Source organism: Sorghum bicolor, chromosome 7 (assembly GCF_000003195.3).
Source record: "Sorghum bicolor cultivar BTx623 chromosome 7, Sorghum_bicolor_NCBIv3, whole genome shotgun sequence".
Taxonomy (NCBI): Eukaryota; Viridiplantae; Streptophyta; class Magnoliopsida; order Poales; family Poaceae; genus Sorghum; species Sorghum bicolor.
In genome coordinates, this window is record NC_012876.2 from 43890488 (window position 1) to 43962576 (window position 72089).

General features: G+C 40.8%; 3 protein-coding genes and 2 long non-coding RNA genes across 9 annotated transcripts; 4 read left to right on the forward strand and 1 right to left on the reverse strand.

The window, feature by feature from the left end:
- Positions 8618 to 9400, forward strand: LOC110437264 (ATP-dependent DNA helicase PIF1-like). Its single transcript, XM_021465649.1, has one exon. It carries the CDS (start codon positions 8618 to 8620, stop codon positions 9398 to 9400), a length of 783 nt encoding a protein of 260 aa, XP_021321324.1.
- On the forward strand, positions 11036 to 12716 carry LOC110437085. Its single transcript, XM_021465261.1, has 5 exons — positions 11036 to 11228; positions 11793 to 11964; positions 12054 to 12175; positions 12258 to 12338; positions 12420 to 12716. Exons 2-5 carry the CDS (start codon positions 11804 to 11806, stop codon positions 12578 to 12580), a joined length of 525 nt encoding a protein of 174 aa, XP_021320936.1. The 5' UTR covers positions 11036 to 11228; positions 11793 to 11803; the 3' UTR covers positions 12581 to 12716.
- On the reverse strand, positions 12829 to 18519 carry LOC110437084. Of its 4 annotated transcripts, none has more exons than XM_021465260.1 (6): positions 17795 to 18519; positions 16885 to 16923; positions 16687 to 16774; positions 16518 to 16596; positions 14398 to 14515; positions 12829 to 13420 (listed from the first exon to the last, which is right to left on the reverse strand). In XM_021465260.1, exons 2-6 carry the CDS (start codon positions 16909 to 16911, stop codon positions 13034 to 13036), a joined length of 699 nt encoding a protein of 232 aa, XP_021320935.1. In that variant the 5' UTR covers positions 16912 to 16923; positions 17795 to 18519; the 3' UTR covers positions 12829 to 13033. The 4 variants fall into 4 exon arrangements, 2 of the variants coding, with proteins under 2 accessions (XP_021320935.1, XP_021320934.1); XM_021465259.1 differs by having other exon boundaries at positions 12829 to 13432; XR_002455195.1 differs by lacking the exons at positions 16885 to 16923; positions 17795 to 18519 and having other exon boundaries at positions 12829 to 14566; positions 16687 to 16740.
- LOC110437086 lies at positions 17575 to 20081 on the forward strand. Its single transcript, XR_002455197.1, has 7 exons — positions 17575 to 17695; positions 18513 to 18627; positions 18709 to 18865; positions 18997 to 19180; positions 19261 to 19389; positions 19466 to 19593; positions 19702 to 20081. It is a non-coding gene; the product is annotated as an uncharacterized LOC110437086 (long non-coding RNA).
- LOC110437383 lies at positions 20244 to 21645 on the forward strand. Of its 2 annotated transcripts, XR_002455485.1 has the most exons (4): positions 20244 to 20383; positions 20461 to 20659; positions 20970 to 21393; positions 21483 to 21604. It is a non-coding gene; the product is annotated as an uncharacterized LOC110437383 (long non-coding RNA). The 2 variants fall into 2 exon arrangements; XR_002455486.1 differs by lacking the exon at positions 20970 to 21393 and having other exon boundaries at positions 21483 to 21645.

Below are 72089 nucleotides of genomic sequence, written 5' to 3' on the forward strand. Positions count from 1 at the left end.
GACATCTAGAAGAAGGAAGCAAAAGGTAACAAACATGCATTACTATCATGTTGAACTTTTTCTGGTCGCCATTGATGCCCTCTTGACTGAGATGAATCACCGGTTTAGTGAAACTAGTTCAGAGTTATTACTATGTATGGCTGCTTTTAACCTAAGGAACTCCTTCTCTAATTTTGATGTGGACAAACTTGTGAGGCTTGCTGAAATTTATGCCGATGATTTTGATATTGGTGAACTTGCTGTTTTGCCAAATCATCTTACACAGTTTGTCAACCGTGCTAGAAGAACTCCAGACTTTCTTGGATGCATTGAGCTTGGAAAAGTTGCTGAAATTATGGTCAAGACTAAAATGCATACATCTTATAAATTGGTTTATCGTCTCATTGAGCTAATCTTGATACTGCCGGTGGCAACAGCTTCAGTTGAGAGAATATTTTCAGCCTTGAACATTATAAAGATAGATTTGCGCAATAAAATGGGTGATGAATGGCTCAATGATTTGATGATATGTTATACTGAGAAGGAGATATTTAGAAAGATTGATAATGGAAAGATCAAAAAGCGGTTTCAAGAGATGAAAAAGCGACGTATGTTATTGCCTAGAAAAGTAGTGGTACGCTCTATTCTCTTCTAAATTTATAATTTGGAGGTCCATATATGTATCACTATTATGTCTATTTGCGTAGGTTGCAGCTTCGGAGGAATAATGTGGGGCAAGCGTAGTGATTAGTTTTGCAATTGGTCCTTTCGGTATTTATGAACTTCATCTTTTTCTTTCATGACATATTTTGTGAATTTTTGTTGTTGGTCGACGTTTTCAATATAAGCTTGATTTATGCTATTATATATACGTCTATTGTGAAAGGGTCATAGTAGAGATAAATTGTCGTAGACTTGTTCAGCCCGCCCTAAATTTTTTTTCTAGCTTCGTCGATGCTCCCACGCCGCATCCCCTCTCCACAAGGAACCGCAGCCCCCTGATGTGCTCGTGTCGAGGTCGGCTTTCGGCGACGATCTCCACGATGGCCTGCGAGCTTGGCTCCGGATTCGCGCCTGAGTGACGGCGCGGCTTCGGCCGATCACCTGCTCCGGTCCTGCCTCACCTGACCGAGCCGTGCTCGTGCGCGCCGACCAGTCGACGGACGACGACCGAGCCGCACTCGTGCGCAGCAGGTGGAGGAGGACTGGGTCGCCGCGGAACCTGGCTTCTAGGACGCCAAGCTCCAAGCTCGTCTCGCCCGCCACCGGAGGACCTCGCCAAGCCGCACGCGACGCGACGCCTGCGACCCCTACACCGGCCTCTGGAACTGGTCCAACCCGGCTTCTACGACGCCCAGCTCCAAGCTCGTCTCGCCCGCCACCGGACGACCTCGCCAAGCCGCACGCGACGCGACGCCTGCGACCCCTACACCGGCCTCTGGAACTAGAACTGGTCCATGTCCGTTCCTTGCTCCCCTCCCCTTACTGATTTGTTTTGTTTCAGCACCTGATTTTGGTAGTGATTTGTTTCTGAATCCTGGATAGATAGAATCGTTTCAGCACTTTGTTATTGATTTGTTTTGTTTCAGCACCTGATTTTGGTAGTGTTTTATTTCTGAAACCTGGATAGATAGAATCGTTTCAGTACCTGCATTTTTGTATTGATCTGAACCTGCATTTTCTGATAGATCTTTTGACAGTGAGGACACTACTACTACTATTAGGCAGTAGCAATCACTACATTAAACCTGAAATTTCTTATTGATCTCAGCCTGTTTCGCTTGGTCATCTCGAAGTGATGTGAGCCTTGGAAATGTACTGAATTGAAATCCACTTGCGGCAATGTCTTTTATAAAATCACTGTACTTTTGGTAGTTCTATAATGGCTGAGTAGGAGTGTTTTGGCTTTGCAAGTAATTTTTTTTAGACAATGGATTCAACTCTGGGCTGCAAAACAGTAAAGATTTACGTTTTAGAATCACCTAGCTGGATGCTTGCAACAGATGTATGTTTCTCCAAAAAGGGTTGGAGGAAAGTAGATATCCTTTTCAATCGATCATCATACTTTTGTCACTATGCCCTGTCTATATTTTCTTTTATAAACATTATTTGCAGGTTTTAGAAGATTTACGCACTATTTGGAACTGTGTACTGACAGAAAAGCTGCATATCAACCCAAGAGACAGAGGTCTATATTCTGCAATTCTTGTTCTTGGGAAGACATTTGACAACCTAGGTATTTCTCCCTTCATCATACATAGAATTTTACGGTGCAAGGTGGGCTCACCAGTTTATGAAGTACATCTTTTTGTCTTGATGAAAAGCTGATTTCCTGTAGTTAGCACTTTTGTCTATTTTGTAGAGATATATAGATAATAACCAATAGTTTGTATATGGATGTAGTTTGTCTTGGATGGTACTACTATGCACACTATGCAGCTAAGAAGTAAGCCTGTTGCTTTATTAATTAGTCAAAATTTTGATAACCTGTAATGTGTGCAATCCCCCTGCTTGGCTTATCTGGTTGGAAAATAGATAGATGATGTCCAGTTAGAAGATGAGGATTGGTTGGACAATAGATGATATATGGACAATTGGAGATATAATATGAGGATTCACAGTTGAAATGCTGATTAAAACTAAATTAGGTCTAACTTGGTGGAATGGCATCTTCGGTTTATTCTCCTGTTTACTCTTTTCATTGCCTGTCACTATATTGAAAACTGAGAGGCCTAAATGCAATGTCAATCCATAGTTTCTTAGTTATGCTAATACAAGAAAAATGCTACCATTTGTTCGCCTGCTGCCTTTCAGATCCATGGGAATAGTTTTGCATATTCTCTTCTGCTATAACTGTTATATTTGTGCTGTTACCGCTTACCAATAAGACATTGAGTGAGAAAATAATTAGCTTGCAGGGTTGGATCGCTGTCCAAAATCAGGTTTAACAGCCTGATCCATACGACTGTGAACCTACGCCCTTTACAAGGTTGGCAGATTCCTATCTGAAACTACAATTTTCGCACTAATTACTTTAAAGAATACGCAACTAAATGTAAACCAAAGTTTTGTGTTCCTCCTTCATATCATATCATATTAGCTGTTACCTTTAGCTTTTGAACTCCATTTTTCATACCTCCCATCATTTTATCCTAGGTGGCTAAATTTGTGCAGTGGTTGCAAATTAGATTTGCCATAATGGTTGGAAATATATTTCTCATCCAGCCTAAGTATGGCACATGCATTGATTTTTAGTAGTGAGCAATGAGTAGTACTGTTTTCAATATCAGGATCATTTGATGCTTTTTAACTAAAAAAAGCGGCAATCATCTGTGGTACAATGTCTAAATGCATTCATTTGTAAGCCAAGTGGAGTTTCTGCTAATTTGACAGGAGTACCATGAACCCCAAGTTTAGAAAATGAGTTGTGTCTACTTTGTTGAACAAAAGCAATGAGATTATTTTTGCTGGGACAGCCTCAGGAATCCTCGCCTGCATCTTGGTGGCCCGCATCTTGGGGACCTGTTCCTTGGTGCCAGTGAGGTCAGTCAATAAGTCTATGGTTTTGATCTGTACTTGCATTGTTGAGATTATGCTCTTGATGTATCAAAATGTGTTTTTCCTCTTAACAAAAAATGTGTAAGCAATAATCGCCTCGTGTCTAATCATCCATAGTTTGTGTGAGTTCAAAAGGAAATATGTTGTAGTTTAGTTTAGAGCAACAATTTAGTTGGCAAGTGACAATGCAACTTGCAGTATTCTCTAACTCACTGAACTCATTTCAGTGGAGTTTTTACTTCACTGATGATCCCTGATTTTTTTGTAATAAAAATGTTATCACTGCATATTTTCTGCCTCTTTTATAACTGTAAATTGGTTCTATCGTCTAACCAACAAGACTTATGTCAGTATAGAACTTCGATATTCAGAGTTCGCCTATTTTGAATTGTTGCTACCAAGTGATTGATTTGCTGTAATTTTATGGTTCGCACCTGCCAGGTTTAGGTGCCAGTTTTACTTCACATGTTAGTCTTTGGGTTTCTGTAGTTACTTTGCATTAAGACTTCATCGCATAAGAAATATACTTGCATAGCTATCTTTCATATTCTTCAACTAATGGTTACCGTATTATACAAGTGGTTGAATTGTGGGTACACTCAATGGAAAATAGTGCCTCTCATACACCATTGGGTGACAAGACTAACACTACTAATAGAGGTAACCAAAATAGAAGAGGAATTATTATATATTATTCAGTGTATTGTTTATATTATATAAATGATAATCAATAATATATGGATGTAACAATGCAGGAAGCGATGTTGCACAACACAGGAAAGAAAGGGATAAGGCTCGATGGCACGCAATGTCGCAAGAGAAAAAAGACGAAAAAAATAAAAAACGTCGTGAAGCATATAAAAGAAGAAAGGAGCAACAACTATGGATCGAAACTACCGATGGTTGTATATTATAAATGTTGGTGAATAATAATATAAGATACTATTGTTGTTTCTCATATTCGTTGTATCATAATTGATAGATGCTCAGGATTCATCAAACAAGGAAAATGTGGATCCTAATAAAACAGATGATTGGTTGCATAGGAATGATTCACTCCATGCAAACAATATTGATGAAATACTTATATCCAATCCGATGTCAGGTAATAAAATTATTGTTAGTATGGAATCAACACCTACATTATTGTGTTGTGTAGCTTTATATACAACGAGAGGATCATTGATGGATATTTGGTGTGTATTGTTTGCCTTCCTACTATCTTAATTCAAACACGACTATGTAGGTGATGCTGGTGATGTAGTTACTGCTCGCAGCATAATTAATCAGGCAATGCGATCACAATGCAGTGATGCTTCACGTAAGAGAGAGTTAACAAATGAGCAAGTCATGGCTCATCGTGCAAAATGTAGGATGCAACATGCAAACAAGACACCTGAGCAACGGGAACAAAGGCGCAAGCGACAGAGGCTTTATAATCAAGTTCCATCTCGTAAAGAGGCAATGAAAGTGGCTAAAAAACGCTCCAGGGAGGTGCGGACACACACTTTAAACAATGAGTCCATCGCAATGGAAAATCCACTCTTTAATCCAATTATGGAGTGGCCCACTGCAAACTCATCTATGCCAGCTCATGGACCCACAGTAAGCCCTAGCGATTGGGCTATCCCAGAATCCGCTACAACACCTATTTGCTTCCCACAAGCTCCTGATGAGACAAATGAAGATGATGATGGACGCAGTGATATATCGCCTGGTCATATGACACATAGATAAAATATACCATGTGGGCAAAGGCATGCATTGTTAACCCGCCGTAACAATGTGTTTGAGCGCCTCATCGGTCAGAACACGGGAAAATCTAATAATGAGGGTGAAGACAACGTGGAAGAAAATACGCCATTACCTCAGTCAACCGTGACCAACAACGGTAAATAATGAGGCCTTCGTATCCATGTTCATTCACATGAAACAAACTTTATTCCTACCTTAACTATGTCCGTTATGTGATTGACAGGAAGCGCTAGATCAAACAATCAAAATGCATCAGCTACACCTGGACAACCATTATTTGATGATACAAGTAATTTGCACTACTTTGAACATTGTGTACAATATTTGTGTTCCTTTAATGTTATCTGAGTTGTAATATCTCATGACATTGTGATAATCTCAGATGATGATGAGGGTGATATATTTGAAGATGATGAGTAAGAGGATGAGGGATGCTTGTTTGCTGGGCAAGGTATTTGTACCAAATACCTATTACCTTTTTAATTATCCGCTCTTTTATCTAACCTTGATTTTTTTTGTTCAAATCATTTCAACAGAAGAATCAGATGATGATGTCCAAAGTGATACTACTGAGGAAGACACGACTTCTAACTTTGAAGGACCTGACCCGTATGAAGTGGTGTATAGTAACATGCCTAGGGAGACACACATGCTAAAACCTGTACCAGATTGCAAACATTGTGGAGCAAAGAGATTTCCAAAAGAACCTCCTAGGTTTTGTTGTAGCAGCGGAAAGGTTGAGCTGCATGCGCCTGTCGTACCAAACCAGCTCATGAGGCTTTGGACAAGCTCTGACGCGGATGCTAGGCACTTTTGTAACAATATCAGGTTTTTCAATGGTCACTTCTCTTTCACTTCCCTATATTGTCGCCTCGACAGTGCTACTGCTAACATTAGAAATAGTGGCATATATACTTTTCGTGCACATGGCATGATCTATCACAACATAAGGTCATTTGGCAGAGAAGATGGTAAGGAGCCTAGGCATCTTGAGCTTTACTTCTATGATGATGATCCGAGCCTTGAGTACCGGTACCGAAGGTGTCGTGAAGAGCAGTATCAAAAAGATAAAGAGGTTATAAACAGACTCGTGGCCATCCTTCGTGACAACCCATATTCACAACATTTGAGGAGTCTGGGGAACACTGAACACCTCGAGGACTATCGTCTTACACTTAACCTTGATCAGCGATTGGACCAAAGGACATACAATGTCCCGATGGCTTCGGAGGTGGCTGCTGTTTGGATCGAGGGTAGTGAACTCCTTGGTCAATTTCAGAATAGTGTTGTCCTGCATGGGAAAGATAGGAGCAGGCATGGCATCCGATCGTACCATGGATGCTATGATGCTCTCTCATACCCACTCTTTTTCCCTAGAGGTGAGCTTGGATGGCACATGGATATCCCAAAAAAAGGTGTTACTATAGAGGATGTCAACACGGCTCATGCCCTGCGTAAGGCTCGTACTGGTATTGAAGAAGAAGAAGAAACAGGTTTGTATATCTTCTTGTACTTTTCATGCAAATCAAATCATTATCACATGAACACCTCTAATACCATAATTTTTTCAGACTCCCTAGGAAATTTATGTGTTTCGGTGCATGACTACTACTGCTACAAGTTCTAGATACGGCCAGGAATATTTAATCCCATACTTTATGGCAAGCGTCTTTTCCAACAATTTGCAGTGGACACGTACATCAAAATCGAGAGTTCTCGATTGGATTACATACGCAATCATCAAACTGAGATTAGAGCAGATCTCTACCAAGGATTGGTTGATACCCTACATGCTGGTGAGGGTAGATCAGAAGCTGTTGGAAAGCAAACAGTGATGCCTTCATCGTTTATCGGAGGCCCGAGGGACATGAGGTGTAGATACATGGATGCCATGGCACTGGTGCGAAGATTTGGAAAACCAGATATATTCCTGACTATGACATGTAATCCAAAGTGGAATGAGATCACACGTGAGTTGTACCCTGGACAAACACCACAGGATTGTCCGGACATTATTGATCGAGTTTTTAGGGCAAAACTAGAAGAGCTTAAGCACATGTTGTTAAAAAAGGATATCCTTGGAAAGGTTCGTGCACACATGTATGTTGTGGAGTTCCAGAAGAGGGGTCTTCCGTATGCACATTTTTTGCTAATCATGGACAGACGCTACAAGATCACGTGCCCAGAGAAGTATGACCTTCTCATCTCTGCCGAACTCCCAAACAAGAAGAAGTATCCAGATTTGTATAAAATGGTTACAAAGCATATGATGCATGCACCTTGTGGAATACTTAATCGCAATTGTCCGTGCACAAAAGGCCGTGAATCATGCAAGAACCATTACCCACGACCTTTCTGTGATGCCACATTACAGGGCAAGGATTCATACCCATTTTATAGATGACGAGACAATGGCTGAAAAGAAAAAGTTCGCGGATACGAGCTTGACAATAGATGGGTTGTGCCTTATAACCCATACCTCCTACGTTTGTTCAATTGCCGCATCAATGTTGAGGCGTGTGGGAGCATCAAGGCTGTGAAGTATTTATTTAAGTACATTTACGAGGGTCATGACCACACGTTTGTGGCTGTAAGAGAGGCTGACAAGGAGGACAATGAAGGAAATATCGATGAGATCAAACAGTACAGGGATGCTAGATGGATAACTCCACCAGAAGCCTTGTGGAGGATATGTGGTTTTGATATAAGTGATAGGTCCCCTTCGGTGTTGTCCTTGCAGCTCCATCTTCCTAACATGCACATGGTGTCATTTTATCAGCGTGAGGGTGTTCGAGATGTGCTTAATCGTCCAGGTGTTGAAAGGTCGATGCTCACAGCCTACTTTGAGAAGAACAACACATCTGAGCATGCTCGAGGTATATTGTATTGAGACTTTCCTTAATACTATAAGTGGGACTCACAGGGAAAACAATGGATTAGGAGGGCACAAAAGAATCATTTAAGACAGATTGGAAGAGTTGTATGTGCTAATCCGGCTGAAGGGGAGCGTTATTATCTTAGGGTGCTTCTAAACCACGTGGCTGGTGCTACCTCATTCACTGATCTAAGGATAGTGTCTGGTGAACTACTACCGACTTTCCGTGAAGCTGCAGAAAGAAGGGGCCTCATTGAAGCGGACAACACGCTGCATGAGGGCCTTGCTGAAGCTACTCTGTGGATGATGCCATGTGCACTACGAAGGCTCTTTGCAACAATCTTGGTTTTCTATGAGCCAAGTGATGTATTAGAACTCTGGGAAAAGCATAAGGAGGCAATGTCAGAGGACTAGAGGCGCAATAACCAATCCAGCTTTGCAGTGGAGCAGATGGTCCTCATAGATATTCGGAAGTTGTTACAATCAATGCAGAAGGACATAAAGATGTACCCACTTCCTGATATCGATGACACATATGATCCATCTGGCGATATTCCTAGGGAGATTTTTGAGGAGGCCAGCGTTGAGGCAAGCATTGATAACATGGCACTATCAAAGACCCTTAACGAGGAGCAGCAGGCAGCCTATAATGAGCTTATGTTTGCTATTGATAGCGATGATGGGGGTTTGTTCTTTGTGGATGCACCTGGTGGCACCGGAAAGACTTATCTATATAGGGCTCTGCTTGCTACTATACGTAGTCAGAACAAGATTGCCGTGGCAACAGCAACATCTAGTGTTGCTACATCAATAATGCCCGGTGGCAGAACCGCCCACTCATGCTTCGAGATTCCCCTCACCCTTGATGATGGGGCATTTTGCACCTTCACAAAACAGAGTGGTACTGCTAAGCTGCTTCGGACTGCATCCCTTATTATTTGGGATGAAGTGACGATGATGAAGCGGCAAGGTGTCGAGGAGCTAGACAACAGTCTTCGTGATATCATGGACCGTCCTAACCTGCCATTTAGGGGGAAGACTATGGTGTTTGGTGGATATTTCAGGCAAGTTCTTCCAGTTGTTCGAAGAGGGTCTAGGACTCAAATAGTTGGTGCATCACTACGGATGTCATACCTTTGGAATTCCATGCGACATCTCAAATTGGTGCGAAACATGAGGGCAAAGAACGATCCATGGTTTGCAGAATACTTGCTACGCATTGGGGGGCTCTGAGGAGGCTAATGGTGATGGTGAAATTCGTCTTCCTGATGAAATATGCATACCACAGACTGGGAAAGACAGTGATCTTGATACGTTAATTGACTGCATATTTCCTGCCCTCAATGTCAATATGTCAAACAATAGCTATATCACCACACGAGCAATATTATCTGCACGGAACGACTCGGTTGATATGATTAACATGAAAATGATAAGTCGTTTCCAAGGGAATGAGATGGTGTACCATAGCTTTGACAGTGCAGTGGATGATCCACATAACTACTACCCATCTGAATTCCTTAACACTTTGACCCCCAATGGTCTCCCTCCACATGTGTTAAAGCTCAAGATTGGATGCCCGGTCATATTGCTAAGGAACATCGACCCTGCGGGTGGACTTTGTAATGGAACCATGTTGGTGGTTCGAGGGTTCCAAGGAAATATTATCGATGCAGAAATTATGGTTGGAGATCATGTCGGAAAGCGAATCTTCCTTCCACGAATCCCATTATGGCCCTCGGATGACGAGATTTTCCCGTTTCAGTTCAAGAGGAAGCAGTTTCCTATTAGACTCAGTTTTTCCATGACGATTAACAAAGCACAGGGGCAGACTCTTCCCAATGTTGGTGTGTATTTGCCTGAACCAGTGTTCTCTCATGGTCAGCTGTATGTTGCACTATCTAGAGCCACTGCCAGATCAAATATTAGGATCCTTGCAGTCCCGCCTAGAGATAAGAGTGATAATGGTAATAAAAAAAATACAAGAATAAATGGTACATACACAAAAAATATTGTCTATAAAGAGGTCCTCACTCTATAAAAAAGGTAGTCTTCTGTTTTGGTCTACTATTATATTCTTACATTATGCCCTTAATTAGTGACATTTTTCGTGTCATATCAAACTGAATAATATAAGAACTCCGAATGAATTTATGCCCTTCTGCATTGATTCGTTCATATGTTATTGACTGGATGTACAAAATGTTATATTATTTCTAATATGTTTTTTCTTGGATTAATATTTAAATTTTTACGTTAAAAGGTATTACTGACTAAGCGAATGTTGTTGGTTGCTATATTGGAAGAGAAATAGAGAGCAATTCAATGTCCACACCCTCCATCTGAGGTCCCAGGTGACTAGGCCGCTGCCGACTGGTGCCCAGATCTACAGTCCACTGAGTGCCGCACACTGCCTTTGGTTTGAATAATTTTATTGGGTGAAAAATAATTATTTAAATCCGATTTTAGGTTTGATTTGGTTCTCGTTCTGTTTATAATATTTACACTCAAGAGTTTAGTTCAAAAAAATTATAAGTTCTATAAATATTTTAAACAGAATTTCAAAATTTTATTACCTTCAAAAAGCAATTGATTTTGATTTTCAAATGAATTTACAAAAGAAAAGGAAAATAAAAGGGAAACCTCCCTCCCCTCTCTCTGGCCCAGTCCGGCCCAGTAAAATCTTGGGTCAACTATCAGTAGGGGGAGCACAACGCCTCCCTATCCCTGAGTCACAGACAGTCGGAGCCCGCCTGTCAGCCTTTATCCTCTTGCTGACAAGTTGACCCCACTTGTCAGGGTCATCCCTTTCCTCTGTCCATATCCGTTCGTGGCCGGGTCTCACTGAGCCAACCGAAGGACCGGTTCTAAAGGGGACGAAGCTTGGCCGCCGCCGCTCCGTGATCCTCTCTTGCCTCCCCGGTCTTGCGCGCACCGAGTCAGCCATTTCTGCTCCCTCCTCTGTCATTTAAAGCGAGCTCTCTTCCACCTGCAGCACCATCGTCCACGTCCTCCTTCTCAGTGCCGAGCTAAAGACGAGAACACCGCCATAAGTTCCGCGGTGAGCTCCTTCTCTTTCTGCACTAAGCTTTTACGCCCTCCGTGGTCTTTAGAACGAGCCGAACTTGCTCTGGCAATGCTCATCCCACAGGTTATGACGCCATTGTCGCGGTTTCTCCCTGCGGCGGAGAAGGAGGCGGCGGAGGGCAGTGTAGTCGGAGTCGGGGCGGGACGAGGAGGAGGTCTGTGGATGATGGTGCTGCAGCTGAGGAAGACAGGGTCCGTCGGCATGGAAGGGGCGGTGGGGCACTCCGGGGAGGAGGAGGAGGAGGCCGCGGCCGAGTCGGCGGCAGCCATCTCCACCGTCTCGCAGTCCGCATGGCCGGTCGTTCGCGCGCGCCCCGGTGAGAAATGAGGGACGAGGCCAGGCGGGGACTTGGATGTCGGGGAATCGGGCACTTCGGGCGGTCGTACGTGCGTGTGCTGGCAAGAAGTGGCTTGTTTCGTGTCCGTGACCTGTAGTGTCTGAACTTCGATGTGGGCAAATTCAGTTTTGAATTGTTTTAGATGCAAATACAATTTATATGTTTCAAATATGTTTTGATACTAACTAATTTATTTATAGTATTACACATTATGGCTATATACGCTGCATCTTTTGTATCATTGGAAGATGCCTTGAGCTCTCCAAACAACACACAAGTTGACTTAATAGCAGTCGTGGCTCATGTCGGGTTGTGGGACTGCCAGACATTATTTCCTAACTCGTTTAGGGAGGTTGCACTCAAAGATAATAGGTAAATGTTTATTTGAAGAAAAATAATCTTTTTAATGTCCTTGTGTTTTGTTTAATCATACTAATAACTATTACTATTTTTTTATGCAGCCGAATTGGATTTCTTCGTGTGTTCGCATATGATGCTGAAGAAAACTACCACATGTTTTTTTCAGCCGGTACTGAGAATTATTTTCTCATTCCCACTAATGTGGTTGTCGACTCATATGCACGTAAGTTTATATGAACATAATTAAATTTTGGTATTACCAACAACACAAATAATAAGCCTCAATTCATATCAATACATCATAGGTTGTCTGACAATGACCGCTCATAGTTCCATGATTTTTGTGGGTCCAAGGGAGTATTGTCCTATTTTTGCATCTCTAGAAGGTAACTTTCTCATCCTAATTATAATAATATTATATAGAATTATAAACATCCTGTTAGAGACATCTAATATTTATTTTGCAGCTATCAGAGACGAAATGCGAAATATCGCTTGTTACAATGATCAAATTAAAATTGCACTCAATGCTCGAGCTAATGAGATCAAAAGGCTCGAATACAATGAATGTACAGCTATGGCAAACAATCAAGGTGTCATTAGTTACGTTAATGGTTGCAACATTTAAGAGGTAGATGAAGAAGTATTTGTGATTAAATATTAGTCTTTTGTTGTATCAAGATTCTTCAAAGCATCTTGTTTTACAATAAATGAATGTACCTACACTCTACAATTCATCTCTTGTAACGTAACGATTAAATCTATCAAGGCTCATTACAATCAATGCTCAATAGATTATTGATCATAAATCTTGGTCAAATTGCAAAAAGGTATTGATCGTAAATGATTATTGCCCAATATTTTTGGTCAAATTGCGAAGAAAGAGCAAAATTTGATAACAATAGTTTAATCGTAAATGATTATTGCCCAATATTTTCAGAGACACAATTGATGTTTCTATAAATTAAGAAGATAACATAATTCACAAAAAAAAAACATGCATGACCTGGTCATGCCACAACATAACTAGCGAGTCAGCCACGGTCTCTACCACCCGAAACTCACGAAAGCATGACTGCCGTCAACACTGCCAGGCTTCAATCGGTAGTTTCCATATCGAACCTCTAGCTCCCTCCGACTTACAATTGCCCGAGACGGCGCACCTGGCTGCCGCCTCGACGCCTCTGTGACCCAGCACGCGGTTATCCTCCAATTCGGCGCGGAGAGCTCGGTGGCCCTCCCTTCGACGTCGCCTCAACTTGGCACGGGGCTTCATCTGCACAAAGGCGGACGTCAACTTGCCAGGCCGTCCTGTTCCGTCACATCGGCCGAAGTCTCCTTCTCCACCGCAGCAACCGTTGTTCGACACGCGCTCGTCGACGACGCTGGATGCCACGACACCACATGTAGGCTTGGCTGGACCACCTCCACCTCCATCACGATAGATGCTGAGGTCTCCTTGCCACCGCTGCACACAGATCTTCGTTGGTCGCTTCATCAGAGTGTTGTCGGGGACCCAAGAGGTATGCCCTTGTCAAAAAACGAAAGAGGTATGCACTTGGCTAACTGATGCTACATATGTGTTGGCGTGTTGGTCTTCTATGTGGTACATTTTAAATTCAGGCTAATATAAACTATGGATCATTAGACATAGAGTTAATTTGTTGCTTACACTTTTTTATATATCAAGATCATGAACTCGACAATGCAAGTACAAATCAAACCATACGCTCATTGACTGACCTGAATATGGAAAATTTAGAATACAAGATGACCAGGAGACACTGAGTCAGTGCATTTTACCTAAACTTTTTAAGCTCATTGACTGACTTGAACATTGTTCAAACCATAAGCCAATTGACTGACCTGAACATGGTTCACTATATTTTCTTCCTCACATATCTGAATCAGTGCATTTTACCTACACTTTTTAAGCTTGAACTTGCATATTGTTTAGAACTCTGAACCCCACTGCTTACAACTTTGAAACCCTATACTCTTAATTCAACCCTAAAAAAATGAGAGAGACATAGAGAGAGTGGAAAGCGATGCTGGAGATGGAGTATCAACCAGTTCTTTTAAAAGACATGATACTGAATCTACAAAGATCGTGATGCCAATCAGTTTTTTGAAACAATGTGGAGCAGCTAGCATACTTCTTTTGCACAGCTATCTTAACTGGTTCGAGTTAAAGTATATATGTATATCTATAGCGCCCATGAGAAAATTCCTTACAGGCTACAACGCTGAAAAATCAATGTGTAAAATACAGTAGGGCTAAAGAATAAGAACATTTCCTCTTCAGCGTAAATAGTGTCATTTTATCAGCATTTCCTTCACCTTGATGTTATATGCATGCACCCAAAAAAGTGCAAAACCAAAGAGATAGTAGTCTCATACCTTGAGGTTGACCATACAGATAGTGTTAAATGTAAAGTTACTCACCCTGTATACGGCGCCATGCATAGCTATGCTGTGCAGGGGGCTTCCAAGAACAACTTTTGCATGTCCTCCTCCCATTTCTCCTTCTACATGGATATCATGTATGGCTCGGCTTGCATGCCTAAACAGCAAGTGCCAAAAGTGTGAGCAAAGTGAGAGGTCCCCAACTTACCTGAAAATGAGACATGCCTATTTCTGAGTAAGTAGAACCACCAAGCCTGACAGCAATAAATAGAGAAAGTAATAAATATAGAACTTTAGAAAAGAAAAAGGCTACAATAATATATCAAACAAATCAGCTCATTTCTCTTGAAGTTTTGTAAGATATTCTAATTATTTCCCAAAGCAAAATACAAAATTAAACGCCTAAATAAATAACTCTCCACATATAGTTGGCCACTGCGATGTTGCTGCTGCAATGAACCAATCTGAAGTTACATATTCCTAATCATCATTACCTAACGGCTGAACTTTTGTAATTAATTTGTAGACCAAAGATGCCAACAAGTCTTAGTTTGAAGAGAGTACGTGCTGAGTTTGTTCGGAGCTCTGAGATGCCCAGGTAAATTTCAAATCTCATATTCTAAAAATGTTATAATAGCTATGAACATTTGTTAGTATATGCCCAGTTAAATTCACATGTGTTCTCTGTCATTTTTCTTACAGATTTAAGAGATTCCAAGACATTCAACTTGTTGACATTGGTTACTCTTGGAGTATTACCGTTAGAATTGAAGCAAAGTTCCCTTTTAATCAAGACTTTCAGCGCTTCATCCTCATGGATACTATGGCGAGATTCAAAAATAATAGAAGTAAAATAGTTTCATTCACAAACTAACACAGATGGTAATAATGTTATATATAATTGTAGGGTTGCAAATTAGTGGCGGTCGTGAGTGGCCCCGATACCGAGAGGTTCAACAGGTTACTACAACAAGGACGTGACTACACAATTCGTGATGTCAGATTCCAAGTTAAGCCGCACACTGAGTTTCGCAATATTCAAAGCAATTACGATTGTAGGTTGGACCGTTTGACTACAGTGGAGCGTTGGAACATGCCTATACAGTTTCCCATGTGCTCGAATCAGTTAACGTCCATCCTTGAAGTCATGCATTGCCCAAGCAAGACCTATATAGGCATTTTTAAAGTCTCCACTCTCTTACTTTACCTTTGTACTAATACATGTACTATTTATATAGACATTGCGGGAATTCTTGTGCACTGGGGGAAAGTTGAGAGACCGCGTTCAGGGCTGTGTAGAGAGGTTGTCCTCATGGATTCAAGGTAAGATTTATAGCTTGTAACTATTTTTTTCTAATATACAATCAGTTTTTTGAATGCCTCCTATATTCTAACACATAAATATATGTAATTATAGAGGTGATTTGATAGTTGTGATCATGTCATGCAAAGTCTTGGCTGCACATAAAATAAAGCTGCAAAATGCCACTAGTACAACACCGCTTTCTAGTGGCGGTTCTAGAGGGGTTTGTACAAGCGGCAGACAGTACCGCCAGTAGCTTTCGCCAGTACAAAACAAAAATTATACAAGCGGTTTATCAAGAACCGACTGTGTTAACAATTTACACTATCGGCTTCATTTGTACCACCGTCGCTTGTGTAAACAATTTACACTATCGCATTTATTATATGATCCGCTTCTGAAATGTCTTTACACAGTCGGTTTGATAACAAAATGCGCTGGTTGAAGGTCATTTACACTGACGGTTTGTATAGCAAGCCGTCTGTACTATATAGCCAGATATAGTGTTCTTTTTTGTTTATGATCTACCTAATTGTTTGGCGAAATAATTCTCTGTGCACATGCTTTTCCTGGATCTTGATAACTATGCAGAAATACATACATATTGAAAATTTATTCTTTTTGTTTGAAAAGCCCATGCACAACTGAATATATGTCTATTTTGGTAATGAACTAGAAGATCAAGATCTTAAAACACTTTTTATTAGTTTTAGTTATGTGTTTTGGTATTGATTATTTGTGAGGCTATGAGAATTTATATATGTTTTACCCATAACAACGCATAGGCACTCAAGTATACACTAAAACAGAAGACTACCAAAAGAATAAGAGAATAACTTGTGTAAGAATCACTAACCTTAGGTGGCATTTCAGGCCGTTGCTGCTATTCTGGGCCGCCGGCTGATGCAACCTAGCTTTGATTCTGGCCCATCGGTCTGCCAGCGAAAATCAATTAATCAAGCCAATTGTATTTTTGTTATAAAAACTAAAAGGGAAAGACTGTAGTGGGAACGAAATGTGCATACTTTTATATCTGATGAAAAATTTGTTACTGTTTTCTGGGAACCTCCTTTCTTGAGTTGAAAGTTCATCCACATTTGCCAACAGTGGTAACTGATATTATTGTGACAAAATGTTAGCACAACCAGTTTCTTTACATGAAACAAACACAACACTGAAGACAAACATTATCAAGGAAACAGTACGAAAAGACAAGAGCTTGCCTTGATTATTTGAGAAATTAAACCCATGACCAGATGAGGCTGCAAGCAAATAGAAATAAATTTCAGTAAGATTACTAAGAGACTTGTATGAATTCTTTAAAATATAAAAAAGATCAGCAAGCAATACAGTGGCTGCTAGAAACAGCACCCAAATCTGATCATGGAGGATGTAAAATGAAGTAAATCAAACAAGACAGATCATAACTTCAATGAAAATTATGATACCTGAAAGGCTTGGATGTTACTAAAACCTGCGGTAGAATCTAAAGGTCATTTAAGTTACCCTAAACATTCACTATCAAACCGATAATCAAGTGGGATCAATTGAGATTGATTGATTCTTTCATGGTACCATGGACGCAAATTTCAAGTATCTTGAATTTGCACAACAACCATCAAGCTAACCATATGTTACCACTCCAACTTTACATGATTGTCCCGTGGTGGTCAAGTGGCAACCACCAGCGTGCTGAAGTACGGACATGAAACTAAAAAACCTATATAGACAATTTACGTATAATTTCGGGCCGTGGCTGCTATTCTGGGCCGTCGGCTGATGCAACCTAGCTTTGATTGTGGCCCATCGGTCTACCAGCGAAAATCAATCCTGTTTAGAGGTTACGATCAGTTAGCATAAAAGGGAACTCTGGTAACATTTGCCTAATCAATCTGCTAAATCCTCGGATCAAGTCCTCATCCACGCGAGGTCATTGCGCCTTCCAAGCAGAAGTACTGAAGGACTACTACGTCTACGTCTTCGAGGTGCCGCCGCCATCAAATCATCAACACACGTCCGGCCGTCATAAAAACAGTATGTTTCCTATCCCAATTGGCGTTACGTAGGCGGGGGAAAGGGGGGAATAGCGTCACGCAGATGGGTGGACGGGGAATGGGAGCCGCGTGAACGTACCTTGCCAATCTTCTCGAAGTAGTCGGTGAGACACAGGTTCCATTCGTTGATGGTGTTGTCGGTGATGGCGGAGAGCCAGGCGGGCCATCCGGCGTCGAGATGCTCCCCGCGCGCTGTGTTGGCGAATCCGGGGCCGGGGACGCTGCATAACGAGCGGGAGCGACTCTACCGCCAGGCCGGCTGCTCTGCTGGTGCTGTCGGCTGCTCTGCCTTCCCGGTGGCCTCCTCCGCTGCTGCGGGGGCCGGCGGCTCGGGTACTGGACGCGGAGGGCTGGCCATGGACGCAGCCATGGGGAGATCCTCACCGGTGAAGTCTCATGGGGGAAGGGCGGCTGCGACTGCTGGTCGGTGCTGGGCGCGGATGGGCGGCCGTGGACGTAGCCTATTGGAAGATCTTCACCGGCGCTGTCTCATGGGTGAACTCGAGAGGGGGAGGATCGCTCCGAGAACACGAGGAACTGGACAAGGGATTGGAGTGGAGCGGATGCGGCGACTGCGGCTGATGGTCGGGTCGGGTCTGGAAGCAGAGGCACGGGCGGAGCTGCCAAGCTGGGCTTTTTGCCAATCTGCCACTGTGCTTCTGCGGAGCTGGGATCTCACACTTGTATTTTATTATATGTTATAATTAATGTATGATCTACTCCCTCTTTAAATCATAAATCATAGGAAATTTTATTGTTTCTTCAAGCTGCCTGACATACAATTTATGAATTTTTAGATGTTGTTAGTGACGAAACCATGTAATAAACAAGAGAAAAAGGTGTGCCCATCCAGGTCGGTGTTGCAATATAATAAACCAAAGAAAACGGACACGGTCAAAAGTCAACCTCAAGGTTCTTACTTTCATTGACCCTTCCTATTTTTCTTTCGCTAATGAGACCTTCTAATTCTTTATTTTCCTGTGTTTTATGCAGATTATGTTTGCAACGCCGAAGATTATAGTACTATTGAAAATATTCTGTTGCAACCAAAAAAAAGTATTGGTGGACATCCAGGGAATGACCATAGAACGCCATAGAACGAGATATTTTGGAATGCCTCTTACATGATAATAGATTTTTGGAAGGAGATGTAAGTATATGCATGCATGATTTCATGTTTCAAAATGCTTTGCTTATTCTGATTCTGATTTACTGCTTGCAATACATATATATATATATATATATATATATATATATATATATATATGCATAGGTCTTAAGTGCCTACATTGAGCTTATGAGGTCCGAAAAACATCTCCAAAACAGAGCTGGTGGAACGGTATTCCTAGAGAATACGTTCAATACAAGTATTCTACAGCGTGATGGCAAGATAAATGAGGAATACCTCGATCCTAAGGTAGATCACATAGCAAAAAGGGTGTGCAACTATTGGGAATATGACATGGTAAAATTGTGCATCTCAAGCCCATAAATGTCGTTATCATTTAGGTGTATTCCATTATAATATTTTAACTTTTGATTTAGGTATTTCTTCCGATCAACATCAAAGACTTTCACTGGTACCTTGCAGTGGTGGATGGTATAAATGAAGAGATACATATGCTCGATTCATTAGGTAAAACACAGGAGAATCGTTAGGAACTTGTCTATACGGTTAGTAAAATATTAACTTTATTTAAAAGTTCTGCCTGATTGTTATTTTTTTATTACTGACTATGTGTTATATTAGATAATTGGCCTACAGAGACACATAGATATTGTAGCAAAACATAAAGATATACAAACAAAATGGAAGAACCTTCAAGTTCAAGATTGGAAATTCAATGAGGAATTCACAAGTGCCATGCAAACAGATGGGTATAATACTCCATCATATGTATCATACAAATACAATTATTTAAAATTCAACTAATATACTATAGATATAACTGTTAGTGTTACGTTTTCATGTTTCAAAATTGGTAGGTCATCATGTGGCTTATTCATGCTTAACTACATGGAATATTGGAGAGGAAAAGGAAAAGGTCTATCAGACAGTGTAACTCAGGTATATAGGAATAATAATGTTTTATTTGTTGATTTATTATATTTTTTTTAGTAACATGTCATCAAAAAATAATATGCATACAAGATGATACATAGGGTGATATGATTCAAACTACTTGCCATTTTGTTGAACTGCCAACAAAATGCCCGGGAATGGTGGTTGACTTCCGAAACTGATGATAAGGAAGAAGAGAGTATAGATGAAATTGAAATTTTAGATAGACCACTAAAAAAAAGCAGGGGTGAGAAGTCATATGCCTATGAAGAAGATTTAATATTGTCCAGGGTTTCAAATTATATCAACTCCATTAGTGATGCAACTACTTTAGAGTAAGTCACCTCTATTATATATATATATATATATATATATATATATATATATATATATATATATATATATATATATATATATAATAGTTGGTATTTTCCTTTAATTATATGCATAATTTTTTTGTAGGTCCTTTGCAAAGAAGTTAGCTGACATGTTGCAAAATGCTAACGCACATGCCCTTACATTTCGTGACTTGCCAATGGGCGAACAAGAATTAAGAGACCGTGTTTGCAATTATATCATGACAATTAACGAAGATATGGCTTTAGAGTAAGTTTATTTTCGTGATAAATGACAAATCATATACCACGTATTGTTACATGTATACAAATATTCATATTTTACAGGCAAAAATGGGTTGTAAGTGCAAAGCCCTATCCGATTGTGTTGAGTCTCAAGAAAACCCAAAGGATGTTAAACAAGAACGAGGGAATTCATGATGATTGTTTTAACCTGGTAGCACGGAAGTTTGCTTTTGAAGAACTTGAAAAGTTGAAGGGAACAAACAAGATTGTGTCAAAGCATTACATGGATTTAAAGTTTTCGGTAGGTTTTACTTTATATAATGGCATGATATATAATCACTATTTCTTTTGTTGTATATTTCTAGACTTTCATTCATTATATTACTATATAGCTTGCATGTCAACTAAGTAATGGTGACGAGTATCGAACAAAAGTTGATTATAACCAACTGGCAAAATTTGCTCTTGAATGTCCTTGGAGAAAATATAATGTTAAAGAGTGCACATGGGTAACGTTGTTTCTCTTATTATGTTCCTTGCATCTTTTGTGTAAATAAATACCATGTTATTCTTAAATATCATATTACTGAGATGCTCCTTTTCAATTACAGATTCTAATACCACTTCAAATGGTTACAGCATGAGGTATTTATAATCTTTTTTGTTCAAGACATGTCTAGAAGAGCTCTCTACATAGTAGACCAAACTCCTAAACCTGATCTTTACAAGATTCAACCACTAAAAAATATACAAACAAAATTCAAAGGGTTTCCACTGCCCTAAATGAAGTCATGAAAGTTTCATGCCCTTGGTGGCGAGATGATTTAATCCTCTTTGACCATAGAGTTGCAGAAGTCAACCAATTTGAGTTAAATGGGTAAATACTTTTACAATAGAAACTATTTGTTTTTATATTCTACTATATATATAATAGTAATAATTTAATGCTTCCTCAGGGACTTGTCTGGTTATAATGTTCTACTTGCTATGCATGCGTGGAATGGTAAAAGGATAGAAACATCCATTTGCAATAATGTGAGTATTGACCTTTGTAGATTATTATTGTTTTTTCACCTCATATATTTGTTTAACTAAACCTATATATGTGTATAAAAATCTTACAGGATAATTATGAAGTGAGGAAGCATATATTGCTACACCTACTCACATATACCGGGAACAAAAATATTGCCAACATACCTAAAGGTGTTCGAGATCACCTTGAACGCTATATTTGTCTCACAAGCAAAAAAAGATGAATTGTTTCTTATTTTTCTACTTGTTTCTTTATTTTAAATATAAGTAGATTGAGATGTGTGTTTTAATATTAATTATTATTATATTAATTGTGATGATATGGAAATTAACGTATAATTTGTTGTGTGATGTGTTACCCGTAGCGACTTTACGTATAATTTGTTGTGTGATGTGCTACCCGTAGCAACGCACGGGCACTCAACTAGTGAGTATTAAGCATCACAATAATAACCATATCCGGATTATCACATAGCTATCATCATTCTCATCATAACCATTAAGTTTATTTAGTGAATTCTACGTTGCCGCTGCTCGAGTCAAGTTCTCACTATCTGGGAGAGACGACAATTCGAATCGATTCATATCCAGCTGGAGGGGTATTCCTAGCACTCACCCAAGCATACCTCGCGAGGGCAGCTTGGATCACCTTTAGCACAACTCCGGACCAAGTCGCGGGTCCGTCCAGCGCCGCACCCCCAAGGACCACCAATCTGCCAGGGCAGGACTCCAACCTGACACCTTGGGCTTACGTCATTTACTTCCCGCACATCCTTGCTACCAACCGGGGTGCGCACTCATACAGAACCGGGTATCCGGCCTGAGTTGCACTCGTAGGCTTCGCGGTTGGAACGACTTTTCCGGCCAACTAAGTGTTAGGCATGCGTTCAACATGACACGAGGACGTACAGCAAATCGGTCCTTAACCGACACAGACGGGGATAGATTCACACCCAAGACCTCCATGCCTTGTTGCTGCACTATCGTCATCCCGTCCGGTCTCAATTCATTATTAGTCTTTGGTTATTTCCACGATAGCAAATATAACCAACCGTGATCAAGTATCCACCTATCTCTCGCAGGTGACAGGAAATCACCCGGCTTGTACCGAGCTAAGCATGGCTAAGCATCATTTCGATCCTGGACCTACTTAGGTAAGTTATGAGGTGGACAAGGTAGTCATTATGCAGCAAGGGTGTCATATCAACGCCTAACACTTAATGCAACAATACATAACCATAGTTATTTGACAGCTGGACATGATAACAAAAAAATAGTAGGAGGCTTATAATGCTCCAGGGCTTGCCTTCGATGTAGGTAGAGGGACGATGGTCGGGACACTCCGGTAGATCCTCCTCCTCAGCTCCTTAAGGTGGCTCCCCCTGCTGCTCCTTCGGCTCGGGTGGTGTGAACTCCAAGACCGTCACGCCCTTGGGTACACCTAAGTATGCATGACAAGGTGATGAATAAAGGGAATGCACACATGATGCATGATGTTATGATGATAAGCCAAAAGAACATGAAACAAGATGCAACATGATCAAAAGTTCCTAAGAGTAATTGAATCCTGACTAAGTAAGTAAGTGCATACTTCTTCTCTGGTAGAGAGGCTAACTAGACAAGCTACTCAACCGTAGCTACTCACACTAAGTAACTGGTGTCATGGACAGATTAGCTTGTCATAAGATTCAGCTATAACCTAGGCATCATTTGGCCAAACTAAGCAAGTGGGCACTTTCTGGAAAGCTTAACAAATTTTCTACAATTAGCTTTCAGACATCCAAGAAGGATTCCCAGCCGAAATAGGTTGAAACAGACAAAGTTGGCTGGCTGCTTTGGAAAATCCAGAGAGCAAGCACTTTGCAGCAACTTCATGCAATAGTCATAACTAGTCATAACTTTTAAACTACTCAGCCAAATGTCATGGAATTTGGACACAAGGTAGATAAGTAAGTTAGCTACAAGTTTGTTGTAGATAAGTTTTCCAGAAAACCTCACCTTCAAGCAGTTCTTAAACAATTGCTATCAGCTATACAGAATATGCTCTAGGAAAGACATAAGTAGCAAAATAATATTTTGACACATACTAAGAATGTAACATTGGTTGAAACCAAATGCACCAGTAGATAGAACATGTATAAGAAACACCAGAAAACATCATGGCAAGGTTTAAACTCATTTCTATTATCCCCTTTTCTATTTATTTGATTATTAGGATGATTTAATGAGCATGTAACACAAGTGCTCCAAAAATTCTAATACAATTACAGCAAGCCAACTAGACCACCACCAGTTCACTGTAAAATTTTCAGGGCTCTTGCACATGCAGATTGTGAGATACAAAAATGACAAGCTAACAATGGCATTAAAGGCATAATTGTGAAACCCTATCAAAAAGTGCCAAACAACAGATTTCATATTTTTCTTAGTTTTTCTTAGACATGATTACATCACTCAGCAAGTTTCAACATAAAAGGAGTTATAACTTATTTACTAAAAATAATGAAACTTCTATTTAAACAAGAATTATTTAAAACTCCACCAACAGTTATCCAAAAATCATGATAAATTTACAAGAGCCTATTCACACCTTAAGTAACACTCTCCTAAATTTTCATGGCCATAAGACTCATAGATCTCAAGATATAATTACCTCCTATTAAACAAGATTAAATCATATCTATCTATTTATGCAAAAACATGGCATGTTTTATATTTTTAATAAAAACTAGACTAACACAAGAACCTAACAAAATTGGAATCACTCCATTTGGATCTGTATAGCTCGAGTTATGAATTTTACAAAAACAACACAGGATCTGCAAAATAGTAGACACCACACACCAGGGAGAGAGAGACAGAGGCTGACAGGTGGGGTCTGCTGACAGACGGGACCCACGCGATAGAGAGACAGAGACAGGGGAGAGCTCGTCACCGGTGAAACTCGACGACGGCGAGGTCTCGGTCGAATCCAAGGGCACCATCGTGACCCTCTCACCAAGGCGGACCTGCCGAGGTGCAAAACCCTAACTCTACCAAGCTCTAGAGGCTCGTCGGTGTGAATGGCGGCTCGGCGGCGCTGCGGGCGGTACGCTGGCGTGCTCTGCCGATGCCGTCCCAGTTGAGCTTCACGCCGAGCATCAGTGAGTCAAGGGGAAGCTCTAGGAACAAAAATGAGAAGGAATGGTAGAGCAGGGAGGTTTGGCCATGTCGCCGGTGATCTCTGCGAACTCCAGTGAGGTGGAGCTCGCGACGGAGTGGACAATGTGGCCTCACGAGTGCTCGGCTAAGGGAAAGAGATGTACGTCGAGGTAGAGGACGTCGAGGCGGCGCTCTAGGCGGGCTGGCTTGGCCGGAGACACGGTGGAGCGGTCGGGAAAGCTCGCCGAAGCACGGCGGAGCTTGCCGAGAACGAAGGTGGAGGGAATGGAGCGCTCTGAGCGAGTGGAGGTCGCGTCTGAGGCGTCCTTGCGGTGTGTGGCGACTTATGGGCGACGCTGGAGCTGACAGGAGGGCCATCGACGGCGTACGGCCGACAGGTGGCCGGACATGTGGCGGCGGGTGAGCTCTGTCCCAACTGAATCGGGCGATTCAGTCGCCGTGGACAGTAACTGAAACTCGATTTTCATCAACGTTTTACTCTCAATTCACTCGATGGTTTTGGCTCGGATTTGTTCCTTTAGATAGATCTACATGAGTTCTCAAGATTGCTTAAAGGATCAAGGTCTAACTCGGCCTGGATTTCAAGCTATAGAGCTCCCAAGTACCCTATATCGAAACTGCCGATTCCAGACTTTGCTAAATTCGGCTATGTGTGGAAACAGCCCTAATTTCTGGCTTGTGAGCAAATTTTGAATGTGTTCCATGCATTTTCATAAAAAATCATCAACACAACTTTTGTAGCTTATGAAATTTACTACAACTTTACTTTAGATGTCATTTACATGCAAGGTCTCTAACACTGGTTTCATAAAAGGTCTTTGAAAAGAGGTTTAGGGGGGTCAACTAGGCCAACCTAGGGCTAACCATGACCTAGGGGCATTTTTGGGCAAAACCTCCAACATAAACTTTGTTCAAAATGTTATTCTAAACATGATTAACGTATTTTGGAAGACAATGTGCACTTATATGCATTGGTCACACATTACTATCACCTATAGCAAGTCACACAAGCAATTCAATCACATAGTGTATACACCAAATGACATGTGATCATGGTGTGATGCTCATGAGTGATCATGATGATGATTATGTTGATGCAATGCTCATGGTTAACATGCAAGCTAACACTAGGAGTGTTACATCATCGGCAGTAATCTGGTGCTGAGGATCCACCGATGTGCTTTTTTCAGCTGCCTCTGAAGTCAATACTTTGGTCTTTCCCTTAGCATCCAACATATTTGTAGGGAAACGATGTTGGTCGATCTTCATCGGCTTTTGAGCTTTGGAGTTATCGAACCTAATTCTCCCAAACTCTATAGCCGACTGCAGCTGCTGCCTGAAAACTTTGCATTCATTTGTACTATGAGATGTTGCATTATGCCACTTGCAATACTTAATCTTCTTTAATTCTTCTGCCGATGGAATCACATGGTTAGGTGACAACTGAATTTGCCCCTCCTGAAGCAAAAAGTCAAATATCCTATCGGCTTTGGTGATGTAAAATGCAAACTTTTCTGGATCTTTATGCCCAAAAGGGCAAGACATCGGCTTTTTATTTTTTACCCATTCTGCCAAGCTGATGACTGGCTCTTCATCAGAATCTGAGCTCGTTGCCTCATCGACAAATGACACCTTTTTGTTCCATGCCCTCTTGGGTTCAAAAGCTTTGATATCTTGGTCAGAAATCCACTGCACTAAATGGCTCAGACTTTCAAACTCTTGAGAAGCATACTTGTCTTTAATGTGTGGCAACAACCCTTGGAAAGCCAAATTGGGGAGCTGCCGATCATCCAAAACCAGACTATAACATTTATTCTTAACATCTCGCAACCTTTGCACAAAGCTCTCAACCGATTCGTCATTGCTCTGCCTTAGCCTGACTAAATCGGTAATCTTCTTCTCATGCACTCCAAAAAAGAAGTATTTATGGAACTATTTTTCTAGATTGGCCCAGGTGATCACTGAGTTTGGAGGTAATGAAATAAACCAAGTAAAGGCCGATCCAGACAAAGATGATGAGAATAAGCGAACCCTTAACTCATCTCTGTTAGCAGTTTCCCCATACTGGATGATGAACCTATTAACATGCTCCATGGTTGACGTATCATCCTGCCCCGAAAACTTGATGAAATCCGGCACCTTGTACCGATTTGGAAGCGGAATTAAGTCATATGCTGGAGGATATGGTGTCCGATAAGAGTAAGTGTTGACTTTGGGTTTTATCCCAAATTGGTCTCTCATCACCTCAGCTATCTTATCGGCCCAGTAAGCATCAGCATATTGCCGATGAGCTTGTTGTGGATTCGGCATCTGCTGATAAGCTTCCACATGTCTCTGCAGTGCACGATCCCTACAGAACATAGGATTAGCCACCGCCTGTTGACCACCAACTTGGTGACCAAGATTCATCGGCTGGTTGATCAACCCTTGATTTTGAAATCCAGGTTGCATTGGTCCTTATTGAAATCCCATAGCCTGATGATTTTGCTGAGGCATCTATGGAAAGACAAACTGCCCTGTCCATCCATTGTTAACATTCATCGGCGTAGGTCCTGCCGATGGCTGATAATTGGGCACCATCATCGAATTGACATACCCTAGCTGTGTCATAAACCTTTGCTGTGTCAGCATTGGATCTGCCGATGCATTAGGCATCTAGAACGTTGGCATTTGAGAATTCCTAGCAAAAGGTCTTGTAGTAGTAGTTGTAGAATACTTGGGATTCTGAGTCATCGGTGAGCCTGGGGGTGCCGATGCCATAGGAGCATTGCCTGTCATGTCAGCCACTTGAGATGTCCCAGAACTTTTTGCCATAAATTCTGGGGGCATACCATATCCCCACCAATTGGGAGGAACAGATACTGACATTGCTGATGCTAATAAATCTGTAGCAAGTTTGACTTGTCCCTCTGATGTTGATGGATTAGTCGTCATCGGTGTAGATTGCGCATTAGTCATCCCTAATGTGCTTGGAGGAGAAGTAACTTCCGTACCTGCAACGGCTGTAGTAGCCGATGGAGCCGTAACCGATGATGATCCTGGCTGATGATAGTCAGGGCCCACATAAGATGGTGGTATCTGTCCTTCTTTGAAAGTTCTAGCCACAACATTGAAAACTGTATTGGACAGCACATTAGATTGATTGATTAGAGCACAAATGATAGCACTGTCAACCATCTCTTGTTGTTTACTAGGATTGGCTTCAAAAGTGATTTGCCGAGGCATCAACAATGCTTCCTTTTGGATCACCTCGCCACTCCTGTTGATATTGAAGGATTTCAAGCATAGCTGCTTGTAGTCCTCCATAGCTTTTGCCATATCTTGCTTCTATTCATCTCTGAGATTGGCTTCCGTCACGGGGATGACGTTCTCCAAGTCGAAATTAGTGTTCGACATAATGATCTTGATGTTGAATCATTGTCCCACTGGGCGTGCCAAAAGATGTGTTCGTGCAAAAGTAGATCTACAAACACAAAGGGCTAATACCCGATTCAACATTAAGACGTGCCAGCCGATTTGACCTTACAATCGACAAAGGTGGTAACTCGAATACTTTGGTCCCGACAACAGCGATGCGCCCGGATGTCACGGCCAAGAGGTATTCACACGGAACTCGAGAATTCACCGAGGTTAACTCGTTGTAAAAGGAAAATATGCAGGTTGATGAAGTCGTCAAAAGTAGATGCTGAAATAGATGTAAAAACTTGTGTTTGGTTGATTGTGTCTAACATTACATCGCTACGGGGTCTCATATTTATACCCTGCCCAAAAGGGTTACAATCAGACACGACTAGGACTCGAATTCCAAATTGAACGGAATCCGTACACAAAACAAACTCTAATAACTGTGGAAAGCATTAAGTTATCTTCCACAACCGTTCGGTACACCACCTTGAATCGATCGACAATTCCAGCGCCTTTCTTTGTGACCATCGGCGAACCACCTTTCATAGCCATCGGCAACCATCAGCACCATTCATCGGCATGAATCCCTCACCACTCCTAGACTTGGCCATATTCTGTCGTTTTCTCATCGGCACCAACCCTCATTGGCAACTCTCCTGTCAACTAGTCACCACTTTTCTGCCTGCCGATCTACGCCTTATTAACTCCAGATACGCATCCAAAGATACGTGTCCAAAAACGGTGTCGACACTGCCAAGCTAGACCTGCTCATGAAGAAGCTCGATGATAAAGCTAGAGATAAGAAGGAAGTTATGCACGTCTATGACTCTCACATGATTTGTGAGGACTGTGGAGATACTGGACACTCAGGCAATCACTGCCCTGAGATGCTTGAGGACGTGAACTACATCAACAACAATAACAACAACAACTACTACCACCGTCGTCAACAAAATCAAGATTGGAATCAACAGAGGCCTAACTACTCAGGTAATTATCAAAGTAACAATTCTTACAATAATAATAATAATTTTCCACCTCTGAGAGAGTTAGTGTCTAATCAAGGAAAGCTAATGGATAACCTATCTAAGAAATTGGCATCTAATGATAAAATTCTAGAAAAAATAAATAATAGAATGAATAATTTCTCTACTGCCATCAAGAATCAAATTAGCTTTAATAAAATGATTGAATCTCAGTTAAATCAAATAGCTGCTGCTGTTCCAGCTACTAACCCCGGTATACCATCACAACCTTAAGGATTAGAATCTGCAAATCTTGTAGACATGTTTGATACAGGTAACTACTGGAGTAACCCCGTCGCGGAAGTTACTACTGACCTTCTACCGGTCAAGAGAGGCGATCTAGGACGCCCTGCCATCCCGATCTCCATCGACATGGTGGACTTCCCAGAAGCACTCTGCGACTTTGGCTCTAGTGTCAACATTATGCCAGGGTACTCTATGAAAAATTCTTTATATATCCTTTATTAGAAACAACCATGTGTTTGCAGCTTGCCGATCGGACATTAAGTTTCCCAAAGGGAATATTGAAGAACCTTTGCGTCCGAGTTGGTACCTTGTACGCCCTAGCAGACTTCGCGGTGACAGAGACCGGTAATGATGAGAGGGCACCCGTCATCTTAGGGAGGCCATTCCTGAACACCTCGAGAGCTGTCATCTACGCTAGTGCTGCCATGATCAGTTTTTACATCAAGGGGAGGAAGGAGACGTTTTCCTTCAAGGACAAGACTACACAAATCCCAGAGCAATCCCGACATGAACCAAGGAAGAGGACCAACAGGAGGAACAGGAACAAGCAAGTGTGGACCGAGTCAGCTAAGATGGTCACTGCAGTTCAAGGAGGTCAAGATCATCGACTCAAGTCACCATTCCTGACCAAGAAGGACGACCTAGGTATGCCAAGCATCCAGTGCTCCATTAATTGGTACAACTTCTACAAGATGCTTTGCGACACCGGATTGGGCGTCAACATAATAGCCGCAGTCACCTATGAGCTCCTGTTTGGAACCATAACCCTAAAACTGACATACATTCAGCTCCAGATGACAGATCAGACATTTCGAAAGGTTGAAGGTATAGTAACTGATGTCCCTATTAAAATAGATAATCATTTTGTCCATACAGACTTTCAGGTTATTGACATTGGAGAAGGCGAGTATGATCCACCCATCGTCCTTGGGAGACCTTTCCTCAGTACTGTTAAACCAATCATCTACATTGGAACTAGAGCATCTCATTCTCCCCAAAAAGTTTCAAAAGAGCAAGAACGGTATGTATCCCCTCAAGTAGAATTAGACTTTCACCATTGTTGTCGCCATCATCACCATACACCATTCATTTTGCCACACATGCACATCTTGATTTGACTTATTGACTTGTTTCTCTGGATCCATGGTTTGACTATGCAATAAATGTCTTGTAAGTATGTATACTTTATCTCCCACCTATGAGCTCCAGATATCAAAAGCCTTATTAAAGTAGGGTGAGAGAGAGAGAGCAAGGTCACTGTGCTTTATACTACAAATACCACATACTTTGAGAGAGAAGGGATATACCATCACTGCCTTGGTAAGGATCCAGAAATACCACAAAAGAGAGATCTGAGAGAGTCATACAAGGAATCTCTGAGTTTTATTTGAAAATCTGCAAAAACTCCAGAGCTATGGCTAATCAAGAATAAGAGACATGGCGCTTGACTAGACCGTTCTATCTTTTAACTGCTCAAGACAGAAATGACGGTTACAAGTCCCATGGTAAAAGGTAAAATGAGTAAGTTTTAAATCTTGACGGTTTACTCTAACTCAGAGATGAGACCTTATTTGAAAGCATGTGTACCATCAAAACTCAAAGGTATTACGCAACTTCTGATCCATCACTGAGATTATCCTTGCTCAGGGACGAGCAAGAGGTAAGCTTGGGGGAGTTTGTTGACATTCCTTAAATATCAAATATAATCAACAAATAAACAAAGAAAAGGATCCAAATGCAACCGGCACCTAGACTTAGGGTTTTATCGGACAGAATTCCATGAGTTTTGGTGTTTGTCTATTTCTGCAGGGGGTTATCAGGAATTATGGAAGAAAGGCCCACACGTCGGGTTTACATAGAGATATTAATGTGCACCACAATTATCTAACATCTAGAAGAGTCCAGAAGCCACGGGAACGAGCGGGAGGCCGAGCGAGCCCGGGGGCAGGGCGCCCGCCCTCCCCCCTTGGGCGCTCGCCCTGGCCTGAGAGCCAATCAGGCTCCGCCTCGCGGATCATGCTCCACCGACCTAAGGGATTAAGGAAAACCGTGCGATTAAGGTCAGTTTGATCTGACGGTCCATATTCATTTGGAGGGACTATATAAGCAGACCCCCTGGCCCTTGGAGGAGAGGACCGGAGAAACCCTAATTCATTCGTACATCTTTGGAGAAGAAGTCCCTGATCAAGCACTAGAGCCACCACATCAACTAGATCTCTAGTTTTGCATCTCTAGTTTAGCATAGCTACATAGGATTAGAACTAGAAGGAATCAATCTTCGATTGGTTTCCGGATCTGTCAAGAGGACTCTTGGTAATTCCTCAACTGTTCTTCATTTGTTCATCATTGTTCTTCAATATTATGAATATGACTTTATTCTACTTCAATATATTGATTATGACTTTGCTCTACTTGTTTATATTTGCAATTATATTGTTCTTAATTTATCATAGTTATATGCTTGTCGTAGTCAGATTGGAATTATATACATGTTTAGGATCATATAGCGTTTATCCATGTGTACAATGGGTAAATGATAAGTATTATGTAGGCGTGGTGCCTATGCCGTATTTATCTGCGATTGTACCCTATATGCCGGATCGCGGGGTAGTTCGTGGTGGTGACAGCTCCATTGATTCTTGTATAGTCCCCCTCTCGTGTATAGGGCAGGTAGAGCAACATTATTACAGGGGAGTGATTGCTATGTTTCTTATCTTCCTTGATAATATCACTATGCATGGGCGTAGTCCTGTCTCGCAATGATTGCCAAGTATAATTGCACTAACTATGATATGCTAGACTTTATAGTTAAGAATAACTTAGGAAATATTCTTGTAGTTCATCCTAATTCCATGCTAATGACTTGCTAGAATATCTGTTGAGGTGCTTATCATTATTATATGTGGCTAGTTATGCTGATCAGATTAATTATGTTTGTCACCAGTCATACTTTTTCTATATTTTATGTGACATTTATCCCTGTATGAAAGAGATAGATAAATGCTCTCCATTATACATGCAATGATGGATACTCAATTCCATATTTCATTCCATAATCAACATTGAAGATTAGCAATCCCTTCCCAGTGGTAAAAATATAAATAACGATACCTGGAATACTTTCCGATTAAAATGCTACATCGGTATTAATCTGTGCGCTTGCAGATCTCATTTATTATTCATTCAGAAGAGCAATTGCATATTTCATTACCGCGTCTCTCATGTCATGCTGGGGATGACAACTTGGCTTAAGTGGAATGAGGGATAGGTTTGGCATTTTGGGCACCATTATCAGAACTAGAAAACTAAGTCTACTTTTGGTAATGACGTTAAGAATGCCCAAAAGATGTGAACCTAACGGTATACCTAAAGCTTTGATTACCACTTGATGAGAACAAGGGTGGCCCGATCTTCCGAAAGGTTTTGATAACTCTCGATTTGGTGGAGACGAGACACAATTCGATCCGGCTTCCGAACAACACGATCTGAAACCCTGCAATTTTTTTTCGATATTTTTCTTTTAGTTACGAGCACCAAAGGAGTAACCACAGAAAATTTGAGCTTAAACAAGTGAAACACATGGCCTGCGGAATTTTTTGAAGATTGTGAAAAATGTGAAAAAAACTTGACGAGGTGAAAACTCAAAATTTGGAGGTGAATTTGGAGGTTCTATAATTTTCAAACCCACCAATGGAGGGGACAGACATATCTGAAATTTTTTTTTGATCAATTTTGATATATGGAACGTTGAAATCGGAGTTCGTATGCGAAAGTTATGGCTATTTTACGAACGGACTCCAAATTAGAGGACAAAATGGTCCGAAAGTAGGAAAAATTCGCGGCAGTGGCTAGAAATTGATGGAAACGGTGGGAAAAAACACACAAACTGGACTCTAACAAGACCTAACCAGCAACAAGACCTCGACCAGGACACAAACTCAACACTGTGGACTGTCAAACTGAAATATACAAAGGCTATGGCGCGGAAGGGTTGTAGGACAATAAAACGATATGACACTAGACTTATGGGACAAACACAAGAACACTCAAAAGTAAGGGTAGATGTGAACCTAATGGTATACCTAAAGCTTTGATTACCACATGATGAGAATAAGGGTGATCCGATCTTCTGAAAGGTTCTGGTAACTCTCAATTTGGTGGAGACGAGACACAAATCGATACGGCTTCCGAATAACATGATCCGAAACGCTACAAAATTTTTTTATTTTTTTGATATTTTACTTTTAGTTAGGAGCACCAAAGGAGTAACCATAGAAAATTTGAGAATAAACAAGTGAAATACATGGCCTGCGAAATTTTCTGAAGATTGTGAAAAATGTGAAACAAACTTCATGAGGTGAAAACTCAAACTTCGGAGGTGAATTTGGAGGTTCTAAAATTTTCAAACCCGCCAACGGAAGGGACAGACAGATCCAAAATTTTTTTCTGATCGATTTTGATATATGGAATGTTGAAATCGGAGTTTGTATGTGAATGTTATGGGTATTTTACGAATAGACTCCGAATTAGAGGACAAAACGGTCTGAAAGTGGGAAAAAATTGCGGCAGTGGCTAGAATTTGATGGAAACTGTGGGGAAAAACACATGAACTGGACTCTAACAAGGCTTAACCAGCAACAAGACCTCGACGAGGACACAAACTCAACACTGCGGACTCTAAAACTAAAATATGCAAAGGCTATGACGCGGAAGGGTTGTAGGACAAGAAAACAATATGACACAGGACTTATGGGACGAACCAAGAACACTCGAAACTAAAGGTAGATGTGAACCTAACGGTATACCTAAAGCTTTGATTTCCACATATGAGAACAAGGGTGACCCGATCTTCTGAAGTTCTGGTAACTCTCGATTTGGTGGAGACGAGACACAAATCGATCCGTCTTCCGAACAACACGATCCGAAACCCTGCAATTTTTTTTTGATATTTTTCTTTTAGTTAGAGCACCAAAGGAGTGACCACAGAAAATTTGAGCTTAAACTAGTGAAAGACATGGCCTACGAAAATTTCTGAAAATTATGTAAAATGTGAAAAAAAAACATCACGAGGTGAAAACTCAAACTTCAGAGGTGAATTTGGAGGTTCTAAAGTTTTCAAACTCGCCAATGGAGGGGACAGAGAGATCCGAAATTTTTTTTCGATCGATTTTGATATATTGAACGTTGAAATCAGAGCTCGTATGCGAAAGTTATGGCTATTTTACAAACGGACTCCAAATTAGAGGACAAAATGGTCCGAAAGTGGAAAAAATTTGCGGCGGTGGCTAGAAATTGATGGAAACGGTGGGGGAAAATACATGAACTGGACTCTAATAAGACCTAACCAGCAATAAGACCTCGACGAGGACACAAACTCAACACTGCGGACTCTGAAACTGAAATATGCAAAGGCTATGACGTGGAAGGGTTGTAGGACAAGAAAACGATATGACACTGCACTTATGGGACGAACACAAGAACACTCAAAACTAAGGGTAGATGTGAACCTAATGGTATACCTAAAGCTTTGATTCCCACATGATGAGAACAACGGTGACCCGATCTTCTAAAAGGTTCTGGTAACTCTCGATTTGGTGGAGACGAGACACGAATCGATCCGGCTTCCGAACAACACGATCCGAAACCCTGCAATTTTTTTTATTTTTTTGATATTTTTCTTTTAGTTAGAGCACCAAAGGAGTAACCACAGAAAATTTGAGCTTAAACCAGTGAAAGACATGGCCTACGAAAATTTCTGAAAATTGTGAAAAATGTGAAAAAAACATCACGAGGTGAAAACTCAAACTTCAGTTGTGAATTTGGAGGTGCTAAAATTTTCAAACCAGCCAAGGGAGGGGAGACAGATCCGAAATTTTTTTCTGATCGATTTTGAAATATGGAACATTGAAATCGGAGCTCGTATGCGAAAGTTATGGCTATTTTACGAACGGACTCCAAATTCGAGGACAAAACGGTGCGAAAGTGGGCAAAATTTACGGTGGTGGCTAGAAATTGATGGAAACGGTGGGGGAAAATATATGAACTGGACTCTAACAAGACCTAACCAGCAACAAGACCTCGACGAGGACACAAACTCAACACTGCGGACTCTAAAACTGAAATATGCAAAGGCTATGGCGTGGAAGGGTTGTAGGACAGAAAAACGATATGACACTGGACTTATGGGACGAACACAAGAACACTCGAAACTAAGGGTAGATTTGAACCTAATGGTATATCTAAATCTTTGATTTCCACATGATGAGAACAAGGGTGACCCAATCTTCTGAAAGGTTCTGGTAACTCTCGATTTGGTGGAGACGAGACACAAATCGATCCGGGTTCCGAACAACACGATCCGAAACCCTACAATTTTTTTTATTTTTTTGATATTTTTCTTTTAGTTAGAGCACCAATGGAGTAACCACAGAAAATTTGAGCTTAAACCAGTGAAAAACATGGCCTACGAAAATTTCTGAAAATTGTGAAAAATGTGAAAAAAACATCACGAGGTGAAAACTCAAACTTCGGAGGTGAATTTGGAGGTTCTAACTTTTCAAACCTACCAATGGAGTGACAAACAGATCCAAAATTTTTTTCTGATCGATTTTGATATATGGAACGTTGTAAATGGAGCTCGTATGTGAAAGTTATGGCTATTTTACGAACGGACTCCAAGTTAGAGGACAAAACGGTCCGAAAGTGGGAAAAATTTGCGGTGGTGGCTAGAAATTGATGGAAACGGTGGGGGAAAATACATGAACTGGACTCTAACAAGACCTAACCAGCAACAAGACCTCGACAAGGACACAAACTCAACACTGCGGACTCTGAAACTGAAATATGCAAAGGCTATGGCGCGGAAGGGTTGTAGGACAGGAAAACCATATGACACTGGACTTATGGGACGAACACAAGAACACTCGAAACTAAGGGTAGATTTGAACCTAACGGTATACCTAAAGCTTTGATTACCACATGATGAGAACAAGGGTGACCCGATCTTCTGAAAGGTTCTCGTAACTCTCGATTTGGTGGAGACGAGACACAATTTAATCCGGCTTTCGAACAACACGATCCAAAACCCTGCAAATTTTTTTATTTTTTTGATATTTTTCTTATAGTTAGGAGCACCAAAGGAGTAACCACACAATATTTGAGCTTAAACCAGTGAAATTTTCTCAAAGTTGTGAAAATGTGAAAAAAAACTTCATGAGGTGAAAACTCAAATTTCGGAGGTGAATTTGGAGGTTCCAAAATTTTCAAACCTGCCAATGGAGTGGACAGACAGATCCGAAATTTTTTTCTGATCAATTTTGATATATGGAACGTTGAAATCGGAGCTCGTATGCGAAAGTTATGGCTATTTTACAAACGGACTCCAAATTAGAGGACAAAATGGTCGAAAAGTGGGAAAAATTTGCGACGGTGGCTAGATATTGATGGAAACGGTGCTGGAAAACACACGAACTGGACTCTAACAAGACCTAACAAGCAACAAGACCTCGACGAGGACACAAACTCAACACTGCGGACTCTGAAACTGAAATATGCAAAGGCTATGACACGGAAGGGTTGTAGGACAAGAAAACGATATGACACTGCACTTATTGGACGAACACAAGAACACTTGAAACTAAGGGCAGATGTGAACCTAATGGTATACCTAAAGCTTTTATTTCCACATGATGAGAACAAGGGTGACCCGATCTTCTGAAAGGTTCTGGTAACTCTCGATTTGGTGGAGACAAGACATAAATCGATCCGGCTTCCGAACAACACGATCCGAAAACCGGTAATTTTTTTATTTTTTGATATTTTCTTTTAGTTAGAGCACCAGAGGAGTAACCACAGAAAATTTGAGCTTAAACTAGTGAAAGACATGGCCTACGAAAATTTCTGAAAATTGTGAAAAATGTGAAAAAAACATCACGAGGTGAAAACTCAAACTTCAGAGGTGAATTTGGAGGTTCTAAAATTTTCAAACTCGCCAATGGAGGGGACAGACAGATCTCAAAATTTTTTCTGATCAATTTTGATATATGGAACGTTGAAATCGGAGTTCGTATGCGAAAGTTATGGCTATTTTACGAACGGACTCCAAATTAGAGGGCAAAATGGTCCGAAAGTAGGAAAAATTCGCGGCGGTGGCTAGAAATTGATGGAAACGGTGGGGAAAAACACACAAACTGGACTCTAACAAGACCTAACCAGCAACAAGACCTCGACCAGGACACAAACTCAACACTGTGTACTGTGAAACTGAAATATGCAAAGGCTATGGCGCGGAAGGGTTGTAGGACAAGAAAACGATATGACACTGGACTTATGGGACAGACACAAGAACACTGAAAAGTAAGGGTAGATGTGAACCTAATGGTATACCTAAAGCTTTGATTACTATATGATGAGAATAAGGGTGACCCGATCTTCTAAAAGGTTCTGGTAACTCTCGATTTGGTTAAGATGAGACACAAATCGATACGGCTTCCGAATAACATGATCCGAAACGCTGCAAAATTTTTTTTATTTTTTTGATATTTTACTTTTAGTTAGGAGCACCAAAGGAGTAACCATAGAAAATTTGAGCATAAACAAATCAAACACATGGCCTGCGGAATTTTCTGAAGACTGTGAAAAATGTGAAAAAAACTTCATGAGGTAAAAACTCAAACTTCGGAGGTGAATTTGGAGGTTCTAAAATTTTTAAACTCGCCAATGGACGGGACAGACAGATCCAAGAATTTTTTCTAATCGATTTTGATATATGGAACGTTGAAATCAGAGTTTGTATGCGAAAGTTATGTCTATTTTACGAACAGACTCCAAATTAGAGGACAAAACGGTCCGAAAGTGGGAAAAATTTGCGGTGGTGGCTAGAAATTGATGGAAACGGTGGGGAAAAATACATGAACTGAACTCTAACAAGACCTACCCTACAATAACACCTCGACGAGGACACAAACTCAACACTGCGGACTCTGAAACTGAAATATGCAAAGGCTATGACGCGGAAGGGTTGTAGGACAAGAAAACGATATGACACTGGACTTATGGGACGAACACAAGAACACTCGAAACTAATGGTAGATGTGAACCTAATGGTATACCTAAAGCTTTGATTATCACTTGATGGGAACAAGGGTGGCCCGATCTTCCAAAATGTTCTGGTAACTCTCGATTTGGTGGAGACGAGACACAAATCGATCCGGCTTTCGAATAACATGATCCAAAACCCTGCGTTTTTTATTTTTTTGATATTTTTCTTTTAGTCAGGAGCACCAAAGGAGTAACCATAGAAAATGAGCTTAAACAAGTAAAAGACATGGCCTGCGGACTTTTCTGAAGATTGTGAAAAATGTGAAAAAACATCACGAGGTGAAAACTCAAACTTCAGAAGTGAATTTGGAGGTACTAAAATTTTCAAACCCGCCAATGGAGGGGACAGACAGATCCAAAAAATTTTTCTGATCGATTTTGATGTATGGAATGTTGAAATCGGAGTTTGTATGCGAAAGTTATGGCTATTTTACAAACGGACTCCGAATTAGAGGACAAAACGGCGGTGCCTAGAAATTGATGGAAACGGTGGGGAAAAAGACATGAACTGGACTCTAACAAGACTTAACCAGCAAGAAGACCTCGACCAGGACACAAACTCAACACTGCGGACTCTAAAACTGAATTATGCAAAGGCTATGGCGCGGAAGGGTTGTAGGACAAGAAAATGATATAGCACTGGACTTATAGGGACAAACACGAGAACACTCGAAACTAAGGGTAGATGTGAACCTAATGGTATACCTAAAGCTTTGATTTCCACATGATGAGAACAAGGGTGACCCGATCTTCTGAAAGGTTCTGGTAACTCTCGATTTGGTGGAGACGAGACACAAATCGATCCGGCTTCCGAACAACACGATCCGAAACCCTGCAATTGTTTTATTTTTTTTGATATTTTTCTTTTAGTTAGAGCACCAAAGGAGTAACCACAGAAAATTTGAGCTTAAACCAGTGAAAGACAAGGTCTACGAAAATTTCTGAAAATTGTGAAAAATGTGAAAAAAACATCATGAGGTGAAAACTCAAACTTCAGAGGTGAATTTGGAGGTCCTAAAATTTTCAAACCAGCCAATGGAGGGGACAGACAGATCTGAAATTTTTTTCTGATCGATTTTGATATATGGAACATTGAAATCGGAGCTCGTATTCGAATGATATGGCTATTTTACGAACGGACTCCAAATTAGATGACAAAACGGTCCGAAAGTGGGAAAAATTTGCGGTGGTGGCTAGAAATTGATGAAAACGGTGGGGGAAAATACATGAACTGGACTCTAACAAGACCTAACCAGCAACAAGACCTCGACGAGGACACAAACTCAAAACTGCGGACACTAAAACTGAAATATGCAAAGGCTATGACGCGGAAGGGTTGTAGGACAAGAAAACGATATGACACTGGACTTATGGGACAAACCAAGAACACTCAAAACTAAGGGTAGATGTGAACCTAACGGTATACCGAAAGTTTTGATTTCCACATATGAGAACAAGGGTGACCCGATCTTCTGAAGTTCTGGTAACTCTCGATTTGGTGGAGACGAGACACAAATCGATCCGGCTTCCGAACAACACGATCCGAAAACCTGTAATTTTTTTTTGATATTTTTCTTTTAGTTAGAGCACCAAAGGAGTGACCACAGAAAATTTGAGCTTAAACTAGTGAAAGACATGGCCTACGAAAATTTCTAAAAATTGTGAAGAATGTGAAAAAAAAACATCACGAGGTGAAAACTCAAACTTCAGAGGTGAATTTGGAGGTTCTAAGCTTTTCAAACTTGCCAATGGAGGGGACAGGGAGATCTGAAATTTTTTTCTGATCGATTTCGATATATGGAACATTGAAATCAGAGCTCGTATGTGACAGTTATGGCTATTTTACGAACGGACTCCAAATTAGAGGACAAAATTGTTCGAAAGTGGGAAAAATTTGCGGCGGTGGCTAGAAATTAATGGAAACGGTGGGGGAAAATACATGAACTGGACTCTAACAAGACCTAACCAGCAATAAGACCTCGACGAGGACACAAACTCAACACTGCGGACTCTGAAACTGAAATATGCACAGGCCATGACGTGGAAGGGTTGTAGGACAAGAAAACGATATGACACTACACTTATGGGACGAACACAAGAACACTCGAAACTAAGGGTAGATGTGAACCTAATGGTATCCCTAAAGCTTTGATTTCCACATGATGAGAACAAGGGTGACCCGATCTTCTGAAAGGTTCTGGTAACTCTCGATTTGGTGGAGACGAGACACAAATCGATCCGGCTTCCGAACAACACGATCCGAAAACCTGTAATTTTTTTTGATATTTTTCTTTTAGTTAGAGCACCAAAGGAGTGACCACAGAAAATTTGAGCTTAAACTAGTGAAAGACATGGCCTACGAAAATTTCTGAAAATTGTGAAGAATGTGAAAAAAAAACATCACGAGGTGAAAACTGAAACTTCAGAAGTGAATTTGGAGGTTCTAAGGTTTTCAAACTTGCCAATGGAGGGGACAGGGAGATCTGAAATTTTTTTCTGATCGATTTCGATATATGGAACATTGAAATCAGAGCTCGTATGTGACAGTTATGGCTATTTTACGAACGGACTCCAAATTAGAGGACAAAATTGTCCGAAAGTGGGAAAAATTTGCGGCGGTGGCTAGAAATTGATGGAAACGGTGGGGGAAAATACATGAACTGTTCTCTAACAAGACCTAACCAGCAATAAGACCTCGACGAGGACACGAACTCAACACTGCGGACTCTGAAACTGAAATATGCAAAGGCTATGACACGGAAGCGTTGTAGGACAAGAAAACGATATGACACTGCACTTATGGGACGAACACAAGAACACTCAAAACTAAGGGTAGATGTGAACATAATGGTATACCTAAAGCTTTGATTTCCACAAGATAAGAACAAGGGTGACCGGATCTTCTGAAAGGTTCTGGTAACTCTCGATTTGGTGGAGACGAGACACAAATCCATCCGGCTTCCGAACAACATGATCCGAAACCGTGCAATTTTTTTTATTTTTTTGATATTTTTCTTTTAGTTAGAGCACCAAACGAGTAACCATAGAAAATTTGAGCTTAAACCAGTGAAAGACATGGCCTACGAAAATTTCTGAAAATTGTGAAAAATGTGAAAAAAACATCACGAGGTGAAAACTCAAACTTCAGAGGTGAATTTGGATGTTCTAAAATTTCCAATCCCGCCAATGGAGGAAACAGACAGATCCGAAATTTTTTTCTGATCGATTTTGATATATGGAACGTTGAAATCGGAGCTCGTATGCGAAAGTTATGACTATTTTCCGAACGGACTCCAAATTAGAGGACAAAACGGTCCGAAAGTGGGAAAAATTTGCGGCGGTGGCTTGAAATTTATGGAAACGGTGGGGGAAAATACATGAATTGGACTCTAACAAGACCTAACCAGCAACAAGACATCGACAAGGACACAAACTCAACACTGCAGACTCTGAAACTTAAATATGCAAAGGCTATGGCGCGGAAGGGTTGTAGGACAAGAAAACGATATGACACTGGACTTATGGGACGAACACAAGAACACTCGAAACTAAGTGTAGATTTAAACCTAATGGTATACCTAAAGCTTTGATTACCACATGATGAGAACAAGGGTGACCCGATCTTCTAAAAGGTTCTGGTAACTCAAGATTTGGTGCAGACGAGACACAAATTGATCCGGCTTCCGAACAACATGATCCGAAATCCTGCAATTTCTTTTAGTTAGGAGCACCCAAGGAGTAACCATAGAAATTTTGAGCTTAAACCAGTGAAAGACATGGCCTACGAAAATTTCTGAAAATTGTGAAAAATGTGAAAAAAACTTCACGAGGTGAAAACTCAAACTTCGGACGTGAATTTGGAGTTTTCTAAAATTTTCAAACCCGCCAATAGAAGGGACACACAGATCCAAAATTTTTTTTAATCGATTTTGATATATGAAACGTTGAAATTGAAGTTTTTATGCAAAAGTTATGGCTATTTTATTAAAGGACTCCGAATTAGAGGACAAAACGATCCGAAAGTGGAAAAAATTTACGGCAGGTGCTAGAAATTGATGGATACGGTGGGGAAAAACACACAAACTGGACTCTAACAAGACCTAACCAGCAACAAAACCTCGACGAGGACACAAACTCAACACTGCGGACTCTGAAACTGAAATATGCAAAGGCTATGGCGCAGAAGGGTTGTAGGACAGGAAAACGATATGGCACTGGACTTATGGGACGAATACAAGAACACTCGAAACTAAGGGTAGATGTGAACCTAATGGTATACCTAAATCTTTGATTACCACTTGATGAGAACAAGGCTGGCCTGATCCTCCGAAAGGTTCTGGTAACTCTGGTGGAGACGAGACACAAATCGATCCGGCTTTCGAACAACATGATCCAAAACCCTACAATTTTTTTATTTTTTTGATATTTTTCATTTAGTTAGGAGCACCGAAGGAGTAACCATAAAAAATTTGTGCTTAAACAAGTGAAAGACATGGCCTGCGGACTTTTCTGAAGATTGTGAAAAATGTGAAAAGAACATCGCGAGGTGAAAACTCAAATTTCAGAGGTGAATTTGGAGGTACTAAAATTTTCAAACCTACCAATGGAGGGGACGGACAGATCCAATTTTTTTTTCTGATCGATTTTGATGTATGGAACGTTGAAATTGGAGTTCGTATGCGAAAGTTATGGCTATTTTACGAACGCACTCTGAATTAGAGGATAAAACGGCGGTGGCTAGAAATTGATGGAAACGGTGGGGAAAAAGACATGAACTGGACTCTAACAAGACCTAACCAACAACAAGACCTCAACCAGGACACAAACTCAACACTGTGGTCTCTAAAACTGAAATATGCAAAGGATATGGCGCGAAAGGGTTGTAGGACAAGAAAATGATATCGCACTGGACTTATAGGGACAAACACAAGAACACTCGAAACTAAGGGTAGATGTGAACCTAACGGTATACCTAAAGCTTTGATTACGACTTGATGAGAACAAGGGTGGCCCGATCTTCCGAAAGGTTCTAGTAACTCTTGATTTGGTGGAGACGAGACACAAATCGATCCGGCTTCCAAACAACACGATGCGAAACCCTGCAATTTTTTTTATTTTTTTGATATTTGTCTTTTAGTTAGAGCACCAAAGGAGTAACCACAGAAAATTTGAGCTTAAACAAGTAAAAGACATGGCCTGCTGAATTTTCTGAAGATTGTGAAAAATGTAAAAATAACTTCATGAGGTAAAAACTCAAACTTCGGAGGTGAATTTGGAGGTTCTAAATTTTTCAAACCTTCCAATGGAGGGGACAGACATATCCAAAAATTTTTTCTGATCAATTCTGATATATGAAACGTTAAAATCGGAGTTCGTATGCGAAAGTTATGGCTATTTTACGAACGGACTCCGAATTAGAGGACAAAACGATCCGAAAGTGGGAACAATTTGCGGCGGTGGCTAGAAATTGATGGAAACAGTGGGCAAAAACAAATGAACTGGACTCTAACAAGACCTAACCAACAACAAGACCTCGACCAGGACACAAACTCAACACTGCGGACTCTGAAACTAAAATATGCAAAGGCTATGGCGCGGAAGGGTTGTAGGACAGAAAAACGATATGGCACTAGACTTATGGGACAAACACAAGAACACTCGAAACTAAGGGTAGATGTGAGCCTAATGGTATACCTAAAGCTTTGATTACCACTTGATGAGAACAAAGGTGGCCCGATCTTCTGAAAGGTTGTGGTAACTCTCGATTTGGTGGAGACGAGACACAAATCGATCAGCTTCCGAACAACACGATCCGAAACCCTGCAATTGTTTTTCTATTTTTTTTGATATTTTTCTTTTAGTTAGGAGCACAAAAGGAGTAACCACAGAAAATTTGAGCTTAAACAAGTGAAAGACATGGCCTGCGGAATTTTCTGAAGATTGAGAAAAATGTGAAAAAAACTTCACGTGGTGAAAACTCAAACTTCGGAGGTGAATTATGAGATTCTAAAGGTTTCAAATCCACCAATGGAGGGGACAGACAGATACAAAAAATTTTCTGATCAATTTTGATATATGGAACGTTGAAATCGGAGTTCGTATGCGAAAGTTATGGCTATTTTTCAAACGGACTCCGAATTAGAGGACAAAACGGTCCGAAAGTGGGAAAAATTTGCGGCGGTGGCTAGAAATTGATGGAAATAGTGGGGAAAAACATATGAACTGGACTTGATAAAGACCTAACGAGCAACAAGACCTCGACCAGGACACAAACTCAACACTGTGGACTCTCAAACTGAAATATGCAAAGGCTATGGCGTGTAAGGGTTGTAGGACAGGAAAATGATATGGCACTGGACTTATGGGACGAACCCAAGAACACTCGAAACTAAGGGTAGATATCAACCTAACGGTACACCTAAAGCTTTGATTACCACTTGATGAGAACAAGGGCGGCCCGATCTTCCGAAAGGTTCTGGTAACTCTCGATTTGGTGGAGACGAGACACAAATCGATCCGGCTTCCGAACAACACGATCTGAAAGCCTACAATTTTTTTTATTTTTTTGATATTTTTCTTTGAGTTCGGAGCACCAAAGGAGCAACCACAGAAAATTTGAGCTTAAACATGTGAAAGACATGGCCTGTGGAATTTTCTGAAGATTGTGGAAAATGTGAAAAAACTTCGCGAGGTGAAAACTCAGACTTCGGAGGTGAATTTGGAGGTTTTAAAGTTTTCAAACCCCCCAATGGAGGGGACACACAGATCCAAAAAATTTTTCTAATCGATTTTGATATATGGAACATTGAAATCGGAGTTCGTATGCGAAAGTTATGGTTATTTTACGAACGGACTCCGAATTAGAGGACAAAACGGTCCGAAAGTGAGAATAATTTGCGGTGGTGGCTAGAAATTGATGGAAACAGTGGGGAAAAACATATGAACTAGACTTTAACAAGACCTAACCAGCAACAAGACCTCGACCAGGAGACAAACTCAACACTTCGGACTCTGAAACTGTAATATGCGAAGGCTATAGCGTGGAAGGGTTGTAGGACAGAAAAATGATATGGCACTGGACTTATGGGACGAATACAAGAACACTCGAAACTAAAGGTAGTTATAAACCTAAAGGTATACCTAAAGCTTTGATTACCACTTGATTTGAACAAGGGTGGCCCGATCTTCCGAAAGGTTCCGGTAACTATCGATTTTGAGGAGACGAGACACAAATCGATCCGGCTTCCGAACAACACGATCCGAAACTCAGCAAATTCTTTTTATTTTTTTGTTATTTTTCTTTCAGTTAGGAGCACCAAAGGAGTAACCACAAAAAATTTAAGCTTAAACAAGTGAAATACATGGCCTGTGGAATTTTCTGAAGTTTCTGAAAAATGAGAAAAAAAACTACACGATGTGAAAACTCAAATTTTGGAGGTGAATTTGGAGGTTCTAAAATTTTCAAACCCGCCAATGGAGGGGATAGATAGATCCAAAAAATTTTTTTGATCGATTTTGATATATGGAACACTGAATTCGGAGTTCGTATGCGAAAGTTATGGCTATTTTACGATCGGACTCTGAATTATAGGACAAAACGGTCCGAAAGTAGAAAAAATTTGCGGCGGTGGCTAGAAATTGATGGAAACGGTAGAGAAAAACACACGAACTGGACTCTATCAAGACGTAACCAGCAAAAAGACCTCGACCATGACACAAACTCAACACTGCGGACTCTGAAACTGAAATATGCAAAGGCTATGACATAGAAGGGTTGTAGGACAGGAAAATAATATGGCACTGGACTTATGGGACGAACACAAGAACACTCAAAACTAAGGGTAGATATGAACCTAACGGTACACCTAAAGCTTTGATTACTGTTGACGGTCCTTAATGCTCACATTTAACCATCAACTAATCATAGAAAAGGATCCAAATGCAACCAACACCTAGACTTAAGGTTTTATCTGACAGAAATTCCACGAGTTTTGGTGTTTGTCTGTTTCTGCAGGGGGTTATCAGGAAATACGAAAGGAAGGCCCACACGTCGGGTTTACATAGAGATATTAACGTGCCGCGCAATTTTCTATCATCTAGAAGACTCCAGAAGCCACGGGACCGAACGGGAGACGTAACGGAGCCGGGCACTGGGCGCCCCCCCTCCCTTACTGGGCGCCCGCCCTCTCCCCTGGACCAATCAGGGTGAAGTTCGGGGATCGTGCTCCACCGACCTAATACTTCAAGGAAAACCACACGATCAATGTCGGTTTGATCCGACGGCCCAGATTCACTTGAAGGGACTATAAAACCAGACCCCCCTGGCCCCTGGAGATCATACCTCTTCTACAGAATCAAAGCTAGGGTTTCAATTCTTCATCCAAGTAGAGAGGATCCCTCTAGTTCTTCTAGTTCTACCTCTAGTTCATCTAGATCTAGTTCTAGTTCATCTAGTTCTAGTTCTAGTTCCTCTAGTTCTAGTTCTAGTTAGTTCTAGTTGTAATCTAGAAAATAGGGAGAGAGAAGAGGAGAGCGGAGGAGGAGCCGGATCTGTCGGATCTTCCTCAACATTGTACTTTTGCAGCATCTGGTTCGTTCTTCATCGTTCTCCAGGTTCTTAAATTCATAATTCCTGAGTTCTTTAATTACTTTTATTTACATTCAAGTTATTTATTGGATTCCCGCTTGCATCAAGTGCTCTAGTCTTTATAACGCTAGAGTAGTAATTAATAGATTAGACGTGGTGTTTAGTCTTGCGATTACCTGGAATTGCACCCAATCCCACGGATTGTTGTGGTAGCCTTAGGGTAGTGACAGCCCTAACGGTCGATGTATTCCACCTCGTTCGGATCGGTGTTTGTAGGACCGTAGTCGGAGCTTCCTAGCCCCCTTCTCATCTCTTTCTCTGGTTAGTGTTCTGATGTCCCGAAATAGATAATCTTGAAGTAATTCTTGATTCTTAGATCAACTAGAGAACTCTCAGGAAACTTCCTCTCTTCCCAACAAAAAATAATTATATAGTTATCCTTGGGCGATCTTGATTCTTAATTAGTACACTCACGTTCCCTGTGGAAAATCGATACTCTGGAATACTCCCGGGTGAAGGCTACATCGGTATCCGTGCGCTTGCGGATTTTTCTGTTTGCGTTTAAAATACCCAACAAGCTTTCTGGCGCCGTTGCCGGGGAACGGTAGGTGTGCTAGTTTCGAACCAAGTCGTCCGTGTATCCTTTTTCTTTTCCTTTTTTATCACACTCACCTTACTATTTTCACCATACCACATGGATTTCACTCTAAGCATTAATGAGCATGGAATTTATTTCATAGCCACTTCATTTACTCCATGCTCATATGCAACATCTTCACAATCCATTGGTCTCTCCAACATCACCACATTCGAGATCTCCAACCCCCTCTTACTTTCTATTCATAAAAACTTTAAAAGGGCGGTTGTCGATGCATATGTCTATATTAAATATTGCAGATCTCGTTGAGTTGATCTTGATATAGGTCAGCGTTGGAGGGGAAACCACTCACCGACATAAATTGATGGTTTCCCAAGGACAAGCTTAGCGTCCTAAAATAAGCACTGATCAGATCGTAACATAAGCTTTTAATTATTTGCAACACTACCTTGTGTATTGAGCATATAAGGATAATTGTAAAAATATCCCTTCGGGTATTCTTGTCACTAACCTTTGCAGGATTGGAGCAAGAAGATCGGATGAATGACAAGCACAAGGTATGTCCAACCAATCATCATACAACATTGAATTAAATTCATCCAAACTTGAATTTTGCAAAATTCTAGCTTGGGGGAGTACTTTACATAAAAACATCCTTTGCCATGTTGCTATGTTGGTTGTCCCTACCTTTGAGACATGCTCAATTGGTTAAATACTAATCACACTACTTCATCTCCACTTGAGTAGATCTCTATAAATGCTCTCATGATACCTTTATTTGCTTTAGTATATGTCTAGGTTTGGAGTAGTTTCATATATCTCTTAATTAAGCATGGTGCTTAGCTAGGAATGATGATCTTACTTCCAAGGGATTTTAAATTAAGCATGGTGCTTAGGTTAAAATGCCCTCCTGAATCAAATTAGACATGGTGTCTAGGTTGATTTTTGAGCTGATAGTATGCTATAGTAGATATGGGATATTTTGTTGGATTAACCCCTGCAGGAAAACTTTCAATATCGACCTGGGAAGTCCTGAGATAAACTCACATTGGAGACAAAGAGAGAGACACATAAAGTTTAACAATTTACACAAGGAAGGCATAGCTCACAAGAGATGATTCATGGAGGGTGCCACAAACACGATGCACAACCGCTAAGAAAGGAAAGCTTCCACAAGGTGATACTGTACCATCACTCTTCAAGTAAGGTAACATCTTAAGGTACTTGACTATCACTTCTATAAGCTTTTCCTTGGTTCTGGCATTCACATGAATAAAAGAGACAAACATGTATGATTTACAACTTTAGATTAATCAACCCAATCGATTCAACATGTTTAGTCTTTCTACCTTCGTGATCCCACACTCCTAATCATATAAGCTAAAACGTTGCACATTCAATCTTTGGAAGATATAAACAAAACATAAGTATACATAGATTATCTTTCCATTAGGTTGAGCGATGTGATCTGACAAATGTTTTAAATATTACACTCATGATATTATTATCCATCAACTTGGTCTTGCTCATTATGCTTAAGGATAGAGAAGAATAAATACACTTTTGGTTCTGTTGGTGTTTTCCACCAACAGGGCCCATGCACTTGATCTCTGCCTTGTCTCTATGAGCAGGTACACTTTAAGCAAAACATGGAAGAGTTTTACAACTCCCAGACTCCACCAAGTGAAGAACCTAGATCTACGAGCACAAACACACTGGAGAGACTGGACACTCAGGCAATCACTGCCCTAAGATGCTTGAGGACGTAACTACTGGAGTAACCCATGGAAGTAATTACTGACCTTCTGCAGGTCAAGAGAGACAATCCAGGACGCCCCGTCATCCCGATCTCCATCAGCTTGCAGATCAGACACTAAGTTTCCCAAAGGGAATATTGAAGAACCTCTGCGTCCGAGTTGGTACCTTGTACGCCCCAGCAGACTTCGTGGTGATAGAGACTGGTACTGATGAGAGGGCACCCATCCTAGGGAGGCCATTCCTGAACACCTCAGGAGCTGTCATCTACGCTAGTGCTGCCAAGATCAATTTCTACATCAAGGGGAGGAAGGAGACGTTTTCCTTCAAGAACAAGACTACACAAATCTCAGAGCAATCCCGACATGAACCAAGGAAGAGGATCAACAGGGGGAGCAGGAACAAGCAAATGTGGACTGAGTCAGCTAAGATGGTCACTGCAGCTCAACGAGGTCAAGATCGTCGACTTAAGTCACCGTTCCTGACCAAAAAGGATGCCGCAATCACTTAACAGCTCCTCTATGGAACCATGTCCCTACAACCGACATACATTCAGCTCCAGATGGCAGATCAGACATTCCGTAAGGTTATTGTCATGGGAGAAGACGAGTACAATCCACCCGTCATCCTTAGAAGACCGTTCCTCAGCACCGTTAAAGCAATCATCTACATTGGAACCGGAGAAGTCCACATGAACTTCCCCTCTGAGAAGGTACGTCGCTGTTTTACTGACCCTAACTATATAGTTGAAGATTCTAAGCAGGTCAGGACAAGAAGAAGACGACGCAACCATAACCAGAGGAGGAAAATCATAAAGGACGGATGGGCAGAGTACGAAGGAGAAGTGCACCAAGGCAGGTGTGGAGAAAGAAGATAGTTATACATGAAGAGTATGCGCCGCCGGAACCACCGACTACGCCATCCAGCGAATCCCAGGACGATTGAGAAAACGGAGAGTCCCGTTCGGAGGACTTAAAAACACCGAACGCCATGCCAAGAGGTAAACTTGGTAGTTATCTTTTTCCTTTCAATTATTTTAAAAATAGTTTGCTTAGTTAATGAGGTTTATATCATCTTAAAAAGAAAATAAAAATGTTAAAAATAGTAAGCCCCATGTGAGTATGCTCATGGCATAAAACCCATAAGTACATTCACTGTGGTGGCATAAAAATGAAATAAATATATTCCTGTCCTATAAAAATGAAAATATAAAAATAGATTTATGATCCCACTAAAAAGTGTAATATTTATTGAGGAGACTCAACATGATAAAGGCTAGATATTTATGCTAACACTTAACTAGTTCCACAAGCTTTGTTGTCTATTTGAGCTCCACAGAATTCAAGGATCAAAGAAGACGGAGGACATCCTAGTCGCCGTCAGGGTGCTGCTGACATTAAAATATACCTTTGCCACCTGCTAGCTACATTAGAAGAAATTACATCAATATCCAGCTTGGGGGAGAGCACCCCCATTTATCCAGCTAAGTGTTCTACTCACGTTTATATTTTACTCAAATAATAAAAAGATGCATGATCATAAAAACCCAAATAAAGTTTTTGTGCTTATATATATCCTTGCTTAGTTTGCTAAATAAATAAATAAATAAAGTTTGCTATGAACCCTCATGATAAGCTCTCACATGGAAATGATGAATAGTTGCTCTGCTATGACTAGTTCTCAAAATTGAAATCTCTCTCAAGTTTAGGCCTAACTGTTATTAATTAAGATTTGCTCTAAACCTGAACTTGTGGGAAGAGTACTTGATCTGAAGTCTAAGTCGTTAACGGATATGATATAGGAAGGTTGAGCTGCTGTTTATCTGTTCTTAGAGATGCTAGAATTCTGGAGAATTTTATCTTTGAAAATCTTTAAAATGTTGCATGATGAGTTCCTGTATGATGAGAGTTTAAATTCCTACCACAGCCAGATATACATGCTTGCTAGACTTTGAGCCACACATTTACTTTTTACTACTTATGAGCATTGAGTGTGGTCAAGCTGTGTAGACCCTTAGGAGCTTGTCATGTGGTTAAATCAAGATTCACTTGCACGTTCACTCACACATGCTACTTCTACTCCGGAAGTACCATCAATATATATCCATTTCCATCTCCAGAACCACCTAAAAATATTCTACTCCTAATCCAGGAGAGAATAGCCAAAAATATTTCTATTTTTCCCTGTGAAATAAATGCTCAAGTTATCTTGTTACTACCACTTGCTATATTATCTCATGAGATGAGTGCTCTAATAAAAAAGAAGAAAAAAAATACGAGGAAATAAAAAGGGGCAAGTGCCCGGAACCTCGAAAGAAAAAAAAAGTGTGACGAGAGGTAAAAAATGGACAAGTGTCCGACAGTAGAATTAGGGGTACAAGATACCCACCCGAGAGAAAAGAAAAAGAAAATATAGAGCATCTCATTCTCCTCAAAAAGTTTCAAAAGAGCAAGAAAGGTATGTATCCTCTCAAAAGAGCATAAGTAGAATTAGACTTTCACCATTGTTATCACCATCATCACCATACACCATTCATTCGCCACACATGCACATCTTGATTTGACTTATTGACTTGTTCTTCTGGATCCATGGTTTGACTATGCAATATATGTCTTGTAAGTATGTATTAGCTGTCTCCCACCTATGAGCTCCAGATATCAAAACCTTATTAGAGTAGGGTGAGAGAGAAGGCAATGTCACTATGCTTCATACCAAAAATACCACATATTTTGAGAGAAGGCATATACCATTACTGCCTTGGTAAGGATCCAGAAATACCACAAAAGAGAGACTAGAGAGAGTCATACAAGGAATCTCTGAGTTTTATTTGAAAATCTGCAAAAACTCCAGAGCTATAGTTAATCGAAGAACAAGAGACATGGCGCTTGACTAGACCGTTCTATCTTTTAACTGCTTAAGACACAAGTGACGGTTGCAAGCCCCATGGTGGAAGGTAAAATGAGTAAGTTTAAATCTTAATAGTTACCCTAACCCAGAGATGAGATCTTTTTTAAATGCATGTGCATTTTTAAGGCATGAAACCACTGCAGAAACTTTTGAGTCTATCTTTGCTCAGGGACGAGCAAAGGTTAAGCTTGGGGGAGCTTGTTGACGGTCCTTAATGCTCACATTTAACCATCAACTAATCATAGAAAAGGATCCAAATGCAACCAACACCTAGACTTAGGGTTTTATCTGACAGAATTCCACGAGTTTTGGTGTTTGTCTGTTTCTGCAGGGGGTTATCAGGAAATACGAAAGAAAGGCCCACACGTTGGGTTTACATAGAGATATTAACGTGCTGCGCAATTTTCTATCATCTAGAAGACTCCAGAAGCCACGGGACCGAACGGGAGACGTAACGGAGCCGGGCACTGGGCGCCCGCCCTCCCTTACTGGGCGCCCGCCCACCTCTTTCCACCAATCAGGGTGAAGTTCGGGGATCGTGCTCCACCGACCTAATACTTCAAGGAAAACCACACGATCAATGTCGGTTTGATCCGACGGCCCAGATTCACTTGAAGGGACTATAAAACCAGACCCCCCTGGCCCCTGGAGATCATACCTCTTCTACAGAATCAAAGCTAGGGTTTCAATTCTTCATCCAAGTAGAGAGGATCCCTCTAGTTCTTCTAGTTCTACCTCTAGTTCATCTAGATCTAGTTCTAGTTCATCTAGTTCTAGTTCTAGTTCCTCTAGTTCTAGTTCTAGTTAGTTCTAGTTGTAATCTAGAAAATAGGGAGAGAGAAGAGGAGAGCGGAGGAGGAGCCGGATCTGTCGGATCTTCCTCAACATTGTACTTTTGCAGCATCTGGTTCGTTCTTCATCGTTCTCCAGGTTCTTCAATTCATAATTCCTGAGTTCTTTAATTACTTTTATTTACATTCAAGTTATTTATTGGATTCCCGCTTGCATCAAGTGCTCTAGTCTTTATAACGCTAGAGTAGTAATTAATAGATTAGACGTGGTGTTTAGTCTTGCGATTACCTGGAATTGCACCCAATCCCACGGATTGTTGTGGTAGCCTTAGGGTAGTGACAGCCCTAACGGTCGATGTATTCCACCTCGTTCGGATCGGTGTTTGTAGGACCGTAGTCGGAGCTTCCTAGCCCCCTTCTCATCTCTTTCTGTGGTTAGTGTTCTGATGTCCCGAAATAGATAATCTTGAAGTAATTCTTGATTCTTAGATCAACTAGAGAACTCTCAGGAAACTTCCTCTCTTCCCACCAAAAAATAATTATATAGTTATCCTTGGGCGATCTTGATTCTTAATTAGTACACTCACGTTCCCTGTGGAAAATCGATACTCTGGAATACTCCCGGGTGAAGGCTACATCGGTATCCGTGCGCTTGCGGATTTTTCTGTTTGCGTTTAAAATACCCAACAATTACCACTTGATGAGAACACGGGTGGCCCGATCTTCCGAAAGGTTCTGGTAACTCTCGATTTGGTGGAGACGAGACACAAATTGATCCGGCTTCCGAACAACACGATACGAAACCCTACAATTTTCTTTATTTTTTTCATATTTTTCTTTTAGTTAGGAGCACCAAAGGAGTAACCACAAAAAAATTGAGCTTAAACAAGTGAAAGACATGGCCCGCGAAATTTTCTGAAGATTGTGAAAAATGTGAAAAAAACTTCACGAGGTGAAAACTCAAACTTTAGAGGATCTAAAGTCAATCAAACCTGCCATTGAAGGGCACAGACAGATCCAAAAAATTTTTCTGATCGATTTTTTTATATGGAACGTTGAAATCGGAGTTCGTATGCGGAAGTTATGGCTATTTTATGAACGGACTCCGGATTAGAGGACAAAACGGTCCGAAAATGAGAAAAATTGCGGCGGTGGCTAAAAATTGATGGAAATAGTGGAGAAAAACATATGAACTGGACCCTAACAAGACCTAACCAGCAACAAGACCTCGACCAGGACACAAACTCAACACTACGGACTCTGAAACTAAAATATGCAAATTCTATGGCGTGGAAGGGTTGTAGGACAGGAAAATGATATGGCACTGGACTTATGGGACGAACACAAGAACACTCAAAACTAAAGATAGTTATGAACCTAATGGTATACCTAAAGCTTTGATTACCACTTGATTTGAACAAGGGTGGTCTGATCTTCCGAAAGGTTCTGGTAACTATCGATTTGGAGGAGAAGAGACACAAATTGATCCGCTTTCGAACAACACGATCCGAAACTCAGCAAATTCTTTTTATTATTTTTTGATATTTTTCTTTCAGTTAGGAGCACTAAAGAAGTAACCACAGAAAATTTAAGCTTAAACAAGTGAAAGACATGGCCTGTGGAATTTTCTGAAGTTTGTGAAAAATGTGAAAAAAACTTCATGATGTGAAAACTTAAACTTCAGAGGTGAATTTGGAGGTTCTAAAATTTTCAAACCCGCCAATGGAGGGGACAAATAGATCCAAAAAATTTTTTTGATCGATTTTGATATATGGAACATTGAAATCGGAGTCCGTATGCGAAAGTTATGGCTATTTTACGATCGGACTCCGAATTAGAGGACAAAACGGTCCGAAAGTGGGAAAAATTTGCGGCGGTGGCCAGAAATTGATGGAAACGATGGGGAAAAACACACGAACTGGACTCTAACAAGACCTAACCAGCAACAAGACCTCGGCCAGGACACAAACTCAACACTGCGAACTCTGAAACTAAAATATGCAAAGGCTATTGCGTGGAAGGGTTGTAGGACACGAAAACGATATGGCACTCGACTTATGGGACGAAACACTCGAAACTAAGGGTAGATGTGAACCTAACAGTATACCTAAAGCTTTGATTACCACTTGATGAGTCAAGGGTGGCCCGATCTTCCGAAAGGTTCTGGTATCTCTCGATTTGGTGCAGACGAGACACAAATCGATCCGGCTTCCGAACAACACGATCTGAAAGCCTACAATTCTTTTTATTTTTTTGATATATTTCTTTGAGTTAGGAGCACCAAAGGAGTAACCACAGAAAATTTGAGCTTAAACAAGAGAAAGACATGGCCTGCGGAATTTTCTAAAGATTGTAAAAAATGTGAAAAAAACTTCACGAGGTGAAAACTCAAACTTTGGAGGTGAATTTTGAGGTTCTACAATTTTCAAACCCACCAATGGAGGGGACAGACAGATCCAAAGAAATGTTTCAGATAGATTTTGATATATGGAATGTTGAAATCGGAGTTCGTATGCGAAAGTTATGGCTATTTTACGGACTACGAATTAGAGGACAAAACAGTCCGAAAGTGGGAAAAATTTGCGGCGGTGGCTAGAAATTGATGGAAACGGTGGGGAAAAGCACACGAACTGGACTCTAACAAGACCTAACCAGCAACGAGACCTCGACCAGAACACAAACTCAACACTGCGGACTCTGAAACTGAAATATGCAAAGGCTATGGCGCGGAAGGGTTGTAGGACAGGAAAACGATACGGTACTGGACTTATTGGACGAACACAAGAACACTCGAAACTAAGGGTAGATGCCAACCTAATGGTATACCTAAAGCTTTGTTTACCACTTGATGAGAACAAGGGTGGCCCGATCTTGTGAAAGGTTCTAGTAACTCTCGATTTGGTGGAGACGAGACACAAATCAATCCGGCTTCCAAATAACACGATGCGAAACACTTCAATTTTTTTATTTTTTTGATATTTTTCTTTTAGTTAGGAGCACCAAACGAGTAACCACATATAATTTGACTTTTAAACAAGTGAAAGACATGGCCTGCGGATTTTTCTTAAGATTGTGAAAAATGTGAAAAAAAACTTCACGGGGTGAAAACTCAAACTTTGGAGGTGAATTTGGAGGTTCTAAATTTTCAAACCCACCAAAAGCTAGGACACACAGATCCGAAATTTTTGTCTGATTGATTTCGATATATGGAACATTGAAATTGGAGTTCGTATGTGAAAGTTATGGCGATTTTACGAACGGACTCCGAATTAGAGGACAAAACGGTAAATGGGAAAAATTTGCGGTGGTGGCTAGAAATTGATGGAAACGGTAGGGAAAAACACACGAACTGGACTCTAACAAGACCTAACCAGCAACAAGACCTCAATAAGAACACAAACTCGACACTGCGGACTCTGAAACTGAAATATGCAAAGGCTATGGCGCGAAAGGGTTGTAGGATACGAAAACGATATAGCCCTGGAATTATGGGACGAACACAAGAACACTCGAAACTAAGGGTGGATGTGAACCTAACGGTATACCTAAAGCTTTGATTACCACTTGATGAGAACAAGGGTGACCTGACCTTCCAAAAGGTTCTGATATCTCTCGATTTGGTACAGACGAGACACAAATCGATCCGGCTTCCGAACAACATGATATGAAACCGTGCAATTTATTTTATTTTTTTGATATTTTTCTTTTAGTTAGTAGCACCAAAGGAGTAACCACAGTAAATTTGAGCTTAAACAAGTGAAAGACATGGCCTGCGGAATTTTTTGAAGATTGTGAAAAATGTGAAAAAAAACATTACGAGGTGAAAACTCAAACTTTAGAGGTGAATTTTGAGGTTCTAAAATTTTCAAACCCGCCAATGGAGGGGATAGAGAGATCCAAAAAAATTTTCGAATCAATTTTGATATATGGAACGTTGAAATCGGAGTTCGTATGCGAAAGTTATGGCTATTTTACGAACGGACTACGAATTAGAGGACAAAACAGTCTGAAAGTGGGAAAAATCTGCGGTTGTGGCTAGAAATTGATGGAAACGGTGGGGAAAAACACACGAACTGGACTTTAACAAGGCCTAACCAGCAACAAGACCTCAACAAGAACACAAACTCAACACTGCAGACTCTGAAACTGAAATATGCAAAGGCTATGGCGTGAAAGGGTTGTAGGACACGAAAATGATATAGCACTGGACTTATGGTACGAACACAAGAACACTCGAAACTAAGGGTAGATGTAAACCTAATGGTATACCTAAAGCTTTGATTAGTAACTCTCGATTTGATGGAGACGACACACAAATCGATCCGGCTTCCGAACAACACGATCCGAAACATGCAATTTTTTTTATTTTTTTGATATTTTTCTTTTACTTAGGAGCACCAAAGGAGTAGCCACAGGAAAATTGAGCTTAAACAAGTGAAAGACATGGCCTGCGGAATTTTCTGGAAATTGTGAAAAATGTGAAAAAAACATCACGAGCTGAAAACTCAAATTTCGGAGGTGAATTTGGAGGTTCTAAAATTTTCAAACCCACCAATGAGGGGACAGACAGATCTTAATTTTTTTCTAATCAATTTTGATATATGGAATGTTGAAATCGGAGTTCATATGCGAAAGTTATGGCTATTTTACGAACGGACTCCGAATTAGAGCACAAAACGGTCCGAAAGTGGGAAAAATTTGCGGCGGTGGCTAGAATTTGATGGAAACGGTGGAGAAAAATACATGAACTGGACTCTAACAAGACCTAACCACCAACAAGACTTCGACCAGGACACAAACTCAACACTGCGGACTCTGAAACTGAAATATGCAAAGGCTATGGCGTGGAAGGGTTGTAGGACACGAAAACGATATGGCACTGGACTTATGGGACGAACACAAGAACACTCGAAACTAAGGGTAGATGTGAACCTAACGGTATACCTAATGCTTTTATTACCACTTGATGAGAAAAAGGGTGACCTGATCTTCCAAAAGGTTCTGGTATCTCTCGATTTGGTGCAGACGAGACACAAATCGATCCGGCTTCCGAACAACATGATACGAAACAATGCAAATTTTTTCTATTTTTTTTTGATATTTTTATTTTAGTTAGGAGCACCGAAGGAGTAACCACAGAGAATTTGAGCTGAAACAAGTTTAAGACATGGCCTGCGGAATTTTTTGAAGATTGTGAAAAATGTGAAAAAAAACTTCACGAGGTGAAAACTCAAAATTTGGAGGTGAATTTTGAGGTTCAAAAATTTTCAAACCCGCCAATGGAGGGGACAGACAGATCCAAAAAAAAATTTTGGATCAATTTTGATATATGGAACGTTGAAATCAGAGTTCGTATGCGAAAGTTATGGCTATTTTACGAACGGACTACGAATTAGAGGACAAAACAGTCCGAAAGTGGGAAAAATTTGCGGTGCTGGCTAGAAATTGATGGAAATGGTAGGGAAAAACACACGAACTGGACTCTAATAAGACCTAACCAGCAACAAGACGTCAACAAGAACACAAACTCAACACTGCGGACTCTGAAACTGAAATATGCAAAGGCTATGGCGCGAAAGGGTTGTAGAACACGAAAACGAAAAAGCACTGGACTTATGGTACGAACACAAGAACACTCGAAACTAAGGGTAGATGTGAACCTAACGGTATACTAATGCTTTTATTACCACTTGATGAGAATAAGTGTGACCTGATCTTCAAAAAGGTTTTGGTATCTCTTGATTTGGTGCAGACGAGACACAAATCGATCCGGCTTCCGAACAACATGATACGAAACCTTGCAAATTTTTTTTATTTTTTTTAATATTTTGCTTTTAGTTAGGAGCACCGTAGGAGTAACTACAGAAAATTTGACCTTAAACAAGTGAAAGACAAGGCCTACGGAATTTTTTGAAGATTGTGAAAAATGTGAAAAAAAACTTCACGAGGTGAAAACTCAAACTTTGGAGATGAATTTTGAGGTTCTAAAATTTTTAAACCCGCCAATGGAGGGGACAGACAGATCCAAAAAGAATTTTGGATCAATTTTCATATATGGAACGTTGAAATCGGAGTTCGTATGTGAAAGTTATGGCTATTTTACGAACGGACTACAAATTAGACGACAAAACAGTCCGAAAGTGGGAAAAATTTGCGGCAGTGGCTAGAAATTGATGGAAACAGTGGGGAAAAACACACGAACTAGACTCTAACAAAGACCTCGACCAGGACACAAACTCAACACTGCGGACTCTGAAACTGAAATATGCAAAGGCTATGGCGCGGAAGGGTTGTAGGACAAGAAAATGATATGGTACTGGACTTATGGGACGAACACAAGAACACTCCAAACTAAGGGTAGATGTGAACCTAATGTTATACCTAAAGCTCTGGTTACCACTTGATGAAAACAAGGGTGGCCCGATCTTCTGAAAGGTTCTAGTAACTCTCGATTTGGTGGAGACGAGACACAAATCGATCCGGCTTCCGAACAACATGATCCGAAACCCTACAATTTTTTTTTATATTTTGATGTTTTTCTTTTAGTTAGGAGCACCAAAGAAGTAACCACATAAAATTTGAGCTTAAACAAGTGAAAGAAATGGCCTGTGGAATTTTCTGAAGATTGTGAAAAATGTGAAAAAACTTCACGAGGTGAAAACTCAAACTTTGGAGGTGAATTTGCAGGTTCTAAAATTTTCAAACCAACCAAAAGCTAGGACACACAGATCTGAAATTTTTTTCTGATCGATTTTGATATATGGAACGTTGAAATCGGAGTTCGTATGTGAAAGTTATGGCTATTTTACGAACGGACTACGAATTAGAGGACAAAACAGTCCGAAAGTGGGAAAAATTTGCGGCGGTGGCTAGAAATTGATGGAAACGGTGGGGAAAAGCACACGAACTGGACTCTAATAAGACCTAACCAGCAACAAGACCTCAACAAGAACACAAACTCAAAACTGCGGACTCTGAAACTGAAATATGCAAAGGCTATGGCGCGAAAGGGTTAGGACACGAAAACGAAATAGCACTGGACTTATGGTACGAACATAATAACACTCAAAACTAAGGGTAGATGTGAACCTAACGGTATACCTAATGCTTTTATTACCACTTGATGAGAACAAGGGTGACCTGATCTTCCAAAAGGTTCTGCTATCTATCGATTTGGTGCAGACGAGACACAAATCGATTCGGCTTCCGCACAACATGATACGAAACCCTGCAATTTTTTTTATTTTTTTTGATATTTTTATTTTAGTTAGGAGCACCGTAGGAGTAACCACAGAGAATTTGAGCTTAAACAAGTTTAAGACATGGCCTGCGGATTTTTTTGAAGATTGTGAAAAATGTGAAAAAAAACTTCACGAGGTGAAAACTCAAACTTTGGAGGTGAATTTTGAGGTTCAAAAATTTTCAAACCCGCCAATGGAGGGGACAGACAGATCCAAAAAAAATTTTTGGATCGATTTGATATATGGAACGTTGAAATCAAAGTTCGTATGCGAAAGTTATGGCTATTTTACGAACGGACTACGAATTAGAGGACAAAACAGTCTGAAAGTGGGAAAAATTTGCGGTGGTGGCTAAAAATTGATGGAAACGGTAGGGAAAATACACACGAACTGGACTCTAATAAGACCTAACCAGCAACAATACCTCAACAAGAACACAAACTCAACACTGCGGACTCTGAAACTAAAATATGCAAAGGCTATGGCGCGAAAGGGTTGTAGGACACGAAAACGAAAAAGCACTGGACTTATGGTACGAACACAAGAACACTCGAAACTAAGGGTTGATGTGAACCTAACGATATACCTAATGCTTTTATTACCACTTGATGAGAACAAGGGTGACCTGATCTTCAAAAAGGTTCTGGTATCTCTCTATTTGGTGCAGACGAGACACAAATCGATCCGGCTTCCGAACAACATGATACGAAACCTTGCAATTTTTTTATTTTTTTAATATTTTGCTTTTAGTTAGGAGCACCGTAGGAGTAACCACAGAAAATTTGAGCTTAAACAAGTGAAAGACATGGCCTACGGAATTTTTTGAAGATTGTGAAAAATGTGAAAAGAACATCACGAGGTGAAAACTCAAACTTTGGAGATGAATTTTCAGGTTCTAAAATTTTCAAACCCGCCAATGGAGGGGACAGACAGATCCAAAAAGAATTTTGGATCAATTTTCATACATGGAACGTTGAAATCGGAGTTCATATGTGAAAGTTATGGCTATTTTACGAACGGACTACGAATTAGAGGACAAAACAGTCTGAAAGTGGGAAAAATTTGCGGCGGTGGCTAGAAATTGATGGAAACGGTGGCGAAAAACACACGAACTGGACTCTAACAAAGACCTCGACTAGGACACAAACTCAACACTGCGGACTCTGAAACTGAAATATGCAAAGGCTGTGGCGCGGAAGGGTTGTAGGACAAGAAAATGATATGGTACTGGACTTATGGGACGAACATAAGAACACTCCAAACTAAGGGTAGATGTGAACCTAATGTTATACCTAAAGCTCTGATTACCACTTGATGAGAACAAGGGTGGCCCGATCTTCTGAAAGGTGCTAGTAACTCTCGATTTGGTGGAGACGAGACACAAATCGATCCGGCTTCCGAACAACATGATCCGAAACCCTACATTTTTTTTATTTTTTTGATGTTTTTCTTTTAGTTAGGAGCACCAACGAAGTAATCACATAAAATTTGAGCTTAAACAAGTGAAAGACATGGCCTGTGGAATTATCTGAAGATTGTGAAAAATGTGAAAAAACTTCACGAGGCGAAAACTCAAACTTTGGAGGTGAATTTGCAGGTTCTAAAATTTTCAAACCCACCAAAAGCTAGGACACACAGATCCAAAAAATTTTTCTGATCGATTTTGATATATGGAACGTTAAAATCGGAGTTCGTATGTGAAAGTTATGGCTATTTTACGAACGGACTCCGAATAAGAGGACAAAACGGTCTGAAAGTGGGAAAAATTTGCGGTGGTGGCTAGAAATTGATGGAAACGGTGGGGAAAAACACACGAACTGGACTCTAACTAGACCTAACCAGCAACAGGACCTCAACAAGAACACAAACTCAACACTGCGGACTCTGAAACTGAAATATGCAAAGGCTTTGGCGCGAAAGGGTTGTAGGACACGAAAATGATATAGCACTGGACTTATGGTACAAACACAAGAACACTCGAAACTAAGGGTGGATGTGAACCTAACGGTATACCTAAAACTTTGATTACCACTTGATGAGAACAAGAGTGACCTGATCTTCCAACAGGTTCTGGTAACTCTAGATTTGGTGGAGACGAGAAACAAATCGATCCGGCTTCCGAACAACATCATATGAAACCGTGCAATTTTTTTATTTTTTTGATATTTTTCTTTTAGTTATGAGCACCAAAGGAGTAACCACAGAAAATTTGAGCTTAAACAAGTGAAAGACATGGCCTGTGGAATTTTTTGAAGATTGTGAAAAATGTGAAAAAAACTTCACGAGGTGAAAACTCAAACTTTGGAGGTGATGTTTGAGGTTCTAAAATTTTCAAACCCAACAATGGAGGGGACAGACAGATCCAAAAAAAAATTTCGGATCGATTTTGATATATGGAACGTTGAAATCGGAGTTCGTATGCGAAAGTTATGGCTATTTTACGTACGGACTACGAATTAGAGGACAAAACCGTCCGAAAGTGGGGAAACTTTGCGGTGGTGGCTAGAAATTGATGGAAACGGTAGGGGAAAACACACGAACTGGACTGTAATAAGACCTAACCAGCAACAAGACCTCGACCAGGACAAACTCAACAATGCGGACTCTGAAACTAAAATATGCAGAGGCTATGGCGTGGAAGGGTTGTAGGACACGAAAACGATATGGTACTGGACTTATGGGACGAACACAGGAACACTCGAAACTAAGGGTAGATGTGAACCTAATGGTATACCTAAAGCTTTGATTACCACTTGATGAGAAAAAGGGTGGCCCGATCTTCCGAAAGGTTCTGGTAACTCTCGATTTGGTGGAGACGAGACACAAATCGATCCGGCTTCCGAACAACACGATCTGAAACCCTACAGTTGTTTTTTATTTTTTTGATATTTTTCTTTTAGTTAGGAGCACCGAAAGAGTAACCACATAAAATTTGAGTTCAGACAAGTGAAAGACACGGCCTGCGGAATTTTCTGAAGATTGTGAAAAATGTGAAAAAAACATCACGAGGTGAAAACGCAAACTTCGGAGGTGAATTTGGAGGTCCTAAAATTTTCAAACCTGCCAAAGGCAGGGACATACAGATCTGAATTTTTTTCTGATCGATTTTGATATATGGAACGTTGAAATCGGAGTTCGTATGGGAAAGTTATGGCTATTTTACGAACGGACTCCGAATTAGAGGACAAAACGGTCCAAAAGTGGGAAAACTTTGCGGTGGTGGCTAGAAATTGATGGAAACGGTGGGGAAAAACACACGAACTAGACTCTAACAAGACCTAACCAGCAACAAGACCTCAACCAAGACACAAACTCAACACTGCGGACTCTGAAACTGAAATATGCAAAGGCTATGGCGCGGAAGGGTTGTAGGACATGAAAACGATATGGCCCTGGACGTTTGGGACGAACACAAGAACACTCGAAACTAAGGGTAGATGTGAACCTAACGGTATACCTAAAGCTTTGATTACCACTTGATGAGAACAAGGGTGACCTCATCTTCCAAAAGGTTTGTAACTCTCGATTTGGTGCAGACGAGACACAAATCGATCCGGATTCCGAACAACACGATACAAAACCCTACAATTTTTTTATTTTTTCGATATTCTTCTTTTAGTTAGGAGTAACCACAGAAAATTTGAGCTTAAACAAGTTAAAGACATGGCCTGCGGAATTTTCTGAAGATTGTGAAAAATGTGAAAAAAACTTCACGAGGTGAAAACTCAAAGTTCGGAGGAGAATTTTGAGGTTCTAAAATTTTCAAACCCCCCTACAACGGGGACATGCAGATCCAAAATTTTTTTCTGATCGATTTTGATATATGGAACATTGAAATCGGAGTTCGTATGCGAAAGTTATGGCTATTTTACAAACGAACTCTGAATTATAGGACAAAACGGTCCGAAAGTGGAAAAAATTTGCGGCGGTGGCTAGAAATTGATGGAAACAAAGGGGAAAAAGACACAAACTGGACTCTAACAAGACCTATCCAGCAACAAGACCTCAACCAGGACAAACTCAACACTGCAGACTCTAAAACTGAAATATGCAGAGGCTATGGCGCGGAAGGGTTGTAGGACTGGAAAACGATATGTTATTGGACTTATGGGACGAACACAGGAACACTCGAAACAAAGGGTAGATGTGAACCTAATGGTATACCTAATGCTTTGATTACCACTTGATGAGAACAAAGGTGGCCTGATCTTCCGAAAGGTTCTGGTAACTCTCGATTTGGTGGAGACGAGACACAAATCGATCCGGATTCCGAAAAACACGATCCGAAACCTTGCAATTGTTTTTTATTTTTTTGATATTTTTATTTTAGTTAGGAGCACGAAAAGAGTAACCACATAAAATTTGAGTTTAAACAAGTGAAAAACATGGCCTGTGGAATTATCTGAAGATTGTGAAAAATGTGAAAAAACTTCACGAGGTGAAAACTCAAACTTTGGAGGTGAATTTGCAGGTTCTAAAATTTTCAAACCCACCAAAAGCTAGGACACACAGATCCAAAAATTTTTTCTGATCGATTTTGATATATGGAACGTTGAAATAGGAGTTCGTATGGGAAAGTTATGGCTATTTTACGAACGGACTCCGAATTAGAGGACAAAACGGTCCAAAAGTGGGAAAAAATTGCGGTGGTGGCTAGAAATTGATGGAAACGGTGGGGAAAAACACACGAACTAGACTCTAACTAGACCTAACCAGCAACAGGACCTCAACAAGAACACAAACTCAACACTGCGGACTCTGAAACTGAAATATGCAAAGGCTTTGGCGTGAAAGGGTTGTAGGACACGAAAATGATATAGCACTGGACTTATGGTACAAACACAAGAACACTCGAAACTAAGGGTGGATGTGAACCTAACGGTATACCTAAAACTTTGATTACCACTTGATGAGAACAAGAGTGACCTGATCTTTCAAAAGGTTCTGGTAACTCTAGATTTGGTGGAGACGAGAAACAAATCGATCCGGCTTCCGAACAACATCATATGAAACCGTGCAATTTTTTTATTTTTTTGATATTTTTGTTTTAGTTATGAGCACCAAAGGAGTAACCACAGAAAATTTGAGCTTAAACAAGTGAAAGACATGGCCTGTGGAATTTTTTGAAGATTGTGAAAAATGTGAAAAAAACTTCACGAGGTGAAAACTCAAACTTTGGAGGTGATGTTTGAGGTTCTAAAATTTTCAAACCCAACAATGGAGGGGACAGACAGATCCAAAAAAAAATTTTGGATCGATTTTGATATATGGAACGTTGAAATCGGAGTTCGTATGCGAAAGTTATGGCTATTTTACGTACGGACTACGAATTAGAGGACAAAACCGTCCGAAAGTGGGGAAAATTTGCGGTGGTGGCTAGAAATTGATGGAAACGGTAGGGGAAAACACACGAACTGGACTGTAATAAGACCTAACCAGCAACAAGACCTCGACCAGGACAAACTCAACAATGCGGACTCTGAAACTAAAATATGCAGAGGCTATGGCGTGGAAGGGTTGTAGGACAGGAAAACGATATGGTACTGGACTTATGGGACGAACACAGGAACACTCGAAACTAAGGGTAGATGTGAACCTAATGGTATACCTAAAGCTTTGATTACCACTTGATGAGAAAAAGGGTGGCCCGATCTTCCGAAAGGTTCTGGTAACTCTCGATTTGGTGGAGACGAGACACAAATCGATCCGGCTTCCGAACAACACGATCTGAAACCCTACAGTTGTTTTTTATTTTTTTGATATTTTTCTTTTAGTTAGGAGCACCGAAAGAGTAACCACATAAAATTTGAGTTCAGACAAGTGAAAGACACGGCCTGCGGAATTTTCTGAAGATTGTGAAAAATGTGAAAAAAACATCACGAGGTGAAAACGCAAACTTCGGAGGTGAATTTGGAGGTCCTAAAATTTTCAAACCTGCCAAAGGCAGGGACATACAGATCTGAATTTTTTTCTGATCGATTTTGATATATGGAACGTTGAAATCGGAGTTCGTATGGGAAAGTTATGGCTATTTTACGAACGGACTCCGAATTAGAGGACAAAACGGTCCAAAAGTGGGAAAAATTTGCGGTGGTGGCTAGAAATTGATGGAAACGGTGGGGAAAAACACACGAACTAGACTCTAACAAGACCTAACCAGCAACAAGACCTCAACCAAGACACAAACTCAACACCGCGGACTCTGAAACTGAAATATGCACAGGTTATGGCGCGGAAGGGTTGTAGGACATGAAAACGATATGGCCCTAGACGTTTGGGACGAACACAAGAACACTCGAAACTAAGGATAGATGTGAATACCTAAAGCTTTGATTACCACTTGATGAGAACAAGGGTGACCTGATCTTCCAAAAGGTTTTGGTAACTCTCGATTTGGTGCAGACGAGACACAAATCGATCCGGCTTCCGAACAACACGATACGAAACCCTACAACTTTTTTTTATTTTTTTGATATTTTTCTTTTAGTTAGGAGCACCAAAGGAGTAACCAGAGGAAATTTGAGCTTAAACAAGTGAAAGACATGGCTTACGGAATTTTTTGAAGATTGTGAAAAATGTGAAAAAAACTTCACGAGGTGAAAACTCAAAGTTCGGAGGAGAATTTGGAGGTTCTAAAATTTTCAAACCTGCCTACAATGGGGACATGTAGATCCAAAATTGATCAAGGTCCAACTCGGCATGGATTTTAAGCTATAGAGCTCCAAGTACCCTATTTCGAAACTGCCGATTCCAGACTTAGCCAAATTCGGCTATGTGTGGAAACAACAGTAATTTCTGGCTTGTGAGCAAATTTTGTATGTGTTCCATGCATTTTCATAAAACATCATCAACACAACTTTTGTAGCTTATTAAATTTACTACAACTTTACTTTAGATGTCATTTACATGCAAAGTTTCTAACACTGGTTTCATAAAAGGTCTTTGAAAAGAGGTTTAGGGGGTCAACTAGGCCAACCTAGGGCTAACCATGACCTAGGGGCATTTTTGGGCCAAACCTCCAACATAAACTTTTTTCAAAATGTTATTCTAAACATGATTAAAGTATTTTGGAAGACAATGTGCACTTATATGCATTGGTCACACATTACTATCACCTATAGCAAGTCACACAAGCAATTCAATCACATAGTGTATACACCAAATGACATGTGATCATGGTGTGATGCTCATGAGTGATCATGACGATGCTTATGTTGATGCAATGCTCATGGTTAACATGCAAGCTAACACTAGGAGTGTTACATCATTGGCAGTAATCTGGTGCTGAGGATCCACCGATGCGCTTTTTTCAGCTGCCTCTAAAGTCAATACTTTGGTCTTTCCCTTAGCATCCAACATATTTGTAGGGAAAGGATGTAGGTCGATCTTCATCGGCTTTTGAGCTTTGGAGTTATCGAACCTAATTCTCCCAAACTCTATAGCCGACTGCAGCTGCCGCCTGAAAACTTTGCATTCATTCGTACTATGAGATGTAGCATTATGCCACTTGCAATACTTAATCTTCTTTAATTCTTCTGCCGATGGAATCACATGGTTAGGTGACAACTTAATTTGCCCCTCCTGAAGCAAAAAGTCAAATATCCTATCGGCTTTCGTGATGTAGAATGCAAACTTTTCTGGTTCTTTATGCCCAAAAGGGCAAGACATCGGCTTTTTATTTTTTACCCATTCTGCCAAGCTGATGACTGGCTCTTCATCAGAATCTGAGCTTGTTGCCTCATCGACAAATGACACCTTTTTGTTCCATGCCCTCTTGGGTTCAAAAGCTTTGATATCTTGGTCAGAAATCCTCTGCACTAAATGGCTCAGACTTTCAAACTCTTGAGAAGCATACTTGTCTTTAATGTGTGGCAACAACCCTTGGAAAGCCAAATCGGGGAGCTGCCGATCATCCAAAACCAGACTATAACATTTATTCTTAACATCTCGCAACCTTTGCACAAAGCTCTCAACCGATTCATCATTGCGCTGCCTTAGCCTGACTAAATTGGTAATCTTCTTCTCATCCACTCCAAAAAATAAGTATTTATGGAACTATTTGTCTAGATCGGCCCAGGTGATCACTGAGTTTGGAGGTAATGAAATAAACAAAGTAAAGGTCGATCCAGACAAAGATGATGAGAATAAGCGAACCCTTAACTCATCTCTATTAGCAGTTTCCCCATACTGGATGATGAACCTATTAACATGCTCCATGGTTGACGTATCATCCTGCCCCAAAAACTTGGTGAAATCCGGCACCTTGTACCGATTTGGAAGCGGAATTAAGTCATATGCAGGAGGATACGGTGTCCGATAAGAGTAAGTGTTGACTTTGGGTTTTATCCCAAATTGGTCTCTCATCACCTCAGCTATCTTATCGGTCCAGTAAGCATCAGCATCTTGCCGATGAGCTTGTTGTGGATCCGGCATCTGCTGATAAGCTTCCGCGTGTCTCTACAGTGCACGATCCCTAGGGAACATAGGATTAGCCACCGCCTGTTGACCACCAACTTGCTGACCAAGATTCATCGGTTGGTTGATCAACCCTTGATTTTGAAATCCAGGTTGCATTGGTCCTTGTTGAAATCCCATAGCCTGATGATTTTGCTGAGGCATCTGTGGAAAGGCAAACTGCCCTGTCCATCCATTGTTAACATTCATCGGCGTAGGTCCTGCCGATGGCTGATAATTGGGCATCATCATCGAATTGACATACCCTGGCTGTGTCATAAACCTTTGCTGTGTCAGCATTGGATCTGCCGATGCGTTAGGCATCTAGAACGTTGGCATTTGAGAATTCCTAGCAAAAGGTCTTGTAGTAGTAGTTGTAGAATACTAGGGATTCTGAGTCATCGGTGAGCCTGGGGTGCCGATGCCATAGGAGCCTTGCCTGTCATGTCAGCCACTTGAGATGTCCCAGAACTTTTTGCCATAAATTCTGGGGGCATACCATATCCCCACCAATTGGGAGGAACAGATCCTGACATTGCTGATGCCAATAAATCTGTAGCAAGTTTGACTTGTCCCTCTGATGTTGATGGATTAGTCGTCATCGGTGTAGATTGCGCATTAGTCATCCCTAATGTGCTTGGAGGAGAAGTAACTTCCGTACCCGCAACGGCTGTAGTAGCCGATAGAGCCGTAACCGATGATGATCCTGGCTGATGATATGTAGGGCCCACATAAGATGGTGGTATCTGTCCTTCTTTGAAAGTTCTAGCCACAACATTGAAAACTGTATTGGACAGCACACTAGATTGATTGATTAGAGCACAATTGATAGCACTGTCAACCATCTCTTGTAGTTTACCAGGATTGGCTTCAAAAGTGATTTGCCGAGGCATCAACAATGCTTCCTTTTGGATCACCTCGCCACTCCTGTTGATATTGAAGGATTTCAAGCATAGCTGCTTGTAGTCCTCCATAGCTTTTGGCATAGCTTGCTTCTGTTCATCTCTGAGATTGGCTTCCGTCACGGGGATGACGTTCTCCAAGTCGAAACTAGTGTTCGACATATTGATCTTGATGTTGAATCATTGCCCCATTGGGTGTGCCAAAAGATGTGTTGGTGCAAAAGTAGTTCTACAAACACAAAGGGCTAATACCCGATTCAACATTAAGGCGTGCTAGCCGATTTGACCTTACAATCGACAAAGGTGGTAACTTGAATACTTTGGTCCCGATAACAGCAATGCGCCCGGATGTCACGGCCAAGAGGTATTCACACAGAACTCGAGAATTCGCCGAGGATAACTCGTAGTAAAAGGAAAATATGCAGGTTGATGAAGTCGTCGAAAGTAGATGCTGAAATAGATGTAAAAACTTGTGTTTGGTTGATTGTGTCTAACATTACATCGCTACGGGGTCTCATATTTATACCCTGCCCAAAAGGGTTACAATCAGACACGACTAGGACTCGAATTCCAAATTGAACGGAATCCGTACACAAAACAAACTCTAATAACTATGGAAAGCATTAAGTTATCTTCCACAACCGTTCGGTACACCACCATGATTCAATCGACAATTCCTGCGCCTTTCTTTGTGACCATCGGCGAACCACCTTTCATAGCCATCGGCAACCATTAGCACCATTCATCGGCATGAATCCCTCACCACTCCTAGACTTGGCCATATTCTGTCATTTTCTCATCGGCACCAACCCTCATTGGCAACTCTCCTGTCAACTAGTCACCACTTTTCTGCCTGCCGATCTACGCCTTATTAACTCCAGATACGCATCCAAAGATACGTGTCCAAAAATGGTGTCGACACTGCCAAGCTAGACCTGCTCATGAAGAAGCTCGATGATAAAGCTAGAGATAAGAAGGAAGTTATGCACGTCAACGACTCTCACATGACTTGTGAGGAGTGTGGAGATACTGGACACTCAGGCAATCACTGCCCTGAGATGCTTGAGGATGTGAACTACATCAACAACAATAACAACAACAACTACTACAACTGTCCTCAAGAAAATCAAGGTTGGAATCAACAGAGGCCTAACTACTCAGGTAATTCTTACAATAATAATAATAATCCCAGAGCAATCCCGACATGAACCAAGGAAGAGGACCAACAGGAGGAACATGAACAAGCAAGTGTGGACCGAGTCAGCTAAGATGGTCACTGCAGTTCAAGGAGGTCAAGATCATCGACTCAAGTCACCGTTCCTGACCAAGAAGGACGACCTAGGTATGCCAAGCATCCAGTGCTCCATTAATGGGTACAACTTCTACAAGATGCTTTGCGACACCGGATTGGGCGTCAACATAATGGCCGCAGTCACCTATGAGCTCCTGTTTGGAACCATACCCCTAAAACCGACATACATTCAGCTCTAGATGACAGATCAGACATTCCGAAAGGTTGAAGGTATAGTAACTGATGTCCCTATTAAAATAGACGATCATTTTGTCCATACAGACTTTAAGTGTTATTGACATTGGAGAAGACGAGTACGATCCACCCATCATCCTTGGGAGACCTTTCCTCAGTACTATTAAACCAATCATCTACATTGGAACTGGAGCATCTCATTCTCCCCAAAAAGTTTCAAAAGAGCAAGAACGGTATGTATCCCCTCAAGTAGAATTAGACTTTCACCATTGTTGTCGCCATCATCACCATACACCATTCATTTCGCCACACATGCACATCTTGATTTGACTTATTGACTTGTTTCTCTGGATCCATGGTTTGACTATGCAATAAATGGCTTGTAAGTATGTATACTTTATCTCCCACCTATGAGCTCCAGATATCAAAAGCCTTATTAAAGCAGGGTTAGAGAGAGAGCAAGGTCACTGTGCTTTATACGACAAATACCACATACTTTGAGAGAGAAGGGATATACCATCACTGTCTTGGTAAGGATCCAGAAATACCACAAAAGAGAGATCTAAGAGAGTCATACAAGGAATCTCTGAGTTTTATTTGAAAATCTGCAAAAACTCCAGAGCTATGGCTAATCAAGAATAAGAGACATGGCGCTTGACTAGACCGTTCTATCTTTTAACTGCTCAAGACAGAAATGACGGTTACAAGTCCCATGGTAAAAGGTAAAATCAGTATGTTTTAAATCTTGACAGTTTACTCTAACTCAGAGATGAGACCTTATTTGAAAGCATGTGTACCATCAAAACTCAAAGGTATTACGCAACTTCTGATCCATCACTGAGATTATCCTTGCTCAGGGACGAGCAAGAGGTAAGCTTGGGGGAGTTTGTTGACAGTCCTTAAGTATCAAATATAATCAACAAATAAACAAAGAAAAGGATCCAAATGCAACCGGCACCTAGACTTAGGGTTTTATCTGACAAAATTCCACGAGTTTTGGTGTTTGTCTATTTCTGTAGGGGGTTATCAGGAATTATG

Bases quoted from the DNA above. Each gene is read 5' to 3' on its own strand.
- LOC110437264 (XM_021465649.1), top strand. From the start codon at position 8,618: ATGGTCCTCATAGATATTCGGAAGTTGTTACAATCAATGCAGAAGGAC.
- LOC110437084 (XM_021465259.1), bottom strand. From the start codon at position 16,911: ATGGGTTTAATTTCTCAAATAATCAAG. The intron at 16,775-16,884 runs GCAAGCTCTTGT...CAATAATATCAG, and splicing joins TAATTTCTCAAATAATCAAG to TTACCACTGTTGGCAAATGT. The intron at 16,597-16,686 runs GTATGCACATTT...TTTCGCTGGCAG, and splicing joins ATTTTTCATCAGATATAAAA to ACCGATGGGCCAGAATCAAA.
- LOC110437085 (XM_021465261.1), top strand. From the start codon at position 11,804: ATGGCTATATACGCTGCATCTTTTGTATCATTGGAAGATGCCTTGAGC. The intron at 12,176-12,257 runs GTAAGTTTATAT...AATACATCATAG, and splicing joins GGTTGTCGACTCATATGCAC to GTTGTCTGACAATGACCGCT. The intron at 12,339-12,419 runs GTAACTTTCTCA...TTTATTTTGCAG, and splicing joins TATTTTTGCATCTCTAGAAG to CTATCAGAGACGAAATGCGA.